At 42.8% G+C, this 72089-nt stretch overlaps 1 protein-coding gene across 1 annotated transcript; it reads right to left on the bottom strand.

Moving 5' to 3' along the window:
• Positions 1 to 45867: 45867 nt before the first annotated feature.
• On the bottom strand, positions 45868 to 48739 carry LOC140780078 (cysteine proteinase 1-like). Its single transcript, XM_073125403.1, has 4 exons — positions 48221 to 48739; positions 47994 to 48113; positions 46747 to 46993; positions 45868 to 46369 (listed from the first exon to the last, which is right to left on the bottom strand). The coding sequence occupies exons 1-4, from the start codon at positions 48722 to 48724 to the stop codon at positions 46092 to 46094; spliced, it is 1149 nt and encodes a 382-aa protein (XP_072981504.1). The 5' UTR covers positions 48725 to 48739; the 3' UTR covers positions 45868 to 46091.
• Between the last annotated feature and the right edge of the window lie 23350 nt (positions 48740 to 72089).

The raw sequence follows: 72089 nt of genomic DNA, 5'->3' as shown, positions 1-72089 counted from the left end.
CATGGATGGAAGCACGAGATCCTAGGTAATGGTGGATGGTGGAGGACCAACATTAATGGGGTGGCACCGGTGAAAAGTGGTGGTGGAAAGGTTATGGTTGATGGAAGGGTTAGGGCAAGTGATGGATAGATTGGAAGAAGGGGGAGGAGAGGGCCACCCCTAAGGGTCTAGGGTGGTTGGCTGGTCGAGGGAGGTCAGAAGCGGCGTCGCCGGGGATTGAGAGAACGGGAGCGAAGAAGACGAAGGAGGCAAGGCAAAACTCAATTCTCAATAATCAATAATCAATAATGACCTCTTATTGCCATCCACATCCTTTTAAAGGCTAACCAACAACTCAAAATTAACCCTAAACAATACAATTTCTGTTGATCGCGTTCAAACGCACCCAACCGCGTTCGAACGCACCGAGTTCGCTCCTCTCTGGATTTGCGAACGCGATGCAGGCGTTCGAACGCACGATCGAACGCATGATCGAACGCGCCTGTTTCCTACTTCTCTAGATTTGTGAATGCGATGCAGGCGTTCATAGTGCATTCGAATAGGGCGTTCGAACGCACAATGCACACTCTTCACCCACGTTCACAACCGCATTTGCGCGTTCGAACGTGGTGGTCAAACCCGCGTTCAAATGCGATATACAGAAAACTTATTTTTTTAAAAATTAAACACTAAAGGAAGAAACATAGACACCCCTAAAGTGTACCCATGCTCGAGATGACATCGGTGAAGTCTGAATCGTATTAGGGTATCGATTCGATGAGGTCCCATTGCTGGTCCCTCTTGAAACTCTGATCGTCGTTGTGGAGATGACGAACCCAATCAGTTCATCGACATATTCCTTGAATTCATTGTGATCCTTATGCATTGTGTCAACTCTATGCAACAATGTTTGGAACATGCCCCTAAGTTCATTCATATTCGTACCCAAGGACGTTGGTTGACTCAGTCCTTGTAACACCCAAACTCTAAACACGTGTATGGCATGAGCCCACACGGCACGTGCGTAGCACCTGACCATTTGGTTAGATACTAACAATCAAATAAACCTGTAGCAACATCATAATTTTATTCACAACATCTAAACTAAGAATAACTCAAGTCTAACTGTCAACAGAATACAAATAACCCTACATGGGCCCTACACAGGTCACAACACATCATCAAGAGCTTTTCACAACTACATATACACAATGGTAGTATATACATAATTATATAAGTACAATGTCATCTGCTAAAATATAAGACAAGGATACAGATACACTTTGGAGGATGTCCACTAGTACATCAGATAAGATAACTCATTTGGCATATAACACTAACCACACTCTACTCCTCACTCACCGGCAAGACCTCTAAGGGAGTATTCTGCTCCTCTCGTTCACCTAGGTTTTTGGAAAGGAGAAAACAAGAGAGTCATGAGCTAAAGGTTTAGTGAATAGACCTTACCCCGAATCAGTGATGCCAAACAGAGAGTAAATCAAGTACTGGATAATATGAATCAGAAAGAGTATCATGTCATGAATGAGTAAATGAATGTGTCCTCAGTAATACATAAATGAAATATAGATAACATGTCATAACTGATAAGAATACATCATCCTCGACAATGAATAAATAGGTCACCACGTCATATGATCATCATAACTCTATCTCAAATATGATATATGATGCATGTCAACCTGATACGATCACGCCTCAGGCTATGGAGCTCTGATACCAAATTGATACGATCTCCCCTTAGGCTAAGGTTTGATCTCTTCCAATTCTCAGATCTGGACTAGATCTGGCACGGAACTTTGAAATAAGATCCCAAAATATTTCGATGTCGGATCAACATGAAATGTTGATATGTTTGTAGCCCCGAAAAAGAGCTTTCCAACAAATCAAGTTTCAGGCAAATCGGAGTTGGGAATCTCGAGATATCGTTCGTTTAGTGGATGAACGTTAGGATGGTCTATTTTGGATCCGTGGATGGAGACACGAGATCCTAGGTAATGGTGATTGGTGGAGAACCGGCATTAATGGGGTGGCACCGGTGAAAAGGTGGTGGTGGAAGGGTTATGGGTGATGGAAGGGTTAGGGCAAGTGTTGGATAGATTGGAAGAAGGGGGAGGAGAGGGCCACCCCTAAGGGACTAGGGTGATTGGCCGGTCGAGGGAGGTTAGAAGCGGCGTCGCTGGGGATTGAGAGAACGGGAACGAAGAAGACGAAGGAGGCAAGGCAAAACTCAATCTCAATATTCAATAATCAATTCTGGTTGCCCTACACATCCTTTTATAGGCTAACCAACAACTCAAATTAACCCTAAAACACAATTTTCACCGACCGCGTTCAAACGCACGATCGAACGCGCCTCTTGGTATTTGCGAATGTGATGCAGGCGTTCACAGTGCGTTCGAACGCACGTTCAAATGCATAGTGCACTCTCTTCACCCACGTTCACAACCTCGTTCACAAACCGCGTTCGAACTCACTCCACCCGCGTTCGAACGCGACTTACAGAAAATTTATTTTAATGGAAATTAAACACTAAAACATGAAATAAAAACACTCCTAAAGTGAATCCATGCTCGAGACGACGTCGGTGAAGTCTGAATCGTATCACAACCATGATAATGCTATGATATCAAATGCAATCATATATAGTGTATATTGACAACTCGATAATTAGGTAATCAGATGATAATGAAATTATATGCATTTCTTAATAGTCATCAATGTCATCTCTAGATGTCATCATCATACTAGACCACTATGCATAGTCAACACCCGGTATCCGGTCTCAACATCAAATTTGAAGGCTCAGAGCATACTCCGCCACCCGCAAGAGTATCTCAAATATAACCATACCCCGCCACCCGCTAGGGTATCAACATCCATCCAGATCGGGCACCCACATAGTTGAGAGAAACCTCATGAGGATAACTCGCCACATATTCCCTGGCGAACGGCATGTGTCCGAATGTCTGCTGCGCACACAGACTAACGACCTCAGACGTAAGGCCAACGGGATCGCGACTATGTCGAGCGATCAATCATCTCCAAGCACGCCCTAACCCTCGCGCCCACTCGGGTATCCTCACGCTTTCTATCAACTATCCTATCAATCACATTTCATGCTTTCCTTCTAAATGACAGATCATATGCATATATCCAGTACGATAATAAGTCAATGTATAACAGGAATTTAGGTGGGATAGGAATTAAGAGGAAAATGATGCAATGTAGACTCCAACCATGTATCTAACACATGCATACTCCTGCTAGTCTATCATATGCACACTCATGTTAGAGATCATCCCGACATAAAACCATAACAGTATAATCATCTCCAATCTTTATTTATCATCATCATACTCATATCCAAGATCAGCCTGTTACGATCCTTCCTCGGCTATAGGCTCTGATACCAGATTGATACGAACCCTCTTTTGGTGCTATGGCTTTGATTCAAGATTTATACGATCTTGCACGGAACTTTGAGATCAGATCCCGAAATATCCCGCCGTTGGATCGCTGTGAAATTTTGATATGTTGTAGGCCCGGAAAAGAGCTTTCCAACGGATCTAGTTTCAGGCGAATCGGAGATGGGGATCTCGAAATATCGTTCGTTTAGTGGACGAACGTCAGGATACTCTGTTTTTGGATTCCGTGGATGAAGGCACGAAATCCTAGGTAATGGTGGATTGTGGAGGGCCGGTGTTGATGGGGTGGCACCGGTGTAAAAGTGATGGTGGAAGGGTTATGGATGATGGAAAGGTTAGGGATAGCGATGGATAAATTGGAAGAAGGGGGAGAAGAGGGCCACTCCTAAGGGACTAGGGTGATTGGCCTGTCGAGGGAGATTAGAAGCGGCGTTGCCGGGGAGATTGAGGGAACGAGAGCGAAGAAGATGAAGGAGGCAAGGCAAACTCAATTCTCAATAATCAATAATAATTTTGGTTGCCCTACACATACTTTTATAGGCTAACCAACAACTCAATCTTATCCTAAAACACAATCTTATCCTAAAACTCAATCTTATCCTAAAACTCAATCTTATCCTAAAACTCAATCTTATCCTAAGGTAAATCCAAACTCGAGACGATGTCGGTGAAGTCCGAATCGTATCAATCCACCACGCTTCCGCAACCTTGTCCTCAAGGTTTGAAATTTGGGAAGCAATCCATGATGTCTGCCTCTAGCTCCCATGTAGACTCGTCAGTAGGTTTGCCCAACCACTCAATCAGCACTTCAGTCTCTAATCTGGATCCTTGGCGTCTTCTCCTACGACTTAGGACTCGAACCGGCTCAGTGGAGCCATCTTCCTCCATTGGTTCGGGTAAGGTCGAACCCACTACATGGTTAGGCCCGATCTGGGCGCGATGGTCCTGGCGACGGTTCGGCGGCAGTCCTCGGGGTTCCTCGAAGAGATCCTGGAACTCATGCAGCAGCTCTTGCAAGTCAGCGGCTATTCTCCTTGGTGAGGGATGTTCTGGTTCAGCAACAGCCATTTGCAATAGTAGAGCTCGGTCCCCTGCACTAGGAAAGCCTACAAGTGGTTGCAATGTTGGTCCTTGCCGCGGTTGATTTCCATCCAGCAGTACCTTTCTTCCATTCCTCCGAAAGGTCAGTGTGAGGTTTGAGAAATCAAATGTTACGGGCCCCAAGCTTTGAAGCCATTGAGTTCCCAAAACAATATCAGCTCCTCGCAAGGCCAATGGATAAAGATCCAATGTGAAACTTTGGCCTTGCACCTTCAATACCACACCTCCACAAATAAAATCTGCTCGCAAGGTGGTGCCATCTCCAATCGTCACATCGAACCCTTCCGTGGGTTCCGACTCGAGCCCAATCTCCCTAAGGAGCCTCTTGTCAATGAAGTTGTGGGTGGACCCGGTGTCAATCAAGATTCTCACTGTGGTCTTCTTGACTACTCCGTTCACCCGCAATGTCTTTGGCGCCGCCGTCCCCGAATAGGCGTGGAGGGAGATTTCAGCTATCACGTCCTCCACGTTTTGCTCCTCAACTTCTTCTCCTCGATGTCCAGCCACATCTGCGCTTTCAGCTGCAAGCTCATCCTCCGCTTCCTCCAATCCATCGATGAGCATCACCGATCCCATCGGTTTAGCACAACGATGCCCTGGTACAAACTTCTCATCACAACGGAAGCATAAGCCCTTGGCTCTTCTTTCTTCTACTTGGGCAGGTGTGAGTGCTCGCCCCGGACCTCTAGGTGCGTACTTCACATCTTGGGATGGCTTCAAGGGTGCTCGAGGAGGTATCAATGCAGCAGCAACTCTTGTTACTCCACTAGTATTTTCTGCCGCTATGTTTGATAGAGCTTGATTGCGGCTTCCTTAGCTTGTCCAACTCTGCTTCAAGTGTATCTTCATGGCCCTATGCTTATCTTCCATAAGCACCGCATCTTGGAAGGCCTCCTTTAAGGTTCTAGGCCTTAAAGCCCTCACATCGGCTTGTATGTCACCCCGCAGCCCGGAGATGAAGGTGCTGCGAAGTTGCTGATCCGTCCATGGTGGATGACATCGGCTACTAATCCTCTCAAATTCTTCTTGGTATGACCCAACCGTGGTCTTCTGAACCGTCTTTGAGAGGAGAGCATCAAAGTCTTCATAGCCCGATACTCCAAATCGCCGTGTGATATCGGCGCAAAATTCAGCCCAAGTTTCGATGGCCTCAATGGCATTGGCTGATCGAAACCAATGAAGCGCCGCATCCTCAAGGTGGAAGCTTGCAAGCGTCACCTTGTATTCTTCCGCCGTACCTTGGTATGCAAAGAATTGCTCCGCCCTATACAACCAATCAATTGGATCGCCACCTTTGAACTTGGGGAATTCGAGACGCACGACTTGTCCACGAATGCCGTTGTCTCGTTCCGGATCATGCCCAACTCCTTGTCTAACCGGCGGAGGATGCACCATGAAGGGTTGATGATCCCTCCTTCGGTTTAGATCAACTCGCCGTGGTTCCGGATCGTATCGGCCCGCCCATGGATCTTGATCTCCAATGTGGTCTCCATGGTGATTCGCTCGTCGGATGGGTTCACCTGCAACTGGACCTGGTGTAACCATCCTTGCTTGCCTCTGCCCATAGGGTGGTGGTAGCAGCGGCTCTTGTGGTTGCAAAGGCTGAACCGGTGAGGATTGATTCAAGGGGTTGGACTCGCGTCGTGGGGTCGATGGTGCCTTCCCGTTAGACATTGCTTCCCTTGACGCCCGTAGTTCCCGCATCATCTCCATCATCATCTGGTTGTTGATGGCAATCTGCTCTGAAATAGACCCCAACATGGATAGAACGCTAGGCTCTTCCATATTCCGATTAGATCGGATGGTTCCGCGGGTGGAAGTCCCCGCAATCGTCTCTTCCTCCTCTATTGGGAGAATCTCTTCTTCATCATCACGCCGTGCAGCCATGGATCTGGTGGTCGTCATTGGAAGCGCTTGTCCGAGGAACGGTGGCTCTGATACCAGCTTGTTACGATCCTTCCTCGGCTATAGGCTCTGATACCAGATTGATACGAACCCTCTTTTGGTGCTATGGCTTTGATTCAAGATTTATACGATCTTGCACGGAACTTTGAGATCAGATCCCGAAATATCCCGCCGTTGGATCGCTGTGAAATTTTGATATGTTGTAGGCCCGGAAAAGAGCTTTCCAACGGATCTAGTTTCAGGCGAATCGGAGATGGGGATCTCGAAATATCGTTCGTTTAGTGGACGAACGTCAGGATACTCTGTTTTTGGATTCCGTGGATGAAGGCACGAAATCCTAGGTAATGGTGGATTGTGGAGGGCCGGTGTTGATGGGGTGGCACCGGTGTAAAAGTGATGGTGGAAGGGTTATGGATGATGGAAAGGTTAGGGATAGCGATGGATAAATTGGAAGAAGGGGGAGAAGAGGGCCACTCCTAAGGGACTAGGGTGATTGGCCTGTCGAGGGAGATTAGAAGCGGCGTTGCCGGGGAGATTGAGGGAACGAGAGCGAAGAAGATGAAGGAGGCAAGGCAAACTCAATTCTCAATATTCAATAAAAATTTTGGTTGCCCTACACATACTTTTATAGGCTAACCAACAACTCAATCTTATCCTAAAACACAATCTTATCCTAAAACTCAATCTTATCCTAAAACTCAATCTTATCCTAAAACTCAATCTTATCCTAAGGTAAATCCAAACTCGAGACGATGTCGGTGAAGTCCGAATCGTATCACAGCCTAATTACATGTATGATAAAAATATGCTCGACTATAATCATCTCGAGATAAAGTCATATAATCATGCTAGAGGCCAAAACATGTATGTACATAATATATAATATAACCTAATTTGAGAAAGATGTCTAGGGGATAAGACTACTCACCCCACTGCAAATACCAAACCACCACTCGTTCACGCTGCTACGATAACAATCAAGCCTCGATAGCTAAGTCCACGGGGTCTTGAACAGGGGGGTCGGGATCTAAAATTATTTATAACAAATATGTCAGTCTTTCTATTAATTAAAATTAACTCGATAAAAAGATAGTTTCTTGTTGTAATTATGTACTCTTCATTTCTATATTTATTTTGTTATTTATTAACCATAATTATATTATTTAATAGTGTATTTTAAACATAAATATCTACTTATTATTCTCCTTGATAATTAAGAAAATAAGAATTAAGTTACTGCAAATAATTACGTAAGAATATACGTACATAACCCTAATAATTACTATTACCTACCTAGGATTAAAATATTAATTTATATTGCAGGTGTTTTGCTAAACATGATATAATTAGAATTATTTAATAAATATGATATAATTATATTTAATTTATACAAATTAATTACATTAAATTAACTAAACTAATTGAATAATTAATAACATAATCAAATATAATTAGAAATAAAAAAATGTGGATATATATATATATATTTATAATAACTATATATGCGAGCCTAGCACCACTTGCAGGGTGCAGTCTAAGCGGAAAGAAGGGAAGAAAGAGGAGGAGGAGGAGAAGAAGAAGAAGAAGAAGAAGAAGGAGGAGGAGAAAGCGGAAGGAAGGAGAGGGTTGGGCCATGGCAGAGGGGTGCGGCCGCTGGTGGCCACTCAGCGGCCGGCCTCTCCCCGACGGCTCAATCCTCATGCGGTCATGAGAGAAAGCCGACAAAGAGAGAAAAAGAGATAGAGAGAGAGAGGAAGAGAAGTAGGGAGGCTCACCAGCGTTAGTGGAGGTGGCGGCGGCAACGGCAGGCCGACGGAGTGTTGGCGGTAGCGGGTAGAGAGAGAGAGAGAGTGTTTGAAAGAGAGAAAGAGAGAAAGAGAGAAAGAGATAAAGGTAAGAGAGAGCTTGAAAGAGAGAAAGAGAGAGAGAGAGAGGAAGAAAAGGGAGAGAGGCGGTTGGTGGAGGCTGCGGTGGCGACGGGGGCCCATGCGCCAGCTGGCCCGGCTAGGTTGGCCAGGCTAGCGCTTGGGGCACGTGGCGCCCATCCCAGCTGCCACTGCATGGCACGGAGCTGTCGTGCCATGCAGTGAAGAATTTTTTTTTTTTAACCTTGGGTTATTACAGTCCTACCGTGGTCGCTCCAAAGGAATCGGCCTCACGGTTAGGGTCATTGTGGATTGAGTCTTCCCTTATCGGTGTGCTCTCCATAGGTCTCTTTGTTGATGTCAACTTCCTTGTTTCAACCACTAATGCAGGTCTAAGGTTCGCCGGCTCTGATACCAAATTGATGGGTTCTAATACCAAATTGATGGGTTCTAATACCAAATTGATAGGTTCTAGTACCAAAGATAGGTTTTGCAATGATTCCTTCAAGATCTAGATGTATTATAGGAATCAGTCTATGCAACTGTGAGAAAATATTAATTAAATATTATCTAGCAGTTAGAAAATTATGAAACTAAGTGGATTAGATTTATTACTGCCTTATATACAACTTTTGTATTTTTGCCCTTCGCAGATTCGAACTACAACTGGGAGAAAAATATGAAATAATGCGGATGAGGGTGGTGGTAATGGGTGGAGTGGATGTTAGGGTTATGGATGGGTATGGGGTAAAGGTGGATGGTGGATGTGACTAAGGGATATAGACGAAGGTTATGAAGTGGTGGAGATTCCAAAGAAGAGGAGTGAATTGACAGACGAGGGAGGTTAGAAGTTAGGAGAAACTTTGCCAACAATAGAGGTAGAAGGATGGTGAAGAGGGAGGAGGGAGAAAGTCTAGAAATCAATAATCCAATAGCATAATGAAGTTGGCTGCCATCAACATATTTATAGAGGCTAGCTAATAAGTCCTAAAATAATATGTAACCCTAATTCTAGAGGATTCCCGTCAATCGCGTTCGAACGCACCAAAACCTCTATCTCTGTATGTGCGAACGCAATGCAGACGTTTGAATGCGGGCATTCGAACTTGCTCGACTGTGATGCGATCACGCCTCAGGCTATGGAGCTCTGATACCAAATTGATACGATCTCCCCTTTAGGCTAAGGTTTGATCTCTTCTAATTTCCTGATCTGGACTAGATCTGGCACGGAAGTTTAAAATAAGATCCTGAAATATGTCGCCATCGGAGCGACGTGAAACTTTGATAGGTTGTAGCCCCAGAAAAAAGCTTTCCAACAAATCTAGTTTTAGGTGAATCGAATATGGGGATCTCGAGATATCGTCCGATTAGTGAACCTGATGCAGGTGTTCGCAAGGGCGTTCGAACGCGACCCCTCTTACGTTCGGACGTGACCTATAGGAATTTTTATTTTAATGAAAATAAATAACTAATGCAATAAGAAAAGATCCTAACTAAGTGTATCAGTCCGACATCCACTCCCTAATTTATATCTAATGCAGAAAATTAGCTCGCGCAGTCGAAGAAATATATTCACTAGATATTCTATCATAGACGAAAAATTATGAGCCTGGGGTGGTCGATCTGTAACTTTCTGATCTACATTTTTGGTATTTATGCCTCTCACAGATTCTGACCACAACTGGGATGAAAATACATAAAAATGGGGGTGATGGTTGAAGTGACGGGTGGTGGTGATGATGAGGTAAGGGATGATAAAGGCAATAGGGTGGATGGATTGTGGTGTTTAGGGGATAATGATGAGGGGGGAGAAGGGGTTGAGATCCCAAGGAGGAGGGAGGACTTAATAGATAGGGGAGGTTAGAGGATCACTGACGTCGAGATGGCGCATAGCTAGGGCTTGAACGAAGGGAAGGAAAATTAGGGTAGAGAGGAACGAAAGAAGATAGAACTCAATATTGATTCATCATAATCTTTTTGGTTGCCATCCACACCTTAAGAAGCTAACCAAACAAGCCAAAAATGATAAATAATAACCCTAAAAATAATGAATTCTCACCGATCGCATTCGAATGGGGTCGAGCACGTTCGAACGCGCATTTCTCATTGTTTGCTGATGTGAACGTATGCAGGCGTTTGCATGCGGGTGTTCGAATTGGGTCTGTGATTTTGACTGCACAAATTGAGTGAACTAAGGATGACTCGGGTAGATCCAGCTTATATGCAACTGCTCCCACTTTCTCTAGGATTTGAAATGGACCAAAGAAGTGATGTGTCAGCTTTTGGTTCTCAATAGTTCGTACCGAGATTTGCCGTTACGGTTGGAGTTGAACATAGACCCAATCGCCAACTTCATAGTTTCTTTCCTAGTGTTTGCGATCATACACTTGCTTCATTCAATTCTATGCCGCTACTAGATGAAACTTGGACCACTTGAGTACTATATCCCGTTCCATTAGTACCTCATCTATGTCGGTACGGTCCGGTGCGCTCGGCTAGTCATATGATCTCAATGTTAGGAGTACGCGCTCATAGACAGCCTTAAAAGGGGTCATATTCAATTCAGTACCTTGCTGTTTGAAGTACTCTTGCCAGAAGTGACTCATGAAGATCGGATCACGGTCTAAAACCATTGACCTTGGCATTCCATGCAATCGGGCTATTTCCTTCACAAAATTTCTACTACCTTCCTTGTAGTGTATGGGTGCGCTAGAGCTGAAAAGTGCACACTCTTTGTCAACGGGTCGACCACTACCATTACCACTGTATGCGCTCACACCTGGGTAGTCCTTCAATGAAGGTCATCGTCACGTCCTCCCAAATTTGCTTCAGAATGGATAGGGGTTGCAACAACTCCATTGGTTTGGTTGAGTCCGCCTTGGCGCGTTGACAAACTTCACATTCTCGAACATAGGATAACACCTCTTTTTTCACCCTTGCCCATACACAATTTTGTGTCAATCTCTCATAGGTTCTAAAGGTTTCCTCATGCCCGTCATAGGAGTATCATGGAAGTGGCAAATCAGAGTCACCCATAATTCTAGTTTGGTCGGTACTCATACTTGCCCTTGATCTAGTAGTAGACCGTCCTTCACTTCTAATTCTAGTTCCTGACGCATCGCATTCCACCACAAAGGGTTTGGTGAAATCGAGTAACGCCAAAACTGGAGTGGTGGTCATTGCCTTCTTCAACGCTTCAAAGGCCTTCGTTGTCACCTCAACCCAATGAAACTCTTCCTTCTTCAATAGTGATGTCAAGGGAGCAGCGTTGTCGTAGTTGGCAATGAATCAACGATAGTAGCTCATCAATCCAAAGAAGCCCCTCAATTCTCTTGGTGTCTTTGGAATTTGCCATTGCACTATGTTTTGCACCTTGGCGGTATTAGCTTCCACTCCTGCCGCTGAAATAGTGTGGCCGAGATACTCCACTCTCGGCTGGCCCCATAAACATTTAGACTCCTTCACCTTCAACTCATTGTCTTTCAAAATCCGTAATACTTTGCAAAGGTGAATAAGATGCTCCCTCCATGAGCGGCAGTACACAAGGATGTCGTCGAAGAAGACTAGCACAAACCACCTCAATAATGCTCTAAAGACGTTATTCATCAAACCTTGGAAAGTGGAGGGGGCATTAGTGAGTCCAAAAGGCATGACCTTGAACTCATAATGTCCATCATATGTGCGGAATGCGGTCTTGTGCACATCCTCAGGCCTCACACGGATTTGGTGGTAGCCAGCTCGCAAGTCTAACTTACTAAAATAAGAGGCCCCCGAGAGCTCATCCAAGAGTTCTTCAATGATCGGTATAGAATACCTATCCTTCACCATGATGGCATTGAGTGCACGGTAATCCACACAAAATTGCTATGTCCCGTCCTTGTTCTACACTAGGAGCACCGGTGAGGAGTACGAGCTCCGACTTGGTTGGATGATTCCGTTGTCTAGCATCTCCTTGACAAGCCTTGTGATCTCGTCATTTTGCACAAATAGGTACCGATAGGGCCCACACATTAGAAGATTCTACTCTGAGAGTAATCTCAATGCGGTGGTCCTGGGCTTGAGTTGGTGGCATGCCGTGTGGCTCCTCAAACACATCGCTAAATTCCTTCAGTAAGGCAAACAAATCAGCGGGTACTTCTTCGTCATTGCATGGTCTACTTGACTCTAGATTAATTGCATTAAAAATCCATGGCATTCAGCCTTTGGTAGTCCCACCATCAATTGAAGTTGTGCTTCGAGCCATAGTCGAATTTTATCTAACTACACTCGCTTGCCACTTCATTTGAAGTCCATCCACATTTCTGAGAAGTCAAAGGTCACTGGGCCTAAACTTTGCATTCATTGAGTCCCCAATACGATGTCAGCCCCTCGTAAGGCCAATGGGTGAAGATCCAAGATGAAGGAATTGCCCTAAATCTTCAAAAGAACCCCTCAGCATATGCCATTTGCTTGGAGCGTCGTGTCATCTCCCAAAGCAACATGATAGGGTCTACGATACCATTCTGATCATTTTGCATTGCATCAACCCTATGCAGTAATGTTTGGAACATGCCCCTAAGTTCATCTACCAAGCCCACGTTCACACCTATGGACGTTGGTTGACTCGGTCCTGCCGTCATCGCTCTAAGGAATCGGCCTCACGGTTAGGGTTATCATGGATTGGGTCTTCCTTTGTCGGTGTGTTCTTCATTGATCTCTTTGTTGATGCCATCTTCCTTGTTTCCACTATTAATGGAGGTATGAGGTTCGCCTGGCTCTGATACCAAATTGATAGGGTCCATAATACTAAATTGATAGGCTTTGATACCAACGATAGGCTATGGAACGATTCATTTAAGATATGAATTTATTATTGGAAGCAGTCCGCGCAATTGAGAAAAAATATTCACCAAATATTCTTCTGTAGTCAGAAAATTATGAAACTAAGTGGAATCGATCCGTAACTCTCTAATCTATGTTTTTTTTATTTATGCTCTTGACATATTAGAATTAAATTGAGATGAAAATATAATATATTGCAAATGATGGTGATGGTGACGAGTGGAGTGGATGTTAGGATTATGGATGATAACAGAGATGAGGGTGGATAGTTGATGTTGTTTAAGGGATAAAGATGAAGGGGAAGAAGTGGTCGAGATCCTAAAGAAGAGGGAGGACTCGACAGACGAGTGAGATTAGAAGTTAGGAGAGACCTTGCCAACAGTAGATGTGGTAAGTTAGTGAAGAGGGAGGAGGGAGATTAGAGTAGAGAGAATAGAGAGAAGATAGAAGGCAAGAAATCAATAATCAAATAGCATAATAAATTTAGCTGCCATCCACACCTTATAAAGGCTAGCCAACAAGCCCTAATAACAATAACTAACCTTAATCCTACTGGAATCCCGAGAATCGCGTTGGAATGCGCTCGATCGTGTTCGAACGCACAAATGAGGTTCTCTGTATGTGCGAACGCGATGCAGGACGAGCATTTTGCGTTCTCTATATTTGCAAAACTAATATAGGCGTTCGCAAGGGCATTCGAACGTGACCTACAAGAATATTATTTTAATAAAAATAAATAACTAATGCAATAAGAAAAGACTCTAATAAAGTGTATCATTGGCATGACTTCATTTGAGGTGGTGTATGGATGCACGGCTCTAACATTATGCACTTATGATCTAGTGGCATCTGTAGATCGGACGGAAGTGGACTTAGCGTTGATGGATAGAGACGCCACATCGAGGATGTTGCGTGTCCATCTTAAACTTGCTCAAAATCACATGAAGCAAGTTTATAATCGTAGCCATAGGGAGGAGGAGTTTGACATCGACAGTTAGGTGTTTGTGAGGGTGCAACCGTATTGACAGGTTACCTTGTGTCAGATGCGAAACCAAAAGTTAGCACATCATTACTTTGGTCTGTTTCGGGTGGTGGAGCATATTGGTTCGGTTGTATATCGTTTAGAGTTGCTGGAGGGATCGAGAGTGCATCAAATCTTTCATGTTTTATTGCTAAGGGAGCGGATAGGAAATCATGAGGACATTGGATCAGTTCCATCGGAGCCATTGGGGGAGACAGAGATTGTAGAGCTAGTTCGTGTACTTGCTAGGCGACGACGATGTCATCCGATAAGGCTTGGCAAGCCATCCGATAAGGCGACTTAGGAGTTGGAAACTGAGAGCATTTCTCCGACTTTTCACCTTGAGGGCATGGTGGGGGAAGCATGGTGGGCTGATACACTAAGTTAGGATCTTTTCTTTCTATATTAGTTATTTATTTCCATAAAAATAAAATTTCTGTAGGTCACGTTCGAACGCACATACAGAAAACGTCTTTTGTGCATTCGAATGCGATCGGTAGGAATCCTCTAGAAATAGGGTTACTTATTGATTTAGGACTTGTTGGCTAGCCTCTATAAATATGTGGATGGCAGCCAAATTCATTATGGAATTAGATTATTAATTTTTTGCCTCCTATCTTCTCTCTAGACTCTCTCCCTTCTCCCTCTTCACCATCCTTCCACCTCTACCATTGGTAAGATTTCTCCTAACTTCTAACCTCCCTCGTCTTTCAAGGCACCCCTCTTCTTTGGGATCTCAACCACTTCGTTCCCTTCGTCTACATTCCTTAATCACATCCACCATCCATCTTCATCTCCATACCCATCCATAACCCTAACATCCACTCCACCCATCACCACCACCATCACCATCACCCACGTTATTTCATGTTTTCATCCTAGTTGTAGTTCGAATCTATGAAGAGTATAAATACAAAAGTTGTAGATAAGAAAGTTACAGATCTAACCTAACTAGTTTCATAATTGTTTGACTATCGGAGAATATTTGACGAATATTTTACCATGGTTGCACGGACTGATTTATATAATACAACCAAATCTTAAAGGAATCATTGCGTAGCCTATCTTTGGTACGAAAACCAATAAATTTGGTATCAGAGGTAGGCAAACCTCACAAGACCTATGGAGAACACACCGACAAGAGAAGACTTAACCCACAATAACCTTAACTATGAGGCCGATTCCTTTAGAGCAACCATGGCAAGATCGAGTCAACCAATGTCCATGGGTGTGAATATGGGCTTGACGGATGAATCATACGATCTCCCCTTAGGCTAAGGTTCGATCTCTTCCAATTCTTTGATCTGGACTGAATCTGGCATGGAAGTTTGTAAAAAGATCCTGAAAGGTTTCGCCGTCAGATCGACGTGAAATCTGGATATGTTGTAGCCCCCGAAAAGAGCTTTCTAAAAAATTAAGTTTCAGGCCAATCAGATTAGGAGATCTCGAGATATAGTCCGATTAGTGGACGAACATCAGGGTGGTCTGTTTAGGATCCGTGGATGGAGGCACGAGATCCTAGAATAATGGTGGTTGGTGGTAGATCGACGTTAATGGGGTGGCATCGGTGAAAAGGGGTGGTGGAAGGGTTATGATTGATGGAAGGGTCAGGGCAAGTGTTTGATAGATTGGAAGAAGGGGGAGGAGAGGGCCAAACCTAAGGGTCTATGGTGATTTGCAGGTCGAGGAAGGTCAGAAGCGGTGTCGCCGGGGATTGAGAGAACGAGAGCAAAGAAGACAAAGGAGGCAAGGCAAAACTCAATTCTTCAATAATGACCTCTAGTTGCCATCCACATCCCTTTTAAAGGCTAACTAAACAACTCAAAATTAATCCTAAACAATACAATTTCACCGACCGCGTTTGAACGCACTGAGTTTGCTCTTCTCTAGATTTGCAAACACGATGCAGGCGTTCAAACACGCGATCGAACGCGCCTGTTTCTCATTTCTTTGGATTTGTGAACGCGATGCAAGCGTTCACAGTGCGTTTTCACACTCTCATAACCCGTTCACAACCGCGTTCACAACCGCATTCGAACTCACTCCACTCGTGTTCGAACGTGACTTATAGAAAACTTATTTTCTTGAAATTTAAACATTGAAACAAGAAACAAAGACACTCCTAAAGTGAACCCATGCTTGAGACGATATCGGTGAAGTCCGAATTGTATCAATCCACCACGCTTCTGCAACCTTGTCCTCAATGTTTAAAATTTGGGAAGCGATCCATGATATCTGACTCTAGCTCCCATGTAGACTCGTCAGTAGGTTTGCCCATCCACTCAATCAGCACTTCAGTCTCTAATCTAGACCCATTGTATCTTCTCCTACGGCCTAAGACTCGGACCGGTTCAGTGGGACCATCTTCCACCATTGGTTCGGGTAAGGCCAAACCTACCATGGTTAGGCCCGATCTGGGCCTTCAATGCCGATATATGGAAGACTGGATGTATCTTGGTTCCTTCAAGTAGGTCCAACCGGTAAGCTACTGGATTGATTTATTTTAGCACTCGGAACGGACCATAGTACTTGTAACCTAACTTCTAGTTCAAAATTGGCCTCAATGTGGATTGCCGGTACGGTTGAGCTTGAACGAACACCCATTGACCCATCTTAAATTCTCGCTCACACCGACCTTTGTCATGAATTTGCTTCATGCGATTTTGGGCTATTGCTAGGTGCATCTTGAGCCATCTCAAGGTTTCATCTCGATCAGCAAGTTCCAAGTCAAGCTCGGTCCTATTCGCCGCCGCGAGTCTATCGTAGACACGCAAGACAGGGGGAGTGCACCCATAAACCACCTCAAAGGGGGTCATGCCGATGCTAGAGTGATGAGCGGTTTTATATGACCACTCAGCCCATAGAAGGAATTTAACCCAATCCTTTAGTCGGTTCGCCACAAAGCAACGCAAGTATTGCTCCAGTGCGCGATTCACCACCTCGGTTTGGCCATCCGTCTCGGGGTGATAAGCTGAACTAAGGTTGATTCGAGTCCCTTGCAATCTGAAGAACTCGAACCAAAACTCGCTGATGAAGATGCGATCCCGGTCTGACACGATTGTCGTAGGCATCCCATGCAAGCGCGCCACTTCCCGAACAAAAATTTCAGCAACCCTTTTTGCTGAAAACAGGTGAGACAATGCTATGAAATGAGCTTATTTGCTCAGCCTATCCACCACAACAAACACCACCGATTGTCCTCAACCTCCAACAGCCCCTCCATGAAGTCCATGGAGATATCCTCCCAAATACGCTCCGGTATAAGCAGTGGTTGCAGCAGCCCGTTGGGCTTGAGTGCCTCCGATTTGACTAGTTGGTAGATTTGACAATCACGCACATACTTCTTCACATTCGTCTTCATCGTTGTCCATGTACAGTTTTGGCCCAGCTGCTTGTAGGTACGTAATACCCATTCATGACCTGTTGTAGGAGTATCATGGAAGTGTGCTATCAATAGTCTCTGTAGCTCTTCATTCTGGGGTACCTTAATCCGCCCGTGCTCTAGTACTAACCCATCACGCTCCTCGTGCTCGGGGTGGCTTGAGGGGTTCTCTCTCAACTCCTCCATGAGTCGGACCAGATCACTATCCTCTACGCTGGCTCTTCACAGATTTGAGAAGGAAAGGTGGGTGCGGAGAAAGAGACGAGCTCACTTGCATCCCCTATGCTTGGAAGTTCATTTAGCTATTGATTTCCATCCAGCAGCACTCTCTGGTCATTCCTCCAAAATGTCATGGAGAGGTTTGTAAAGTCAAATGTCTCGGGCCCTAAGCTTCGAAGCCATTGGGTCCCCAAAACAATATTGGCACTTCGCAAGGCCAACGGATAAAGCTCCAATGTGAAAGTTTGGCCTTGCACCAACAATTCCACATCTCCACAAATAAAATTTGCTCGCAATGTGGTGCCATCTCCAATCGTCACATCGAACCCTTCTGGGGGTTCCGACTCGAGCCCAATCTTCCTAAGGAGCCTCTTGTCAATGAAGTTGTGGGTGGATCCGGTGTCAATCAAGATTCTCATTGTGGTTTTCTTGACTACACCGTTCACCCACAAGGTCTTTGGCGCAGCTGTCCCCGAATAGGCGTGGAGGAAGATTTCGGCTATCATGTCCTCCACAGGTTGCTCCTCAGCTACTTCTTTTTGACGTCCAACCACATCTTCATTTTCCACTACAAACTCATCCTCCGCATCCTACAATCCATCTATTAGCATCACCGATCCCATTGGTTTGGCGCAGCAATGCCCAGGTACAAACTTCTCATCACAACGGAAGCATAACCCTTTGGCTCTTCGTTCCTCCACTTGAGCTGGTGTGAGTGCTCATCCCAGACCTCTTGGTGTGTACTTCACATCTTAGGATGGCTTCAAGGGTGCTCGAGGAGGTACCACTACAACAGCAATTCTTGGGACTCCGGTGATATTTCTTGGGACTTCGAAGGCCTCCTTTAAAGTTCTAGGCCTTAAAGCCCTCACGTCGGCTTTTGCACCGTCTTTGAGAGGAGAGCATCGAAGTCTTCATACCCCGACGCTCCAGATCGCCACGTGATATCGGCACAAAAGTCAGCCCAAGTTTCAATAGCCTCATTAGCATTGGCTTCTTGAAACCAATGAAGTGTCGTTTCTTTAAGGTGGAAGCTCGTGAGCGTCACCTTGTATTCTTTCGCTGTCCCTTAGTATGCAAAGAATTGCTTCGCCATATACAATCAATTAATCGAATCACCACCTTTGAACTTGGGAAATTCGAGACGCATGATTTCTCCACGGATGTCGTTGTCTCATTCCGGATCATGTCCAAGTCCTTGTCTAACCAGAGGAGGATGTACCATGAAGGGTTGATGATCCCTCCTTCGGTTTTGATTAACTCACCGTGGTTTCGGATTGTATCGACCCACCCACAGATCTTGATCTCCAAGGTGGTCTCCATAGTGGTTCGCTCGTCGAATGGGTTCACCTACAACTGGGCCTGGTGTAACCATCCTCTTGCCTCTGCCCATAGAGTGGTGGCAGCAATGGCTCTTGAGGTTGCAAAGGCTGAACCGGTGGCGGTGGGTTCATGGGGGTGGACTTGCGTCGTGGAGTTGATGGTGCGTTTCCGTTCGCCATTGCTTCCCTTGTCGCCCGTAATTCCCGCATCATCTCCATCACCATCTGGTTGTTGATGTCATTTGTTCGGAAAGAGACCCCAACACGGCTTGAACACTAGGTTCTTCCGTATTTCGATTAGATCGGGCGGTTCTGTGGGTGGAAGTCCCCGCAACTGTTTCCCCCTCCTGTATTTGGAGAATCTCTTCTTCATCATCTCCCCGTGCAGCCATGGCTCTGGTGGTCATCATAGGAAGCTCTTGTTCGAGGAACGGTGGCTCTGGTACTAGGCTTGACACGATCTCCTCTTAGGCTAAGGTTCGATATTTTCCAATTCTTTGATCTGGACTAGATCTGACACGGAACTTTGTAGAAAGATCTCAAAATATGCCGCTGTCAGATCGTCGTGAAATTTGGATATGTTGTAGCCCCCGAAAAGAGCTTTCCAAAAAATCAAGTTTCAGGCGAATCGGATGTGGGGATCTCGAGTTATAGTCTGATTAGAAGACGAATGTCAAGATGGTTTGTTTAGGATCCGTGGATGGAGGCACGAGATCCTAGAATGATGGTGGTCGGTGGTAGACCGGCGTTAGTGGGGTGGCACCGGTGAAAAGGGGTGGTGGAAGGGTTATGGTTGATGGAAGGGTTAGGGCAAGTGTTGGATAGATTGGAAGAAGAGAAAGGAAAGGGCCAAACCTAAGGGTCTAGGGTGATTGGCCGGTCGAGGGAGGTTAGAAGCGGCGTCGTCGGGGATTGAGAGTACGAGGGCGAAGAAGACTAAGGAGGCAAGGCAAAACTCAATTCTTAAATAATGACCACTGGTTGCCATCCACATCCCTTTTAGAGGCTAACCAAACAACTCAAAATTAACCCTAAACATTACAATTTCGCCGACCGCGTTCGAATGCAGTGAGCTCGCTCTTATCTAGATTTGAGAAGGCCGTGAGGATAGAGAAAAAACATAAGCCTATCAAGATCGCAACAAAAACAAGTTGGGGCAACCGGGATGGGCGGTTTGCACCTAGAAATGCCGGTTATAAATTCTACGGGTTCAAAAACAATGGCTGCGAGCACTAGACCATGACCACCTTTGAGACCTTCTTTTGTTGTTAGAGGAGGCACAAGACCCCCTCATTCAAACTCTCACACCTACCTCAGTGGAAGAGCAAAGAGCTAAAGGACTTTGCTTTCAATGTGATGAGCATTTTACCCTCGGTCATCGGTTTTCCAAACCGATCGAGAGTATGATGCTCATCGATGGTCTCAAGGATGATGAGATTGTTGATGATGGAGAGTGTCTAGAGGAGGTCCATGAGGAGGCCGTTGAGGAAGGAATGGAGGAAGATATCCAAGCTGAAATATCGATGCATGCATATTCGGGTACTTTCGCACCGAGGACATTACGGGTAGACGAACTCGTTAGAAAGCATTGTGTGCACATCCTCATCGATTCCGGGAGTACACACAACTTTCTAGAGGAGAGGTTAGTGAGGACATTGGGTTTGGATGCCGAACCGACCACGAGATTTGGCATTGCTATTAGATACGGCACGAAACTTAAGGCGGAGAGCTTGTGTCGCTGGGTCGATATACGGGTGCAAGGACATGACATCATTATGGACTTGTATCCATTGGCATTGAGAGGAGCAGACATTATACTTGGCACTCAGTGGTTACAGAGTTTGAGACCCGTCACATTTGATTTCCGGAGGATGTGAATGAAATTTAAACAAGGAAACAAAGATGTGCGGCTAGATGGCATTCGGTCTTCGCCGATTCCTACGATGCATCCTATGGTGGGGTTGCCTTGTGCATATAATTTGGCCTATCTTCTTTAGTTAGAACCAACAGGAGATGAGCCTCAAATGAGTTCAGGTACTACAATTGAATTATCTAATTTATTAGATAACTTTTCTGGACTGTTTGAGGAGCCACAAGAGTTGCCACCGAGGAGAGCGGTGGACCATCGCATAGAGATTGTACTCGGGGCTGCACCGACGAATGTGAGGCCATATTGGTAGCCACATGTGTAAAAAGAATTTATCTCTAAGATGGTAGCCGAGATGTTGGAGCAAGGTCTCATTCAACCAAGTCGTAGCTAATAATCATCCCTCGTGCTATTGGTGTAAAATAAGGATAGGACATGGCATTTTTGTGTCGACTATCATGCACTAAACACTATTACCATCAAAGACTAGTATCTCATTCTGGTTATAGAGGAGATGCTGGACGAGCTTACAGGGGTGACTATATTAAATAAGCTTGACTTGAGGGCCGGGTATCATCAAATTAGAGTTCACCCGGCGGATGTGCACAAAACTATATTTTTGACTCCAGACAGGTATTACGAGTTCCAGGTGATGCCTTTTGGTCTCACCAATGCTTCAGCTACCTTTCAAGACCTCATGAATGATATATTTCAGCCTCTATTGTGAATGTATGTCTTGGTTTTTTTTGATGATATTTTGGTGTATAGCAGGACTGAATTGGAGCATTGGCGGGTGAAAAAATAAATCCCTAGACACACGTATGTATTAACCTCTAGGCAATGATATTTCTCGTTCGCTTAAGTAAAAGTCGGAAGAAATATTAAAAACGAAAGTAGAGATGAACGCCAAGATTTTAACGTGGAAAAACCCAAAACGGGAAAAAACCATGGATCCAAACTCGGATCAAAACCAATCACTATAATAGTAGCAGTTACAAGACTGACTCACAAAACACCCCGTCGATCCAAACGACTTTGTTTCTCTCAGTCTTGATCGCTAGAACCCACGATTCACTACTTCTTGTGATTGAAGTCCAATCTCAGTAGCCCTCGAGATTGATCTTTCGTCTAGATCACCCTTAAGACGAAAGATTAAATTCTTGTAGATGAGTGGAACATTGTTAGTTGAAGAATCGATGTAGCCTCAAGAAGTTTCCTTCAATAATATTTCTTCAACTGCCCTAGGTTAGGACAACACTATCCTTATATATGATTTCCAAGATAGAGACAAATCCGAGTCTTATCCGTACTCATGAACTTCAAGATAGAGCCAACTCCGAGTCTTATCCATACTCATGATCTTCAAGATAGAGCCAAATCCGAGTCTTATCCGTACTCATGATCTTCAAGATAGAGCCAAATTTGAACTTTATCCGTACTCATGAAAGTCCAATATTTTTAAACTTTGTTGGTGCGTTCGAACGAGCTCGAGTGCGTTCGAACGCGACAGCTTGAATTCTTTAGGTTGTGTTCGAACGCGTTTGTGAACGCGGCTCTTTGTCTGTGTGAACGCAGTGCCCGCGTTCGAACGCGTTTGTGAACGCGGCTCTCTATCTGTGTGAACGCAGATTTCGCGTTTGAACTCGTTTGTGAACGCACCACATTCGAACTCGTTTGTGAACGCACCGCGTTCGAACGCGTTTGTGAACGCGATGTGAACTCAACAGCTTTTTTCGAATAACCTTGCAATTCTTCAGACCAGAGATATTCTAGACTTGTGTAAAGCTCATATACATGTAAAAAATACACTTAGAATATTTTGTACACAATTGCCAACAAATAAAAAGTACTTAAGCAAACAAAGTTCACAGTTACTTCAAGCAAAGTTCAAAAGTACTTAAGACTCTCATAAACTCCCCCTATGTTCATACTCCCCCTACACACCTAGACACCTTGACACTAACCTAGACACTAAGACACTCTCCCCCTTTTTGACACAAATGCCAAAGACTAGGAACTCGGAGGAAACTGACGATGAAGAATCATCAACACGAAATCGAGGTAGGTGACGAAGGCAACCTTGGTTTCTTGGTAATTGTAGTTTTTTTTTTTTTTAGGCATTCTAGAGAAGGAAAAAAGTCGCAAAATTCAACATATGCCCAAAGAGTACAAAAAAAAATAACAAGAAATCCAAAAATTCTAGAAACTATGAAGACCCTAAGTGAAATCCATCTTCCACTAAAAAATGCTAAGTTATCACGTTCAATCGCACAAAAATAACATCAAGATATTAACTTTAACGTGATCAAAGCTTGAAACCGCTCGAAATCAATCAAGATCAATAGACTTTGGAGATGCACTTCTAGAAATTCAAAATATATTCAAGACATAGAATATGACAATCAAATGAAATAAGTCATACACAGATTAATCAAGTCATCAAAAGCATATTATAATCAATTCTAATGCATCACTCAAAATTAAATTAATCTTGATTGATCATAACGATACGCATATGCAAGATGAGCATAGATAACATGAACCAATCTTCTTAAACAAACTTTCCTATATAAACAATGATGCAACACAGTAGTCAAACCGACTTAGTATTGAAATTTTGCACTTTTTGACTTATTCTCCATAACATAACAGGAATTTTTCCTGTATTTTTTTTAAAAAAAGTAGGTGCAATGATGGCTTTCACACATGAGTAGGTAGCCCTTTTCTTGTAGTACAAATCAAATAAAGTGCAAGAAGAAATTCACATCTATCATTTTTTTTGAATTTGCATATAATGTACTGAGTCAAACTGGACTCAAAACAAGACGGCTTTCACACTAACTCATTGTAGCCCTTTTCATTGATCTTTTATAAAAATATATTTGATAACTAAGTATGAGGTCAAACTATGCAAATCAAAGTTAATAGTGAGCTATTTTAAAAAATATTCATGATATCATGCTCACACAAGAATACACATACGTTATGAGTGCATTAAAATTTTATTATTATAGAAGTCGAGGGAGTGACAAAATCAAAATTGAAACAATATACTACAAGATGACAAAATTGACTATAATAACTCATAATCAAGAGAAAAATCATATTTTTATGTCAAGAGTATATTTTTATGTCAAGAGTATACATCATTATTCGTGTATCATCTAGTAGTAAAATAATCATCCATCGATACACTATATATGAAATATCATAGTCATCTATATTCCTTTCATTACCGTCTTATGAAGCAAGTAGATCAGCTCCCAAACCGTCTATCAGTCATAACAAATGATCTAGTCTATAAGCTCTATGAATAACTCTATCAAGTTATCTCTCCAATTAGTATCATTAAAACAACTAACCTATCAAAGCACATAATATCTCAATTTAACATCTATGATTAAAAAGCAAAATATCTCATTTCTAGTTAAATCACATAAAACTCATATTCATCAAGAGTCTTAACTCATTACATCCTCTATACAAAATCCACCACCTATACTGAACAATTTAATCTTATAGCATCATCGAAAATCATTCTATAACAACATTAATATCACCTAATAATCATAAAAAATAGGTCTGTATATTTGTAGCCAGACTTCATCACCCAAAACACACGATCACCATGCTATAATATTATTATCGTCTAAATCAAAGCCCAAAACTAAACTAATAGTCGACATATATTTTCGCTGTCAATATGTTATGGGGCTATCAACTTAACAACTATTATCACCCTATATTATTTAGTTCATTATCATTCTTTTCATCCAATTGAATTCACACAATTAACAACTTCTAAACTAGACCTACTATCATGTTGTCCAAAACTATATACCTTATGTCTCAGCTACTAACATCACTCACAATCCAATAACTGTATCCATGTCATATTTCCTATACCAATTACCCTATTTGGTAATCAACTCAAAGATTTAAACGAGACGTTAATCCTCTAACAATATTGTTAGACACACATATCCCTACTAAATCACCCATCTTATCGATACAATCAAAATTTCATACTTACTAACACAAGTATCTTGCAAACATAATTTATCATACTAGTCATCCGAAAATTCTTTTCTATATACAATCTACAATCACCTATATCACAACACATAATTTCTTTTCCACTATACAAAATCATCATATATGTCTTACTCCTCCATCTACAATCCATAATTATAACTTTCATAAAAATTAGAATAGTCTCTCTGCACATATATCTTTTATATCAATTTCCTAATCTCACGTATATCCATAAAAGATCAAAAATCCAAAAATATGCTATATTTGCTAAAAATAACCTCAAATCTACTGATAATAGTCCTTTTCCACAAAAAACATATCTCCACATATTGACAAATTTCTACACTTTATCACAACATATGAATAAGTCTATATATCCAATATTAGGCTCCACAGACTATAACACCTTAATATCGATAACATCAATGCATGATTTAGTAGCATCTTTTCTTATCCATTAGTCGCTCAAATAAATTCACAATATAATAATATCACAAATTATTTCTATCAATATCGTCAAAGTTCAAAACTTAATAATCTCAACATCACAACCTAGATTTCTATCTCAACCAATTAATATCAAACTCATCGAGATCGACTACTAGCGTAACCCTAAACCAAGTTGACAACTACTAACAAATAATCATTAAATAATACCTATTAACATATTCATACTCACATAATCCAACACCAAATAGATTAGATTATCAACCAAATAAATCTGTTAACATATGAATATCCAAGTCTATAATAATATACACTATACCACTACCTAATCTGACAGGACCCACACAGGTCACAACAAACCATCAAGATATAACTAAACAACTAATACCTTAGTGCACTATAATCTCACATATACTATACAAATCATCGTCTGATACAATAAAGTACAAATATAACAAACGACAATACAACTCAATTTCTATACAATCGTTTGGCACTTAGCTCACCTCATCCATCTAACGTATCTTCTCGGAATATCTCAAGTCGCTATCACGTACCATAAATTTGAGAGGGTTAAAAAATAAATAAAGAGAGTCATGAGCAAAAGGCTCAGTGAATAGACCTTACCCTGAATCAGTGATGCCAAATAGAGAGTAAATCATGTACTGGATAACATGAAGCAGAAAGAGCATCATGTCATGAATGAGTATATGAATGTACCTCAATAATATATAAATGAAAAAGTAGATAACATGTTATAACTAATAAAAGTATATAATCCTTGACAATGAGTAAACAAATCTTCATATCATACTATCATCATAACTCTCTCCCAAATATGACACATGATTGATGCATGCCAACCATGACCATGTTATGATATCAAATACAACCATATATGGTGTATATTGACCACTCAATAATCAAGTAATCAGATAATAATAAAATCATATGTATTTCTCAACATCTCAGTCATCAATATCATCTCTATATATCATTATCATACTAGACCACTGTGCACAGTCAACACCCGGTACCCGATCTCAACATCATACCCGAAGGCTTAGAGCATACTCTGCCATCCGCAAGGAGTATCTCAAATATAATCATACCTTGCCATCCACTAAGGGTATCAATATCCATCCAGACCGAGCACCCTTCTAGCTAATAGAAATCTCGTGAGGATAACTCGCCACATATGCCCTAGCAAACGATATGTGTCCGAATGTCTGCTACGCATATAGACTAACGACCTCAGACGTAAAGCCAACAGGATCGCGACTATGTCGAGCGATCAATCATCCACCAAGCGCATCCTAACCCTCGCGCCCACTCGGGTATCCTCACGCCCACTCGGGTATCCTTACGCTTTCTATCAACTATACTATCAATCACATTTCATACTTTCCTTCTAAATGACAGATCATATGCATATATTCAGTATGATAACAAGTCAATGCATAATATGATACGATTCGGACTTCACCGACATCGTCTCAAGTTTGGATTTACCTTAGGATAAGATTGAGTTTTAGGATAAGATTGAGTTTTAGGATAAGATTGAGTTTTAGGATAAGATTGTGTTTTAGGATAAGATTGAGTTGTTGGTTAGCCTATAAAAGTATGTGTAGGGCAACCAAAATTAGGATTGAATATTGAGAATTGAGTTTGCCTTGCCTCCTTCATCTTCTTCGCTCTCGTTCCCTCAATCTCCCCGGCAACGCCGCTTCTAATCTCCCTCGACAGGCCAATCACCCTAGTCCCTTAGGAGTGGCCCTCTTCTCCCCCTTCTTCCAATTTATCCATCGCTATCCCTAACCTTTCCATCATCCATAACCCTTCCACCATCACTTTTACACCGGTGCCACCCCATCAACACCGGCCCTCCACAATCCACCATTACCCAGGATTTCATGCCTTCATCCACGGAATCCAAAAACAGAGTATCCTGACGTTCGTCCACTAAACGAACGATATTTCGAGATCCCCATCTCCGATTCGCCTGAAACTAGATCCGTTGGAAAGCTCTTTTCCGGGCCTACAACATATCAAAATTTCACAGCGATCCAACGGCGGGATATTTTGGGATCTGATCTCAAAGTTCCGTGCAAGATCGTATTAATCTTGAATCAGAGCCATAGCACCAAAAGAGGGTTCGTATCAATCTGGTATCAGAGCCTATAGCCGAGGAAGGATCGTATCAAGCTGGTATCAGAGCCACCGTTCCTCGGACAAGCGCTTCCAATGACGATCACTCGATCTAATAGGAATACGGAAGAACCTAGCGTTCTATCCATGTTGGGGTCTATTTCCAAACAGATTGCCATCAACAAGCAAATAATGATGGAGATGATGCAGGAAATACGGGCATGGACGAAACCTTTTTCAACAAGCAAGGCAATCACAAGACAGCATTGGGAACCCTCCACAACATACCCAACATCCTCCACGGCCTTCCCGCTCATCACAAAAATAGGGGAGAGTTCGGCTATCCGGCAAGATCGAGATTCTACACCTCGACCCATGGTCAGCCGCAACGAACTGCCACCGGCTACAATGAGATCCTCAACCATTGTAGCAGCCCTCGGAACCTCCACATCTTCCCATGCACCGGAGACCTCGTCGACAAACCGCGAAGTGCTGGCTACCCCACACCTGGTCGCTGGATATCCCTCATCAGGAATCCTCATCAGTGGTGAAGGAGATGATCCGAAATCGCGAATTTCGACACTTGGGCCGCCTTTCACTAGCTCCCTTTGCAACCATAGTGAGTCGGCAACTAAGAAGAAATCGCATATGGCCTCCAGCGATCTTCTACCATTCTCCTCGGTCAATCGACAGTCGACCACGACAGCTTCATCACCAGCGATGACGTTGCAGCTCCCTGCCAAGCTACCACTCAAAGGAGAAGGCCACGATCTTCCACCCATGGCAGCTGAAAGTGCAGATGTGGCTGGACATCGAGGAGAAGAAGTTGAGGAGCAACATCACGCGGAGGACACGATGGCCAAAATCTCCCTCCACGCCTATTCGGGGACGGCGGCACCAAAGACATTGCGGGTGAACGGAGTAGTCAAGAAGACCACAGTAAGAATCTTGATTGACACTGGGTCCACCCACAACTTCATTGACAAGAGGCTCCCTAGGAAGATTGGGCTCGAGTCGGAACCCACGGAGGGGTTCGATGTGACGATTGGAGATGGCACCACCTTGCGAGCAGATTCTATTTGTGGAGGTGCAGAATTGAAGGTGCAAGGCCAAATTTTCACATTGGATCTTTATCCATTGGCCTTGCAAGGTGCCGATATTGTTTTGGGGACCCAATGGCTTCGGAGCTTGGGGCCCGTGACCTTTGATTTTATAAGCCTCACATTGACCTTTTGGAGAGATGATCAGAGAGTGTTGTTGGATGGAAGTAAACCGCTGCTTGAACTTTCAAAAGAAGGGGAGCTCGCTTCTTTCTCGGCACCCACTTTTCCTTTCTTTTTAGATCTACGAAGAGCCAGTGCAGAGGATAGTGATCTGGTCCGACTCATGGAGGAGTTGAGAGCGAACCCCTCAAGCAACCCCGAGCACGAGGAGCGCAATGGGTTAGTACTAGAGCACGGGCGAATCAAGGTACCCCGAAACGAAGAGCTACGGAGGCTATTGATGGCACACTTCCATGATACTCCTATAGCAGGTCATGAAGGGGTATTACGTACTTACAAGCGGCTGGCCCAAAACTGTACTTGGACTGGGATGAAGACGGACGTGAAGAAGTATGTGCGTGAATGTCAAATCTGCCAACGAGCCAAATCGGAGGCACTCAAGCCTAGCGGGCTACTGCAACCACTACCGATATCAGAGCGTATTTGGGAGGATATCTCCATGGACTTCATCGAGGGGCTGCCGGAAGTTCGAGGACAATCGGTGGTGTTTGTTGTGGTGGATAGACTGAGCAAGTATGCACATTTCATAACATTGTCTCACCCGTTTTCAGCAAAAAGGGTTGCTGAAATTTTTGTTCGGGAAGTGGCACGCTTGCATGGGATGCCTAGGACGATCGTGTCAGACCGGGATCGCATCTTCATAAGTGAGTTTTGGTCCGAGTTCTTCAGATTGCAAGGGACTCAAATCAATCTTAGTTCAGCATATCACCCCGAGACGGATGGCCAAACCGAGGTGGTGAATCGTGGACTAGAGCAATACTTGCGATGCTTTGTGGCGGATCGACCAAAGGATTGGGTCAAATTTCTTCCCTGGGCTGAGTGGTCATACAATACCGCTCATCACTCAAGCATTGGCATGACCCCATTTGAGGCGGTTTATGGGCGCACTCCCCCTGTCTTGCATGCCTACGATAGACTCGCGGCGACGGATAGGACTGAGCTTGACTTGGAGCTTGCTGATCGAGATGAAACATTGAGACGGCTCAAGACTCACCTAGCCACAGCACAAAACCGCATGAAGCAAACGCATGACAAAGGCCGACGTGAGCGAGAATTTGAGGTGGATCAATTGGTGTTCGTTCGAGCTCAACCGTATCGACAATCCACATTGAGACCCATTTTGAACCAAAAGTTGGGATACAAGTACTATGGTCCGTACCGAGTGCTACAACGAATCGGTCCAGTAGCTTACCGATTGGACCTACCTGAAGGAACCAGGATACATCCCGTCTTCCATGTCTCGGCATTGAAGGCCCAGATCGGGCCTAACCATGTAGTGGGTTCGACCTTACCCGAACCAATGGAGGAAGATGGCTCCAATGAGCCGGTTCGAGTCCTAAGTCGTAGGAGAAGACGCCAAGGATCCAGATTAGAGACTGAAGTGCTGATTGAGTGGCTGGGCAAACCTACTGACGAGTCTACATGGGAGCTAGAGGCAGACATCATGGATCGCTTCCCAAATTTCAAACCTTGAGGACAAGGTTGCGGAAGCGTGGTGGATTGATACGATTCGGACTTCACCGACATCGTCTCAAGTTTGGATTTACCTTAGGATAAGATTGAGTTTTAGGATAAGATTGAGTTTTAGGATAAGATTGAGTTTTAGGATAAGATTGTGTTTTAGGATAAGATTGAGTTGTTGGTTAGCCTATAAAAGTATGTGTAGGGCAACCAAAATTAGGATTGAATATTGAGAATTGAGTTTGCCTTGCTTCCTTCATCTTCTTCGCTCTCGTTCCCTCAATCTCCCCGGCAACGCCGCTTCTAATCTCCCTCGACAGGCCAATCACCCTAGTCCCTTAGGAGTGGCCCTCTTCTCCCCCTTCTTCCAATTTATCCATCGCTATCCCTAACCTTTCCATCATCCATAACCCTTCCACCATCACTTTTACACCGGTGCCACCCCATCAACACCGGCCCTCCACAATCCACCATTACCCAGGATTTCATGCCTTCATCCACGGAATCCAAAAACAGAGTATCCTGACGTTCGTCCACTAAACGAACGATATTTCGAGATCCCCATCTCCGATTCGCCTGAAACTAGATCCGTTGGAAAGCTCTTTTCCGGGCCTACAACATATCAAAATTTCACAGCGATCCAACGGCGGGATATTTTGGGATCTGATCTCAAAGTTCCGTGCAAGATCGTATTAATCTTGAATCAGAGCCATAGCACCAAAAGAGGGTTCGTATCAATCTGGTATCAGAGCCTATAGCCGAGGAAGGATCGTAACATAATAGGAATTTAGGTGGAATAGGAATCAAGATAAAAATAATGCAATGTAGTCTCCGATCATATAGTCGACACATGCATACCCATGCTAATCTATCATACTATGCATACTCATGTTATAGATCAATTGGACATAAAATTATAACAATATAGTCATCTCTAATCATCTCTATATATCACCAATGTACTCGTATCCAAGATCAGTCTAATTACATACATGATAAAATATGCTCGATTGTAATTATCTCTAAATAAAGTCATATAATCATGCTAGAGGCTAAAACATGCATGTACATAATATATAATATAACCTAATTTGAGAAAGGCGTCTAGGGGATAAGACTACTCACCGTCTGATCAGAAGACACAAACCTCTCACGTTCGTCAGTTAACCGAGTGACACTCATCGCTAGCAAGGTCCACGGGCTCTCAAATAAGGGGTTCGGGATCTAAATATATTTAAGTAGTATGATGTTAGCCGTTTATCTAATTAGAATTAATTCAATTAAAATATAAAGGTTTATTAGGTTTAGAATCATTCTCTTTATTTTTTTATTACATAACTAGGTCTATATTATAGATACGATTCAAATACTATAATTATATTATTATCATAAAATGTTAGTTATAACATAAGGAGAAGAGGTTTGTTTCCTTTTATATAAGAGTATTTATAAATATATAATTATAAATAAAATAAAATAAAAGGCTAAATAACTATAAGTATTGACAAGGTCTAATTATAATTAATTTTATAATTCATACACTACCTTGATTAATTAGGGACAATGCAGTCTTTACTCGATAAAATAATAAATAAATAACTAAATAAGCCTAGTATTTTATTTGTTGCAGAATACTAATATATAATAAATTAATAGAATTACTTAAAATGTATATCATAAGAATATTAGAATATAAATCTAATAATTATAATTTACAAATCTACTTATTAATCTAATATGCATATAAGTAAATAAATAAATATAAGTATTACCTATATTTATGTGTAATAGTTTATAACCTAATTAATCATTAATTAATTATAATTAACAATAATCATAATGATGAATATATATTATTATTAAAATAAATAATGTCAAAATCTATTTGTATTAATTAAGAAAGAAATACCTAAATAAAAAAATAATAAAATTAAAAAGAATAAGGGATTACTAGTACTAGTGCTAGGCTTGGCCCAGCACTGGCCTACTATAGTGCCGAGCCGAGCCCAACACTGTTGCAGAAAAACAAGAAGAGAAGAAGCAGCTGAGGAAGAAGAAGAAGAAGAAAGGAAGAAGAAAGAAGAAGGAAGAAGAAGAAGAGAAGAGAAGGGAAGGAAGAGGAGGGAGGTGCGGACCCGGGGCGGCGTAGAGGGCACCGGCCGTTGCTGGCCAGCCAGAGACCGGCCTCTCGCCGGCGGCTCGGCTCCGACGAGCCCAAGCTTGGGGCAAGAAAGAGAGAGGGAGAGAGAGAGAGAGATAGAGAGGGAGAGGAAGAAAAGGAAAGAGAGGGGAATGAGGGATCTCACTGGTGGTGGCGGCTTTGGGGAGGTAGCGGCGAGCCGACGTCGACAACGAGGAGAGAGAGCAGTGCGAAAGAGAGTGGAGAGAGAGTAGAGTGAGAGAGAGATCGAGAGAGAGATATATAGGGAGAGAGAGAGATTTAATGAGAGAGAGGGAAGGCAGTGGAGGAGGGGGCTCCAGCGGTAGCTGTGGGGCCCATCGCACCAGCTGGTCGCAGCCGGTTGGCTGTGGCAACGGCAACTGGGGCATGTGGCAACCCCCCCCCCCCCATGCAAGCTTCTCATGGGCACGAGCGCGTTCGAACGCCGCGGTCGAATGCCTGCATCGCATTCGCATCGACAGAGAATGCGTTTTGTGCGTTCGAACGTGATCGGGCACGTTCAAACGCGATTGGCAGGAGTCCACTAGAATTAGGGTTAATAATTATTATTTTGGCTTATTAGCTAGCCTCAATAAAGGTATGGATGGCAGCCAAAATTATTATGCTATTAGAATATTAGTTTCTTGGCTCTCTATCTTCTCTGTATCCTAATGTCCCTCCTCTCTCTTCACCAACCTACCACCTCTACTGTTGGCAAAGTCTTTCCTAACTTCTAATCTCCCTCGTTTGTCGAGTCCTCCCTCTTCCTTGGGATCTCAACCACTTCTTTCCCTTCGTCTTTATCCCTTAAACAACATCACCCATCCACCTTCATCTCCATTATTATTCATAACCCTAACATCCACTCCACCCATCACTACCACTATCATCTGCACTATATCATATTTCCTTCCTAGTTGCAATTCGAATCTGTGAAGAGCATAAATATGAAAAACGTAGATCAAGGAGTTGCAGATCGATTCCATTTAGTTTCGTAATTTTATGACTACAAGAGAATATTTGGTGAATAGTTTTTCTTAGTTGCGCGAACTACTTTCTATAATAAATCTAGATCTTGAAGGAATCGTTCCGTAACCTATCATTGGTATCAGAGCTAGGCAAACCTCAGACCTCCATTAATGGTGGAAACCAGGAAGATGACATCAACAAAATGGAGAACACACCGACCAGGGAAGACTCGATCCAGGATAACCCTAACCGTGAGGCTGATTCCGTTGGAACGACCATGGTAGGACCAAGTCAACCAACGTCCATGGGTGTCAACATGGGCTTAGCGGATGAACTTAGAGGCATGTTCCAAACATTGCTGCATAGGGTTAACGCAATGCAGAATGATCATAATGCTTTAATAGAATATGTCATAAACCGATCGGCTTTGTCATCTCCTCGATGAAGATCGGTGCCTTAGGGAGGATCAAGGATAGGACCACACTGAAACGATACCCCACAGGTCTAGGTGCGATATATTAATGTCAATAATCTTCTTTTACCTATTTCTACACATCATCCCCCACCTCTGGTACATAACCCAAGACTGGCGGTGGTGGAACCCGAGAGGCGTGCAGCACTAGTGCGCTTCATCGAAGAAGTGGATTGACACTTAAAGGATGATATTGATTCCTTTGGAGATGGTGATGGACGTGCTCAAGGATTTGGAGAAGGAGATCAACAAGCACAAAGGCTTAGATTTGAACCAAGGATCTTACGCAAACCCGACAATGCTATCCGAGGGAGAACCGCACGCTTAGACTTCCCAAAATTCTAAGGCGATGATCCGACAGATTGGGTATATCAAATAGAATAATACTTTGATTGTCAAAGGACAGCGAAGGATGCAAAGGTCCAGATGGAAAAGCTTTCACCTCCAAGGAACAGCATTGCATTGGTATAGATCGGCTATTCGTGGTGGAGGGTTTTCTAATTGGGCTGACTTTTGTACGAAGATTACACGCAGATTTGGGACAGCGACATATGAAGATTTTGCTACCACATTAAGTAAGATGGTTCAAAGGATGACTATTTTGGAGTATCAAGCTGAATTCGAAAGAGTTAGTAGTCGTTGTGAGCCACCTTGGCCCGAACCGACATTAATGAGCACACTTATTTTAGGGCTATGGGAGGAGATATAGGCGGATGTTCGTGCTCTTTGTCCTACCACTCTTGAGGAGACCTTTGAGAAAGATGTGAGGATGGAGCAAAAGCAAAAGGCTCTCAAGATGGTAGCAAAAATAAGTTGTGGTAATCGAGATGGGCGGTTTACACCTAGAATATCGGCTGAAAATTCTATGGGTTCAAAGACAGCGGCTACTAGTACTAGACCATGACCACCTTTGAGACCTTCGTCCAATGTTAGAGGAGGTACAAGACCCCCCGTTCGAACTCTCACACCTACCCAGGTGGAGGAGCGAAGAGCGAAGGGCCTTTGCTTTCGATGCGATGAATGCTTCACCCCAGTCATTAGTTGATACGATCATGCCTCGGGCTATGGAGCTCTGATACCAGCTTGATACAATCTCTCCTTTGGGGCTAAGGATCGATCTCTTCCGATTCTCAGATCTGGACTGATCTTGCATGGCACTTTAAAATAAGATCCCGAAATATACCGCCGTTGGATCGACGTGAAATTTTGATATGTTGTCTCCCTTGAAAAGAGCTTTCCAACAAATTACGTTTCAGACAAATCAGAGTTAGGGATCTCGAGATATCGTCCATTTAGTGGACGAACATCAGGATGCTCTGTTTTGGATCCGTGGATGGAGGCACGAGATCCTAGGTAATGGTGGTTGGTGGAGGACCGGTGTTAATGGGGTGGCACCGGTGGAAAAGTGGTGGTGGAACGGTTATGGATGATGGAAAGGTTAGGGCAAGTGTTGGATAGATTGGAAGAAGGAGGAGGAGAGGGCCACTCCTAAGGGACTAGGGTGATTGGCCAGTCGAGGGAGATTAGAAGCGGCGTCGCCAGGGATTGAGGGAACGGGAGCGAAGAATACGAAGGAGGCAAGGCAAAACTCAATTCTCAATATTCAATAATCAATTTTGGTTGCCCTACACATCCTTTTATAGGCTAACCACAACTCAAAATTAACCCTAACAATATAATTTTCGCCGACCGGGTTCAAACTCGCCTGATCGAGTTCGAAAGCACTGCGTTCGAATGCGACTTACAGAAAACTTATTTTAATGGAAATTAAACACTAAAACATGAAACAAAAACACTCATAAAGTGAATCCATGCTCGAGACGACGTCGATGAAGTCCAAATCGTATCAGTTCCAAACCGATCGAGAGTATGATGCTCATTGATAGTCTCGAGGAGGACGATGAGGTTGTTGGTGATAGAGAGTGTTCAGAGGAGGTCCATGAGAAGGCTATGGAGGAGGGTGCGAAGGAAGATATTCAAGCTGAAATATTGATGCATAGATATTCAGGTACTTCCGTGCCGAGGATGTTACAAGTAGACGGACTCGTTTGAAAGCATTATATGCACATCCTCATCGATTTGGAGAGTACACACAACTTTCTAGACAGAAGGATAGTGAGGAGACTGTGTTTGGATGCCGAACCGACTACGGAGTTTGACGTTGCTATTGGAGACGGCACGAAGCTTAGGGCGGAGAGCTTGTGTCACCGAGTCAGTATACGAGTGCAAGGACACGATGTCATTGTGGGCTTGTATCCCTTGGTGCTGTGAGGAGTAGACATTGTCCTAGCCACTCAGTGGTTACAAAGCTTTCGACCCATCACTTTTGATTTCCAGAGCATGTGGATGAAATTTAAACAAGTAAACAAAGATGTGTGGCTTGATGGTGTTCGTTCTCTGCCGATTCTAGCGATTAAGGAGACCTATGGAAAGCACACCGACAAGGGAGGACTCAATGCACGACAATCCTAACCATGAGCCTGATTCCTCTAGAGCGACCACGACAGGACTGAGTCAACGAACATCCATGGGTTCGAATATGGATGAACTTAGGGGCATGTTCTAAACATTGTTGCATAGAGTTGACAACATATAAAAGGATCACAATGAATTCAAGGAATATGTCATGAATCAATTGGGTTCGTTATCTCCTCAACGACGAATGAAGTTTCAAGAAGGACCAGCGGTGGGACCTCATCGAATTGATAACCCACAGATCCAGGTGCGTCATATGAGTGTCAATAATCCCATCCTACCTATGCCTTCACATCATCCCCCACCTCCATTACAAAACCCAAGACCAGCGGTGGTCGAACGCGAGAGGCGTGCGGCACCGGTGCACTTCATCGATGAGGAGGATTGGCACTATAAGGATGAGGTTGATCCCTATGGAGATGGTGATGGACGTGCTCAGGAATTTAGAGAAGGTGATCAACATGCATCAAGGTTTAGACCTGAAGCAAGGATCTTTCGCGAACCCGACAACGCTATTCCAAGGAAAACCGCACGCTTAGACTTTTCAAAATTCCAAGGTGGTGATCCAACGGATTGGGTGTTTTAAGTTGAACAATTTGGCCTATCTTTTTCAGTTAGGACTAGTAAGAGATGAGCCTCAAATGAGGCCAGATACTACTATCGAGTTGTCTAATTTATAAGAGAAATTTGCTAGTCCGTTTGAGGAACCAAACAAGTTGTCATGATGAGTTACGGTACTAAAAGATCGGCTATGGAACGATTCCTTTAAGATATGGATTTATTGTAGGAAGTAGTCCGCATAACCATGGGAAACTATTTGTCAAATATTCTGCTCTAGTTAGAAAATTACGAAACCAAATGGATTAGATTCAAAACTTCATGATCTACAAATTTGGTATTTACTCCCTTCATAGATTCGAACTTCAACTGGGATGAAAATACGAAATAACGTGGGTGATGATGGTGTTGACGGGTGGATTGGATGTTAGGGTTATGATAAAATTCCTGTAGGTCGCATTCGAACGCCCTTGTGAACGCTTGCATCAGGTTCGTATTGTTTTAGGACTTGTTGGCTAGCCTCTATAATAATGTGGAAGGCAGCCAACTTCATTATGCTATTGGATTATTAATTTCTTGCCTCCTATCTTCTCTCTAGACTTCTCTCTCATCCATCTTCACCATCCTTCCACATCTACCGTGGGCAAAGTTTCTCCTAACTTCTAATCTCCCCCACCTGTCGAACCACCAATTTTCTTTGGGATCTCGACCACTTCGTTCACTTCATCCACTTCTCTTAATCACATCCACCATCCACCCTCATCTCCATACCCATCCATAACCATAACATCCACTCCATTTGTCAGCACCACCATCACCCACGTTATTCCGTGTTTTTGTCTCCGCTACATTTCAAATCTATGAAGCGCATAAATATGAAAATCGTAGATCAGGAAGTTGCGGATCCAACCCAATTGGTTTCGTAATTTTCTAACTACTAGAGAATATCTGATGAATATTTTCCATAGTTGCGTGGACTGATTCATGTAATACATTCAGATCTTGAAGGAATCTTAGCGTAGCCTATCTTTGGTTCCAAATCCTATCAATCCGGTATCAGAGCCTATCAATTTGGTATCAGAGCCTATCAAATTAGTATCAGACCCCATCAACTAGTATCAGAGCAGGTTAACCTCAAAGCTCTATTAATGGTTGAAATAAGGAAGATGACATCAACAAGGAGACCTATGGAGAGCACACTGGCAAGGGAGGACTCAATGCACGACGATCCTAACCGTGAGCCTAATTCTTTTGGAGCGACCACGACTGGACTGAGTCAACCAACTTTCATGGGTTCGAATATGGATGAACCTAGGGACATGTTCCAAACATTGTTGCATAGAGTTGACAACATATAAAAGGATCATAATGAATTCAAGGAATATATCGTGAATCGATTGGGTTCGTTATCTCCTCAACGACGAACGGAGTTTCAAGAAGGACCAGCGGTGGGACCTCATCGAACCGATAACCCACAGGTCCAGGTGTGTCATATGAGAGTCAATAATCCCATCGTACCTATGCCTTCACATCATCCTCCACCTCCGTTACAAAACCCAAGACCGCCGATGGTGGAACGCGAGAGGCGTGCGGCACCGGTGTGCTTCGTCGATGAGGAGGATTGGCACTACGAGGATGAGGTTGATCCCTATGGAGATGGTGATGGACATGCTCGGGGATTTACAGAAGGTGATCAACATGCACCAAGGTTTAGACCTGAACCAAGGATCTTTCGTGAACCCGACAACGCTATTTGGGGGAGAACTACACGCTTAGACTTTCCAAAATTGCAAGGCGGTGATCCAACGGATTGGATGTTTCAAGTTGAACAATATTTTGATTGTCAAGGTACAGCAGAAGATGCAAAAGTCTAGATGGCAAGCTTTCACCTCCATAAAATGGCATTGCATTGGTATAGATCGGTGATTCATGGTGGTGGATTTACTGGATGAGCTGATTTTTGTAGGAGGATTATACGCAGATATGGGACATCAGCATATGAAGATTTTGTTGCCACATTAAGCAAGATGGTTCAGAGGACTACTGTATTAGAGTTTCAAGCTGAGTTTAAAAGAGTTAGTAGTCGTTCTGAGCCACCGTGGCCCGAATGTATATTGATGAGTACATTTATTTCAGGGCTGCGAGAGGAAATACAAGCGGATGTTCGTGCTCTATGTCATACTACTCTTGAGGAGACTTTTGAGAAGGCCATGAGGATGGAATAAAAGTATAGGGCTTTAAGGATGGCAGCGAAAATAATTAGGGCAACCAAGATGGGCAGTTTGCACCTAGAACGCCGGCTAAAAATTTTGTCATTTCAAAAACAGCAGCTGCGAGCACTAAACCACAACCACCTTTGAGACCTTCTTCGGATGTTAGAAAAGGCACAAGACCCCCCCGTTCGAACTCTCACACCTGCCTAGGTGGAGGAGCGAAGAGCGAAGGACCTCTTCTTTCGATGTGACGAGTGTTTCAGCCCCGGTCATCGGTGTTCTAAACCGATTGGGAGTGTGATGCTTATCGATGGTCCTGAGGAGGATAATAAGGTTGATGATGATGGAGAGTGTCCAGAGGAGACCCATGAGGAGACTATTGAGGAGGGCTTGGAGGAAGATATCCAAGCTAAAATATCGATGCATGCATATTCAGGTACTTTCGCGCCGAGAACGTTACGAGTAGACGGACTCATTAGAAAGCATTGTGTGCAGATCCTCATCGATTCGGGGAGTACACACAACTTTCTAAATGAGAGGTTAGTGAGGAGATTGGGTTTGGATGCCGAACCGACTACGAGGTTTGATGTTGCTATTGGAGACGGCACGAAGATTAGGACGGAGAGCTTGTGTCGCCGAGTTGGTATACGGGTGCAAGGACATGACATCATTGTGGACTTGTATCCGTTGGCGCTTTGAGAAGCGGACATTGTCCTTGGTGCTTAGTGGTTACAAAGTTTGGGACTCGTCACATTTGATTTCCGGAGCATGTGGATGAAATATAAATAAGAAAACAAAGATGTGTGGCTTGATGGTGTTTGGTCTTTGCCGATTCCTGCGATGCAGCCTATGGTGGGATTGCTTAGTGCGTATGATTTGACCTATCTTCTTTAGCTAGGACCAGTAGGAGATGAGCCTCAAACGAGTTCAAGTACTATCATTGAATTGTCTAATTTATTAGATAACTTTTCTAGACTATTTGAGGAGCCACAGGAGTTGCCACCAAGGAGAGAAGTGGACCATCGCATAGAGATTGTACCTGGGGCTACACTGGTGAATGTGAGGCCATATCAGTATCCACATGTGAAAAAAGAAGTTATCTCAAAGATGGTAGCCGAGATGTTAGAGCAAGGCCTTATACAACCAAGTCATAGCTCATATTCATCCCCCGTGCTTTTGGTGCGAAAAAAGGACAGGACATGACATTTTTGTGTTGACTATCGAGCACTAAACGCTATTACCATCAAGGATCGGTATCCCATTCCAGTTATCGAGGAGTTGCTGGACAAGCTTGCAGGGCGACTATATTTAGTAAGCTTGACTTGAGGGCCGGGTATCATCAAATTAGAGTTCACTCGACGGATGTGCATAAAACTGCATTTCGGACTCCGGACAGGCATTACAAGTTCCGACTTATACCTTTTGGTCTCACCAATGCTCCAGCTACCTTTCAAGGCCTCATGAATGGTATATTTCGGCCACTATTGTAAAGGTATGTCTTGGTATTTTTTGACGATATTTTGGTGTATTGCAGGACTGAATTGGAGCATTGGCAGCATTTGGAGGACGTGCTGAATTTGTTAAAACAAAACCAATTGAAGATCGAGAAGTCCAAGTGCCTATGGGGAGTACAAAAAGTGGAGTATTTAGGCTACATCATTTCATCACATGGTGTAGCGGCGGATCTACAAAAGGTTGCATGTATGACCGCTTGGCTTATTCCTACTACTACCACCGGATTGAGAGGATTTTTGGGGCTGATCAGATATTATCGACGCTTCATCGCCGGATATGGCAAGATCGCTACTCCTCTCACTTCTTTGTTGAAGAAGGACTCTTTTAGATAGATGGATGAAGCCACTTTAGCGTTTGAAAAATTAAAAACAGCAATGACAACGGCACCCGTTTTAGTGCTACCGGACCTCATCAAAGAGTTCATTGTGGAATGTGATGCGTCGGGTGTTAGCATAGGATGCCTTGAGGACTTATAGGAGGATATCTCAGAGTTGCACGTGTCCAGGATTGAGGCGAGATGTGAGGAGTTTTGTCCGTGCTTGCAAAGTCTGTCAAAGGGCTAGGGCAAACACATTGAAACCGACCGGATTACTACAGTCTCTACCGATACCAAACCATGTTTGGGAAGACATTTCTATAGATTTCATGGAGGGTCTTCTATTGGTACATGATTATTCAATTATTTTTATGGTGGTTGATAGGTTGAGCAAATATGTGTAATTTTTTGCATTGTCATATCCATTTTCAGCCAAGTCAATGGCTGAAATTTTTGTTAGAGATGTTACTCAGTTACATGCCACACACGATTGTCTTAGATCGTAATCGTGTATTTATGAGCGACTTTTGGGTGGAGTTTTTCATATTACAAAGGACTCGATTGAACTTCAATTCGGCCTACCATCCACAAACGGACTACCAAACCGAGGTGGTAATTCAAAGTATTGAGTAGTACTTGAGGTGCTTTGTTGGAGAAATGTTGAGATGATGGTTGGAGTTCTTACCGTGTGCAGAATGGTCTTACAACACTGCCTACCATAGTAGCATTGGCATGACTCCGTTCGAGGTGGTAAATGGGCACACAGCTCTGACATTACACGCTTATGATTCGGTGGCATCTGCAAATCGGACGAAAGTGGACTTAGCATTGATGGATAGAAACGCCACATTGAGGAGGTTGAGTGCCCATCTTAAACTTGCTCAAAACTGCATGAAGCAAGTTTATGATCGTAGCCATTGGGAGCAAGAGTTCAACATTGGCAGTTGGGTGTTTGTGAGGGTACAACCATATCGACAAGTGACCTTGCGTTCGATGCGAAACCAAAAGTTAGCATATTGCTACTTCTGTCCATTTCAGGTGTTAGAGCGCATTGGTCTAGTTGCATATCGTTTGAAGCTGCTGGAGGGGTCAAGAGTGCATCATGTCTCCCATGTTTCATCGGTAAGGGAGCGGATTGGTGATCATGATGTCGTTGGAGCAGTTCTACTGGAGCCATTAGAAGAGATAGAGATCATAGAGCCAGTTCATGTACTTGCTAGGTGCCGACGACATCATGATACTAGATTAGAGATGGAGATTCTAATCGAGTGGCTTGGCAAGCCATCTGATGAGGCGACATGGGAGTTAGAGATAGACATCTTAGAGCTTTTCCCTGACTTTACACCTTAAGGACAAGGTGGGGAAAGTGTGGTGGGCTGATACACTTAGTTAGAATCTTTTCTTATTACATTAGTTATTTATTTTTATTAAAATAAATTTTCTGTAGGATGCATTCGAATGCCTTTGCAACCACTATATTAGATTTGCAAAAATAGTGAACGCAAAAAGCATGTTCGAACGCCTACATCGCGTTCGCATCGATAGAGAACGTCTTTTGTGCATTCGAACGCGACCGACGGGAGTCCACTAGAATTAGGGTTAATAATTATTATTTTGGCTTATTGGCTAGCATCTATGATATGATCTCCTCTTAGGCTAAGGTTTGATCTCTTCCAATTTTCTCATCTGAACTAGATCTGGCATGAAATTTTGAAATAAGATCCCGCAATATGCCGCCGTCGGATCAATATGAAATTTTGATATGTTGTAGACCCAGAAAAGAGCTTTCTAACAAATCTAGGTTCAGGTGAATCGGATGTGGAGATCTCGAGATATCATCCGATTAATGGACAAAGGTCAGAGTAGTCTGTTTTGAATTCGTGGATGGAGGCACATGATCCTAGGTGATGGTGGTTGGTGGAGGACCGGCGTTAATGGGGTGGCACCGGTGAAGAGTGGTGGAGGAAGGGTTGTGCTTGATGGAAGGGTTAGGGCAAATGTTGGATAGATTGGAAGAAGGGAGAGAAGAGGGCCACCCCTAAGGGACTAGGGTGATTGGTCGGTTGAGGGAGGTTAGAAGCGGCGTCGCCGGAGATTGAGAGAACGGGAGCGAATACGAAGGAGGCAAGGCAAAACTCAATTCTCAATAATCAATTATCGATTTGGTTGCCATCCACATCCTTTTAGAGGCTAACCAACAACTCAAAATTAACCCTAAACAATACAATTTCACCGATTGCGTTTGAACGCACCCGATCGCATTTGAACGCACCGAGTTCGCTCCTCTCTGGATTTGCGAACGCGATGCAGGCGTTCGAACACGCTGTAGGCGTTCGAATACGCATGTTTCCCACTTCTCTAGATTTGCGAACGCGATGTAGGCATTCACAGTGTGTTCGAACGCACAATGCACACTCTTCACCCAATTCACAACCCTGTTCAAAACCGTGTTCGAACTCACTCTACTTGCGTTCGAACGCAACTTACGAAAAACTTATTTTCATGGAAATTAAATACTAAAACATGAAACAAAGACACTTCTAAAGTGACTCTATGCTTGAGACAACGTCGGTGAAGTCCGAATCATATCACTCTATAAAGGTGCGGGTGACATCCAAAATTATTATGCTATTGGAATGTTGGTTTCTTGCCTCTCTATCTTCTCTCTACCCTAATTTCCCTCCTCTCTCTTCACCAACCTACCCTCTACCATTAGCAAAATCTCTCCTAACTTTTAATCTCCCTCGTCTGTCGAGTCCTCCCTCTTCTTTGGGATCTCAAGTACTTCTTCCCCTTCGTCTTTATCCTTTAAACGACATCACCCATCTACATTTATTTCCATTATCATCCATAACCCTAACATCCATTCCACCCGTCAGTACCATAATCATCCACACTATATCATAATTTTGTTCTAGTTACATTTCGAATCTGTGAAGGGAGTAAATACAAAAAATGTAGATCGGGGAGTTATGGATTGACTCCACTTGGTTTCTTAATTTTCTGACTACAAGAAAATATTTGGTGAATATTTTCCCTCGGTTGTACGGACTACTTCCTACAATAAATCCAAATCTTAAAGAAATCATTCTGTAACCTAACACCAAGCTACCAAATCACTAAATAATTTTCTCTACAATAATTATTTTGGGTTATAGTCGAACCCATGACCTTAGTCACCACCTACTAACTCTAGTTGATAGGTAACATGTTACGGTCACCTTTGGTGAAGATGAGTTTCCATTCGAATTAATAATCTGGATAGATATCAGCATGGAACTTAAGCAGGTAACTAGGATTGATCTAATCGTTGGAATGATTTGATATATTGTTCTTCTATGAGCTAAGAATTTAACGCAATTGGAATCCCAACGATCGAGTGAGTAAATCAAAATTTACGTATAAAATAATGACCAAAGGTTATGAGATAGTAGGATAGACATGGAATACGTGGTTAAGGTTATAGAAGATGATTATGGTATGATGGATGGATTAGTGCTTGGACTAGATCAGGGGGCAAAAGGGAGCTTCCAAGTATGGCTGGTCGCTAGAGGGAGAAGGGAGAAGCGATAGAGGATTAACCTCGGCTGTAGACAAGAACTTGGAATGGATACTGAGGGGGAGGAAAGAGGGGGGGGGAGAAGATGGCTCAAGCCTAGATAAAAACCAATTTCAATATTCAATAATCAATAATTTAAAGAGGTTGTTTTTCCACATATATAGAGGCTAGCCAAACATCCAAAACTTCTAAACAAATCCTATTACAACTCAATTTACTCATTCATTCGAACGCGTTCAAACGACCAAAATGCACTAAAATTCATTCTCTGTATGTGTGAACTAAAATTAGAATGCACTAAAATTAGACGTTTGAATGACCGCATTAGAACTCCATCCATTTGCATTTGAACGCACTTGCTAGAAACTATTTTATTTTTCCAAAATATAAATAAAAATTAACACAAATTGAATCAGTCTTACTATGCACCTAAATCAAGCAGTCTTACTTAGACATGATGATCGGGCAGGCTAGGTCAAGTTCGGGCCGAGCTTTTTAGGCCAATCGAGCTTAAGTATTTGTTCATGGCTTGACCCACCAATCACTCGGGCCGGGCCGGGCCGGGCCAGGTTCGATCCGGGCCCGGTTCGGGCCGGGCTAGAATAGTCTAGCCTATTACCACCCATCGGCCTGTGAGCCAGTCGGGCTGGGCCGGCTTGACCCACCAATCATTTGGCCCAACCCATATTTTAGCTATTTTTAGAATTTTTTTACTATTAGCTTATTTTTTAAAAAAAATATTTATGTTCCTCCATTTAAAAAATAATAATAATAAATTTAAAAAATTTAAAGGTGTGCTTAAAAAAATGTAAAATGGTGGTCGAGTCAGACCTAAACTGGGTCCAAGCTGGGCACGGACAGGCTGAGCTGTTTGATCAAGTTTAGTCTTAATTGATCATATCTATCTAACTTCGGTCTCTCCTTTGAGATGACTGATCTAACCGCTTTAGATTCATATTTTTCAGGTTATCACATAAATATTTGTTTATTGTTTCCCTATAACTATGCGGACACTAAGGATACTCAAGCAAACTCGAACTGGACTCAATTGTGACTCTATATCAACTGTTGTGTCAAGGTATTAGAGCTTAGGTTTCTGATATTATCAACTAGTAAGTAATTCTCTGGAAAATTGTGATGTTCTAAGTTCTACTTGATGGATTAGCATTAGTATTAGATACACTGCTCATGAAATTCAGTACAAGAATGAACGCCAATTAGCTCGTGCAGGATATGAAAGCATATATTATTCCACATGCTTGATTTTAAACATTTTAAATATGTAAAGAAATCGTGACTAAAGCTGTTCCGTCAAGTCTGATAGATCTAGATAAAGAGCTGCAACGATCATCCCATTCAATATAACAATTCTTCACAACTAAAAAGTAGTGTTGAAGCAGCAAAGGCTAATCACCCTAGATATACAATAACCTTATGAGAAGATATTAAATAGCGTACAAGCATATTTAAATCACATAAAGCTTAAAGTATTTGAGCATAACTATGGTAGGATCAAATATGTGCATATTAAGGTAAAACATTTTTCAGATGCTATGCTTTGGAGGTCTGAATTGCAGTCACTGTGGACACCATGGAGTCAACACCACAGACATTGCGGCCCCTGCAGATCTTGTAGTACCCATTTTCTCCCCATCTTTCACCCCAAGAGTTTTTTATGATCCAGTAAGGCTTTTCCTTCAAACGGATAGGAGAATAGCCAGCTGAACCATAACCCACTAGAAGAACACCATGATCTAAATGCCTTCCGCATATATACGGGCATGAGACACCACCAATATATGTCTGCATGAAGACCGCATTTATGCCAACTGCATATGAAGTCATTTAAAAATACATCAGAAACCATGAGTAGAATATGAAGCAATAATACAACTATTTCATAATATGTATGTCCATGTAATTATGTTCCACGACCAGGCAAATCATATTCAATTTACCGTTACTTTAACTTTTTGTCATCATTTTGTTGGTATTTACTTCGTTCTTCTGAGTAGTGGTGCCTTAAAGAATCAGTCTCAAGGTAACTCAACATAAATATGGCATAGGCTAGTGACATACTGATAAAGGTGCCGAATCCAAATACTAACTACATGCAGAAGAACTTTATCTCAGATCTTGGTCCCTCACTTTGTCAAAATATAAATAATATAGCTGGTTCAAATGAGATTGAGATGAAATTACATACTTGCAAGAGGGCCGTGCTTCACAAGGTTTGCAGCAATTTGGTCTTCATCAGTGGAGACAACACTGAAGTTTTTCACTGAAGCAGCAATTTTAGATTTGTCAAATTTGCAGCTACCACGGTCCGTCCCAGTATAAGGGTAGTCTTTCTCTCGTTCAAGGCCACCGGATTTTAGCAAATATTGAAAGGCTGTAGTCATTAATCCACCATTGCATCCCTGGTCGCATGCATCTGGTTCTGATGGATCACACTGCAACATAATTGTATGATACCACATTTCAGAACTATACTACTTCCAAAATGCTACCATGACAGCTGTATTGGTGAAGACACTGAAAGGGCTGAACATAAATTCTTAACATCAATGTGTCTCAGGAAGACGCAAAAGAGTGAAGATAAACAAAAACAAGTACAACAAGCAGACAATTATTATCCAATATTTGTGGCTTACAGATTTATTAGTTGTCTACAAACGTAATAGTGGAAAATAGTAAGTTATAACTCAAGAAAATTCTTTAGAAGACTCATTTTGGAGAAGTACTCTTGCACTGAGCAGATCTGAAACAACAAGAACTAATAGGAACACCACCAATAAATAGAATTTCTTATATGAAGCATACTATATAAAATAGGAATCTTTATGTGAAACAGAACCGAACTATTTAAAATAGAATTTTTTTTAATGTGAAACGGAACTAAATTATAAGAGATAAAATCAACAATCAGAATAACTGAAAGTCGGTCAACAAAAGAAAAATATCTTCTCCTGATCTTTATAACCACTCTACCATACTGAATCTTATGCTTTAGTTAAAATATAACGGGTTGGCTTACCTAACAGTCACAGATCAAATATTTATCAATTAAATCCATGAAAATATATCCTACAGTCATTACTAAAGAACAATTATAAGGTGGAGCAAGTTCAGAACTGGAAAGCTATCAGAGGCCTTTGAATCTAACCTTCTTGATGGAAAAGGGAAAATTCTTCTAGCAGGAACCAGCTTCAGAGATCTTGCTAAAAGACGTTGATAATTACATAGAGATACTTCCCAAATTTCATACTCAGTTAAAAAGACTGTTGCTCACTAAACTTCACAAGATCCTAAAATCCGTAAAAAATCCCTTAGATCAAAACTATCGCTTCTTAAGAAAGAATACTATGTTTAAGAACAAAAAAGACAAAATACAAGAGAGCGGTTGACTAATAAAATCAAGTAATTATCCATTTGATATTATTAGAGTCAAACCTCGTGATCACAATCAACAAGCTGTTGCTCGCTCAGGGATTCTAACTTTCCAGTGGCTAAAAAATTCGCCCCTTCCAGAGCAGCCGAGGTGCTGAAAGACCAGCAGGATCCACAAGAACCCTAACCAAATCACAGATCCGAAATCAAACTATTTCCTCTCGCAAAACAAAAGATGCAAGAATTATGGAAAGATAACTACAACGGAAAAAGTGATCGTTTATAAGGACCTGATCCTTGACTCCGGTGACGGCCCCGTGGTCCCTCCAATCGAAGTCCGTTGGGAGATCATTCGTCGGTAGTATCGGCGACTCGTGCGCCGACGACTCAAGGGCGCGGTGGATCTTACCGGCGGAGCCTTTTCGGAGGCCCAGGTAGGTGCGGCGGAATTCGGCAGGGGTGAGATCGGAGAACTTGGTGATGCCGTGGACTGCGGTGGGGTCCAGCTTCTGGTGGCGGCGCGCCCGGCGCAGGTTAGCCTTGAACACCGAGAGGCGGTACGCGTGCTCGTCCAAGTCCGCGTACGATTTCCCGTACCGCTCGATGAAGCTTGCGAAGTGCTCTTCCGCGTTGAGTATCAGGTCGTCTTCCCCTCCGACGACCTGTTGGATGAGCGGATCGTCCACATCGGACGGCGTAGATGACACCACAGAGGCGGAGACTAGGAAGAAGACGACGAAGAAGAAGACGAGCGGACGACGGGGATCCATTCTATTTCCTGGGCTTGCTCCCATCTTCCCCTTTGGTCAATTTATCTACAACTAGGCGAGGTCCGTTGGTGAATTTTAAGCCATAAGATGTACGACGCGTGTCCCCCTTTCACGGAGATATCTTTCCCAGACTTGTACTCCAACGCCACGCGATAGGGATCATCTGCGCTTTGGCTTGGTTGGTCCTCTGCCCTGAGCTTGCTGATGGATGCCACGTGTATCTCGCCCGCTTTGATCTCGTTATCTGATACATTGCTGTACGTTTTGGCAACAAAACTTCATTGGATGGATTTGGCTGGAAATCCTATTAATTGGTATAAGTTCCGTGTGACGGTCGTGCTTACGCAAACGGGAATTATAAATTTCAAATGATCATTAATTAATTGCTACAAGACAAATACTAACCACTAATTTCCCTCTCCTAATCTAACCGTTAAAACTATACAATCTGCTAAAATTTTAACCAGAAATTTCTGTTAATATAATCTTATTAACCTGAAGTACCTCACCCTTTTAGTTTGTAAAGATAATTTACTTTTTTTAATTTCTCTCTCCTAAGTGGCCCACTTTTTATAAAAAGTAATAAATAATAAACTATTCTACTTAGGAAGATTTTTATTTAGCCCCCCACTATTTCATCTATTTTTAATTTACATGTTGTATTGTAATATCTGTAATTAGATCCTTATATTTAGTGGCTTAATTTGTAAATATTGAAACAAATCAAATCAAGACTAGGAAAACTCTCCTTGTATTTAAGGTAACAAAATATAAATAGCACCCCATATTTTAATTATATTATAAGTAAAACCCTCTTTATTATTATTTACTAATATATTAGTTAAGACAGTTTGGACGCCGCAAAGGCGGTTTGAATATCTATAGTGCGTTTTTGCTCTTAGGGAATCCGTTCAAATGACTTAGCAAACAATTGAATGCAGAGTTGCTATTCTTATACTCTTAGGTATTTTTTTTACTATTTTAATTATTATAACACTGTTTGAGCACTTCAATACTGGTTCTAAAATTGTTTTAAATATTTTAACTTTAAAATTAATCTTTCCCTTTAAATATTTCATAACTTATCATAACTTGTGATAATTTGTGCATATGCACATACATAAAATCTAAACATATTACATAAACAAAGTTTATATTTTAAAACATAATTTATCAATTACATTAGTATAAATAAAATATAACAGTATTATTAATTAATTATATATGTATGGAGATGTCACATTCAACTCTCCTGATATTGTGTTCACCCTATCTGTCTCTCTAATTATCTGTTATACCTTTTGATTTATCAATTGATTGAAAGTTTCAGTAAATAATTTTGTTTATATCGAAATCATTGCTCTTTGTTAAGAATATCTACGACTAATTACGTGTTAGACTCCCAAAAGTCATGATTCACAGAAGAATTACTTTTGTAAAACATTAGGTTAAGTTATTAAAAGAAAGTAGGGCCAAGGGTGTGGGCACTAAAGTTTATTGGAGCATTCATCTCTTCTTCTTTTTTTATTTCATACTCTATAATTTAGTAAAAAATGATTAATTTAACTTATATGTTGCGGACCGGCTGGATGAATGAGCTCGGAAAACTGTCTAACTTACCGATGGTCAATTGTTAAATAGGACAGGGAGAATAGAGGGTAAAATGAATGGAAATTTAGTTATTACACAGAATCAGGCTCTTGATAAAGTAAACTAATTGGGAAGTCCAAAATATTTCCTTTTCATTGATAGAACTCCCCAATTTAACGTGAAAAATCTCAACATTACATCCTTTAGTAATAGGAACTACTACCCATAAATCCCACTTCTTAGAGCAACTCTATTCAGGCTCCATAATACTAAATTAAGAGTCCGATGGAGTTCCAATCAGACTTCAAATGGGCCCTAAATTACTATTAGACTTTTCAATCTAATTCTGGCTTATACAAACTTAATCAACTAATTTAATAATTTAAATTTTGTATGTATTATTAATTAAATAATCTAATTACTTAAATTATATATATATATATATATCAGAAATAATAAGTATTTAATAGTATAGTAAGTCATCTCCATAGCCATTAGTTAATTTTACTCAACCTTCAATTATTGAAAATTCTACTCAATCTTTAATTGTTGAAGAAACGAAAGACAATAATGATGAACTAATTAATATATATATATATAATAAATATAGAGCCTGATGCTGCTACACAGCTCTTGACCCTTAGAGATGCTCTTAAACCACTCCCTTTCAAACTCTAACTAGATTGGAGTTTTATCCAAACTTCCTAAAAAATGAGTACTCAGGTATTGACTAATTCAAGGGACTAATTCCTTCCCTCTTGGGATCACCGTAGCCCTCTAGGGTACAATCATGAAATTGCTTCTTTTTATGTATTCAAGATCTTCCCATGTGGCCTTTATCGGTGATAATCCTTGTCAATGGACAAGCACCTTACACCATTTTTGTGATTCTTATATCTTAGGTAATTATGGTTGATAAACTATTTATTTTCCCAACTTCTATTTTAATAAATTCACATGAAACACTAAAATGTAATTTTGAATTCGTTGTATAACCTGAAATGGCTCATAAAATTGTGCAGTTAGCTTTAGTTGTTGGTGTATGGAAACTGAAGTTTGGTGATATTGTCACAGCTTCAAATATACCCAATCACTCAACTCTCTCTCTCTCTCCCATCATAAATGTTTTTCATCCGAGCCTGAGTATGTCGAAGGTTGTTAGTAAGCTCCTTGAGAATATCCCTCTGAATCAAAGTTTGCTCTACAGACACGGGTGCTTGGTATGTAGGAAAGAAATTAGGTGTGGCTCCTTGAGGACTCCCTCTCTCTCTCTCCCTTAGTGTCTTTTATCATTAAAATTTTTATCTGAACCTGAGCATGTTGAAGGTTGTTAGTAAGAGCGATGCTCGGTATGTAGGAAAAAAATTGGGTTTGGCTCGCCGATAAACTACCTCGAAGGAAAGTCTTTATGATAGTTGAATGTCATTTGGTGTTCTAGCAATTTTTTACCCAAGGCAGCCATTGTAACATTCCAAACAATAAACATCAAATCCCCCTAACCAACACACCCACCCACCCACGCACCCACCATTTTCTTCTTCTCATTGCCTTGGCCACAACCACTACTTCCCCCTTTTTCTTCTTGTCGTATCTAGAGCGCCATTGGAGCAAACCATTTTTGCCTTTTGATTCACTAGTGGGTCACCTTCCATCTATCTATTTAATATTATTGTTGTTGCCTATAGTGTCATCCACTTGTTGGTTTGGTTTTTGTTACGAATCAGGGATTAGAGAAGAGATCGGACAAGGGGGAAGAAGGGGATCACTCCTAGAAGAAGTAGGGCAGTGATAGACGATGGGAAGGATTTAACCAATGTTGGCTAGAGGTCAATGTGAAGTTAGAGCATGAGGAGGAAGAGAGAGGAAGGGAGATAAAGAGAAAGAAGATTCATTCATAACATGACTCAATTATGATGCACTATATACAGTACTTAAGGCTACCCTTCTGACCCAAACAATAAAAATAAAACCTTAAAAATCAAGCGTTTTGGCAGTGGTGCATTCGAACGTGATGGATCACATTCGAATGTGCAAATTCTATTTTCTGTCTTTCCGAATGTGTGCAGGCATTCATACAGGCGCGTTTGTATGCGAGTCCCGGGCGTTTGAATACCCGATAAAAGACATTAGTTTCTCAAGCAAATTTATTTCTTCTAATACAACTTGATCCCGCTCTAATTGTACCACAAACTAGACAAATAGGCTCATCCTAATGAAGTCAATGCCGCGAGTGGATCCAATCCGACCGAGTCGTGTCACTCCACCATGCTTCCATTCACCTTGTCCTCAAGGTGTCACATCTGGATAGCAGTCCATGAAGTCGGATTCAGGTATCCAAGTTACCTCGTCCATAGTGCGTTCGCACCACTCCACCAAAACCTTAGTCACCCACTTGCCTTGGACTCGAGTGCGTTGTTTGGCTAGGATTCAAGCTGGAATAAAGGTACTTGGTTCGGCTCAGACTCATCCGGATCAGCTCTTATCGGCTCAATTGGAATAGCTCCAAGTGGCTCAGTAGGAGGAACTTGAGCCTTAAGGCTTGAGACATGAAAAATCGGATGAATCCGCCCCTCCTTGGGTAGGTCTAGGCGGTATGCCATGGGTCTAATCTACTTGATCACCTGATAAGGTCCATAGAATTTTAGAGTCAACTTCTAGTTAAGGATGGGTCTACCTGAGTTGTGCCGATATGGTTGGAGCTTGACGTAGACTGATATACTTAGTTAGGATCTTTTCTTATTGTATTACTTGTTTATTTTCCTTAAAATAAAATTTCTGTAGGTTGCGTTCGAACGCAAGAGGGGGTCGCATTCGAACATAAGAGGGGGAGGGGTCACGTTCAAATGCCCTTGTGAACGCTTACATCAGGTTCGCAAATACAGAGAACGCATATTGTGCGTTCGAACGCGGTCAGGTGAGTTCGAACGCCCACGGTCGGGCGAGTTTGAACGCCCGCGTTCGCACATCCAGGGATGGAGCTTTTTGAGCACATCAAACGCAATCGGGCGCGTTCGAACGCGATCGACAGGAATCCTCTAAAATATGGGTTTTATATTATTTTAAAACTTGTTGGCTAGCCTCTATAAATATGTGGATGACAGCCAACTTCATTATGCTATTGGATTATTGGTGTCTTGCCACCTATCTTCTCTCTAGACTCTCTCCCTCCTCCCTCTTCACCATCCTTCCACCTCTACCATTAGTAAGGTTTCTCCTAATTTCTAATTTCCCTCGACTATCGAGCCACCCCTCTTCTTTGGGATCTCGACCAGTTTGTTCCCTTCGTCTATTTCCCTTAATCACATCTACAATCCACCCTCATCTCCATACCCATCCATTCCATCCATAACCCTAACATCCACTCCACCTATGACCACCATCACTCATGTTATTTCATATTTTGATCCTATTTATAGTTCGAATCTGTGAAGGGCGTAAATATGAAAGATGTAGATCAGAAAGTTATGGATCTAACCCACTTAATTTTGTAATTTTATGACTACTATAAAATATCTAACAAATATTTTCCTACAATTGCGCGGACTGCTTCCTACAATAAATTCAGATTTTAAGGAATTATTCCGTAGCCGATCATTTGGTACAAAAACCCATCAATTTGGTATCAGAGCTAGGTTAACCTCAGACCTTCATTAATGGTTGAAATAAGGAAGATGAGATCAACAAGGAGACCTATGGAGAGCACACCGACAAGGGAAGACTCAATCCACGATGATCCTAACCATGAGGCCGATTTCTTTGGAGCGACCACGGCAGGACCGAGTCAACAAACGTCCATGGGTGCGAATACGGATGAACTTAGAGGCATGTTCCAAACATTGTTGCATAGAGTAGACAACATGCAAGAGGATTACAATGAATTCAAGGAATATGTCGTGAATCAATTGGGTTCGTCATCTCCTCAATGACGATCGGGGTTTCAAGAAGGATCAGCGGTGGGATCTCATCAAACCGATACCCCATAGGTCCAGGTGCGTCATATGAGTGTCAATGATCCCCTCTTACCTATGCCTACACATCATCCTCCACCTCCATTACAAAATCCAAGACCGACGGTTGTGGAACCCGAGAGGCGTGCGGCATCAGTGCGCTTCGTCTATGAGGAGGATTAGCACTATGAGGATGAGGTTGATCCCTATGGAGATGGTGATGGACGTGCTCGAGGATTTAGAGAGGGTGATCAACCTACACAAAGGTTTAGACCTAAACCAAGGATCTATTGCGAACCCGACAACGCTATTCGGGAGAGAACCGCATGCTTGGACTTTCCAAAATTCAAAGACGGTGATCCAACGAATTAGGTGTTTCAAGTTGAACAATATTTTGATTGTCAAGATACAGCGGAAGATGCAAAAGTCCAGATGATAAGCTTTCACCTCTAAGGAACGACATTGCATTAGTATATATTGGTTATTCATGGGGGTAGATTTACCGGATGGGCTGATTTTTGTAGGAGTATTACACATAGATTTGGGACAGTGGCATATGAAGATTTTGCTGCCACATTAAGCAAGATGGTTTAGAGGACAATCGTATTGGAGTACCAAGATGAGTTTGAAAGAGTTAGTATCATTGTGAACCACTGTGGCCCAAACAGACATTGATGAGTATATTTATTTCAGGGCTACAGGATGAGATACAAGCGGATGTTCGTGCTTTATGTCCTACTACTCTTGAGGAGGCCTTTGAGAAAACTATGAGAATGGAACAAAAGCATAGGACTCTAAAGATAGTTGCGAAAACTAATTGGGGCAACCAAGATGGGTAGTTTACACCGAGAACACCGGCTGGAAATTCTGCGGTTTTAAAAATAGCGCCTATGAGTACTAGACCATGACCACGTTTGAGTACTAGACCATGACCCCCCGTTCAAACTCTCACACCTACCTAGGTGGAGGAGCGAAGAGCGAAGGGCCTTTGCTTTTGATGTGATGAGCGTTTCACCCCCGATCATCGATGTTCTAAACCGATCGGGAGTGTGATGCTTATCGACAGTCCATGAGGAGGCCTGTTATAGAGGGCATGGAGGAAGATATCCAAGTTGAAATATCGATGCATGCATATTCGGGTACTTCTATGCCGAGGACGTTACAAGTAGATGGACTCATTAGAAAGCATTGTGTGCACATCTTCATCGATTCCGGGAGTACAAACAACTTTCTAGGCGAGAGGTTAATGAAGAGATTGGGTTTGGATGTCGAACAGACCACGAGATTTGACGTTGATATTGGAGACGGCACGAAGCTTAGGGCGGAGAGCTTGTGTCACCGGGGTGATATACGGGTGTAAGGACACGACATCATTGTGGACTTGTATCCGTTGGCGTTGCGAGGAGCGGAAAATATCCTTCGTGCTCAGTGGTTACAAAGTTTGAGACCCGTCACAATTGATTTTCGGAGCATGTGAATGAAATATAAACAAAGAAACAAAGATGTGCGGCTTGATGGTGTTCGGTCTTTGCCGATTCCTGTGATGTAGTAAGTATGATTTTGCCTATCTTCTTCACTTAGGACCAGCAGGAGATGAGCCTCAAATGAATTCAGGTACTACTATTGAATTGTCTAATTTATTAGATAAATTTTCTAGACTATTGAAGGAGCTACAAGAGTTGCAACCAAGGAGAGTGGCGGACCATCGCCTAGAGATTGTACCCGGAGCTGCATCGGCGAACGTGAGGCCATATCGGTATCCACATGTGCGAAAAGAAATTATCTCAAGGATAGTAGTTGAGATGTTGGAGCAAGGTCTCATTCAACCAAGTCATAGCTCATACTCATACCCTGTGCTATTGGTGCGAAAAAAGGACGGAACATGGTGTTTTTGTGTCGACTATCGGGCATTAAACGCTATTACCGTCAAAGATCGGTATCCTATTCCGGTTATCGAGAAGTTGCTGGATGAGCTTGCAGGGGTGACTATATTTAGTAAGCTTGAATTGAGGGCCGGGTATTATCAAATTAGAGTTCACCCGACGAATGTGTATAAAACTGAATTTCAAACTCCAGACAGGCATTACGAGTTTCGGGTGATGCCTTTTGGTCTCACCAATGCTCCAGCTACCTTTCAAGGCCTCATGAATGATATATTTCGGCATCTATTGCGAAGGTATGTGATACACTTAGTTATGATCTTTTCTTATTACATTAGGTGTTTATTTTCATTAAAATAAAATTCCTGTAGGTCGTATTCGAACGCCCTTGTGAACGCATGCATCAGGTTCGCAAATACAAAGAACGCATATTATGCATTCGACTACGATCGGGCAAGTTCAAACGCCCGCGTTCGAATGCCTGTATTGCATTCGTACATCCAGAGATGGGCTTTTTAAGTGAGTTCGAACGCGCCCGATTGGGCGCGTTCGAACGTGCTCGACGAGAATCATCTAGAATTAGTGTTTGATATTGTTTTAGGACTTGTTGGCTAGCCTCTATAAATATGTGGAAGGTAGCCAACTTCAGTATGCTATTCGATTATTAATTTTATTGCCTCCTATCTTCTCTCTGGACTTCTCCCTCCTCCCTCTTCACCATCCTTCCATATCTACCGCTGGCAAGGTTTCTCCTCGCTTTTAATCTCCCTCGTCTGTCGAGTCACCCCTCTTCTTTGGGATCTCGACTACTTCATTTCATTCGTCTACTTCGCTTAATAACTTCCACAATCCACCCTCATCTCCATACCCATCCATAACCCTAACATCCACTCCACCCGTCATCACCACCATCACCCACGTTATTCTGTATTTTCATCTATGCTACAGTTCAAATCTGTAAATGTTGTTAATATTAAATTTGTATATCAGGAAGTTATAGATCCAACGAAATTTGTTTTGTAATTTTCTGACTACCAGAAAATATTTGATGAATATTTTTCCACAGTTGTGCGGACTGATTCTTGTAATAAATTCAAATCTTAAAAAATTATTTTGTAGCCTATCTTTGGTTTCAGATCTCATCAATTGGTATTAGAGCTTATCAATTTAGTATCAGAGCTTATCAATTTGGTATCAGAGTCTATCAATTAGTATCAGAGTCTATCAATTGGTATCAGAGCCCATCAATTTGGTATCAGAGCAGGCGAACCTCAGACCTCCATTAATGGTTGAAATAAGAAAGATGACATCAACAAGGAGACCTATAGAGAGCACACTGACAAGGGAGGACTCAATGCACTGAGTCAACCAACCTCCTAATTTTTGTAGGAGGATTACACGCAGATTTGGAACAGCGGCATATGAAGATTTTACTGCCACATTAAGCAAGATGGTTCAGAGGACGACTGTATTGGAGTACCAAGGTAAGTTTGAAAGAGTTAGTAGTCTTTGTCAGCCACCTTGACCCGAACAGACATTGATGAGCACATTTATTTCAGGGCTGCGATAGAAGATACAAGCGGATGTTCGTGCTCTATGTCCTACTACTCTTGAGGTGGCCTTTGAGAAGGTCGTGAGGATAGAAAAAAAACATAGGGCTTTAAGGACGGCAGTGAAAAATAATTCGGGCAACCGAGATGGGCGGTTTGCACCTAGAACGCCGGTTGGAAATTTTGTGGTTTCAAAAACAGCGGCTGCAAGTACTAGACCACAACCACCTTTGAGACCTTCTTTAGATGTTAGAGAAGGCACTAGACCCCCCGTTCAAACTCTCACACCTGCCTAGGTGGAGGAGCGAAGAGCGAAGGGCCTTTGCTATCGATGTGATGAGCGTTTCATACCCGGTCATAGGTGTTCTAAATCGATCGAGAGTGTGATGCCTATCGACGGTCCTAAGGAGGATGATGAGGTTGATGATGATGGAGAGTGTCCAAAGGAGACCCATGAGAAGACTGTTGAGGAGGGCGTGGAGGAATATATCCAAACTGAAATATCGATGCATGTATATTTAGGTACTTCCGTGCCAAGGACGTTACGAGTAAACAGACTCGTTAGAAAGCATTGTATGCACATCCTCATCACTTTGGGGAGTACACACAACTTTCTAGACGGGAGGATAGTGAGGATATTGTGTTTGGATGCCGAACCGACTACGAAGTTTGACGTTGCTATTGGAGATGGCACGAAGCTTAGGGCGGAGAGCTTGTGTCGTCGAGTCGGTATACGAGTGCAAGGACACAACATCATTGTGGGCTTGTATCCGTTGGTGCTGCGAGGAGCGGACATTGTCCTTTGTGCTTAGTGGTTATAGTGTTTGGGACATATCACATTTGATTTTCGGAGCATGTGGATGAAATATAAACAAAGAAACAAAGATGTGCGGCTTGATGGTGTTCGATCTTCGTCGATTCCTGCGATGCAATCTATGGTGGGGCTGCTTTATGCGTATGATTTGACCTATCTTCTTCAGTTAGGACTAGTAGGAGATGAGCCTCAAACGAGTTCAAGTACTACCATTGAATTGTCTAATTTATTAGATAACTTTTCTGGACTATTTGAGGAGCCACAGGAGTTGCCACCGAAAAGAGAGGCAGACCATCATATTGAGATTGTACTCGGGGCTGCATCGGCGAATGTGAGGCCATATCGGTATCCACATGTGCAAAAAGAAGTTATCTCAAAGATGGTAACCGAGATGTTGGAGTAAGGCCTCATACAATCAAGTCATAGCTCATACTCATCCCCCGTGCTTTTGGTGTGAAAAAAGGATGGGACATGACATTTTTGTGTTGACTATCAAGCACTAAATGCTATTATCGTCAAGGACCGGTATCCCATTTCGATTATTGAGGAGTTGCTAGACGAGCTTGCAGAGGCGGCTATATTTAGTAAACTTGAGTTGAGGGCTAAGTATCATCAAATTAAAATTCACCCGGCGGATGTGCACAAAACTGCATTTCGGACTCCGGATGGGCATTACAATTTTTGAGTGACGCCTTTTGGTCTCACCAATGCTCTAGTTACCTTTCAAAGCCTCATGAATGATATATTTCGGCATCTCTTGCCAAGGTACGTCTTAGTATTTTTTGATAATATTTTGGTGTATAGCAGAACTGAATTGGAGGACGTGCTGAATTTTTTGAAGCAAAACCAATTGAAGATCAAGAAGTCCAAGTGCCTATAGGGAGTACCAAAGGTGGAGTATTTAGGCAACATCATTTCAGCGGATGGTGTAGTGGCGGATCCACAAAAGGTTGTCTGCATGACCGCTTGGCCTATTCCTACTACTACCTCCGGATTGAGAGGATTTTTGGGGCTGACTGGTTATTATCGTTGATTCATCGCTAGATATGGCAAGATTACTACTCCTCTCACTTCATTGTTGAAAAATGACTCTTTTAAATGGACTGATGAAGCCACTTTATCATTTGAAAAATTGAAAACAGCAATGATGACGACACCTATTTTAGCGCTACCGGACTTTACCAAAGAATTCATTGTGGAATGTGATGCGTCGGGTGTTGGCATAGGAGCTGTACTAATGCAAGAAGGATGTCCCATTGCCTATCTTAGCAAGGCTTTATCACAAAAATCTCAACAATTATTAACTTATGAGAGAGAGATGATGGCAATTCTGCATACAGTGACAAAGTGGAGGTCTTATTTGATCGGTAGACGATTCATTATCCAAACCGATCAAAGGAGCCTTCCATACTTTATGGGACTATGCATACACACTCCGGCATAGCAGTGATGGGTCACAAAATTGCTGGGGTATGATTATGAAATTTAATACAAGAAGGGAATGGAAAATAGAGTGGTGGATGCACTATCGTGCCAACCCGATACCGCCGAGCTTGTAGCCTATTCATCTCCTACCTTTTCCTTCCTTAACGAGCTGAGGTATGCATGTACATCTAACCCAGATATTTTGAGATTGTTGCAGGAGGTGATGGATGATCCGGAGCGCCATTCCGAGTTGGAGAATCGAGGCGGTTTGTTGCTGGACTGCGGATGTATTCGAATGCCCGCAAATGATGGATTGCGGTGAAAATTGTTGGAGCATTTTCACCAAACTCCAGAGGCTGGTCATGAGGGTATCTTGAGGACTTATAGGAGGATGTCTCAGAGTTGCACATGGCCAGGATTGAAACGAGATATGAGGAGTTTTGTTTGTGCTTACGAAGTCTATCAAAGGGCTAAAGCAACCACCTTGAAACCAGCCGAATTATTACAACCTTTACCTATACCAAACCGTGTTTGGGAGGATATTTCTATGGACTTCATAGAGGGTCTGCCGCTGGTATGTGGTTATTCTGTTATCTTTGTGGTGGTTGACAAATTGAGCAAGTATGCGCACCTTTTGGCATTGTTATATTAGTTTTCAGCCAAGTTGATGGCTGAAATTTTTGTTAGAGATATTACTCGATTACATGGAATACCATGCATGATTGTCTCGGATCGTGATCGTATATTTATGAGCGACTTTTGGACTGAGTTTTTCAGATTGTATGGGACTCGATTAAACTTCAGTTCGCCCTACCATCCATAGACGGACGGCCAAACCAAGGTGGTTAATCGAGGCATTGAGCAGTATTTGAAGTGCTTTGTTGGAGAGATGCCGAGACGATGGTTGGAGTTTTTACGGTGGGCAGAGTGGTCTTATTACATCGCCTACCATAGCAGCATTGGCATGACTCCATTTGAGGTGGTGTATGGATGCACGGCTCCGATGTTATGCGCTTATGATCTAATGGCATCGACGGATAGGACGAAGGTGGACTTGACACTGATGGATAGAGACGCCACATTAAGGAGGTTGCGTGCTCATCTTAAACTTACTCAAAATCGCATGAAGCAAGTTTATGGTCGTAGCCATAGGGAGCAGGAGTTTGACATCGATAGTTAGGTGTTTATGAGGGTGCAACCGTATCGACATGTGACCTTGCATCCGATGCGTAACAGAAAGTTAGCACATCGTTACTTTGGTCCATTTCGGGTGTTGGAGTGTATTGGTCCGGTTGCATATCATTTGGAGCTGCCAGAAGGTCAAGAGTGCACCCTGTCTTTCATGTTTTGTTGTTGAGAGAGCGCATTGGAGATCATAAGATTGTTCGATCGGTTCTACTAGAGCCATTGGAGGAGATAGAGATCGTAGAGCTAGTTCGAGTACTTGCTAGATGCTGACGATGACATGGTACCAGATTGGAGATAGAGATTCTAGTTGAGTAACTTGGCAAGCCATCTGATGAGGCAACATGGGAGTTGGAGATTGATATCATGGAGCATTTACTTGACTTTTTACCTTAAGGGCAAGGTGGGAGAAGCGTGGTGGGCTGATACACTTAGTTAGGATATTTTCTTATTGCATTTGGGGTTTAATTTTATTAAAATAAAATTCCTCTAGGTCGCGTTCGAACGTAGGTGGGGTCGCGTTCGAACGCCCTTGTGAATGCTTGCATCAGGTTCGCAAATACATATAACGCATAATGTGTGTTCGAACTCCTGTATCGCGTTAGCACATTTGGAGATGGGACTTTTTGAGTGCGTTCGAACGCGATCGGGCACGTTCGAACGCGATCGACAGGAATCCTCTAGAATTAGGAGTTCATATTGTTTTAGGACTTATTGGCTAGCCTCTATAAATATGTTGAAGGTAGCCAACTTTATTATGCTATTGGATTATTAATTTCTTGCCTCCTATCTTCTCTATAGACTTCTCCCTCATTCCTCTTCATTATGCTATTAGAATCTATGAACGGAGTAAATACAAAAGTTGTAGATCAGGAAATTATGGATCCAACCCAATTGGTTTTGTAATTGATACGATCTCCTCTTTGGCTAAGGTTCGATTTCTTCCGATTCTTAGATCTGGACTAATTCTGGTATGGAACTTTGTAAATATATCTTGAAAGATACTGCCATCGAATCAATGTGAAATTTGGATATGTTGTAGCCCCGGAAAAGAGCTTTCCAACAAATCAAGTTTCAGGCAAATTAGAGTTGGAGATCTCGAGATATTGTCTGTTTAGTGGACAAACATCAGGATGATCTATTTAAGATCCGTGGATGGAGGCACGAGATCCTAGGTAATGGTGGTTGGTGGAGGATCGACGTTAATGGGGTGGCACCGGTGAAATGTGGTGGTGGAAGGGTTATGGTTGATGGAAGGGTTAGGGCAAGTGTTGGATAAATTAGAAGAAGGGGGAGGAGAGGGCCACTCTTAAGGGTCTAGGGTGATTGGCCGGTCGAGGGAGATTAGAAGCGGCGTCGCCAGGGATTGAGAGAACGAGAGTGAAGAAGACGAAGGAGGCATGGTAAAACTTAATTCTTAATAATCAATAATGACCTCTGGTTGCCATCCACATCCTTTAAGAGGCTAACCAACTACTCAAAATTAACCCTAAACAGTACAATTTCACCAACCGCATTCGAACGCACCAAGTTCGCTCCTCTCTAGATTTGCGAACGTGATACAGGCGTCCGAATGCACTGCAGGCGTTCGAACGCGCAGTCGAATACACCTATTTCCCACTTCTTTGAATTTGCGAATGCAATGCAGGCATTCACAGTGCGTTCGAACGCATGATGCACACTCTCACAACTGCGTTCACAACCGCATTCACAATCGCATTCGAACGCACTCCTCCCGCGTTCGAACGCGACTTACAGAAAACTTATTTTTTTAGAAATTAAACATTAGAACAAGAAACAAAGACACTCCCTAAATGAATCCATGCTTGAGACGACATCGATGAAGTACGAATCGTATCAATCCACCACGCTTTCGTAACCTTGTCCTCAAGGTTTGAAATTTGAGAAGCGATCCATGATATCTGACTCTAGCTCCCATGTAGACTCGTCAGTAGGTTTGCCCAGCCACTCAATCAGCACTTCAGTCTCTAATCTGGATCCATGGCGTCTTCTCCTACGACCTAATACTCGGACCGATTTAGTGGGGCCATCTTCCTCCATTGGTTCGGATAAGGCCGAACCCACCACATGGATAGGCCCGATCTGGACCTTCAATGCCGATACATGGTAGACTGGATGTATCCTGGTTCCTTCAGGTAGGTCCAACCGGTAAGCTATTGGACCGATTCATTGTAGCATTTGGTACAGACCATAGTACTTGTAACCCAACTTCTGATTCAAAATTGGACTCAATGTGGATTGCCGGTACGGTTGAGCTCGAACAAACACCAATTGATCCACCTCAAACTATCGCTCACGTAGGCCTTTGTCATGAATCTGCTTCATGCGATTTTGGGCTGTTGCTAGGTGCATCTTGAGCCATCTCAAGGTTTCATCTCGATCAACAAGTTCCAAGTCAAGCTTGGTCCTATCCGCCGCCGCAAGTCTATCGTAGGCACTCAAGACAGGGGAAGTGCGACTATAAACTGCCTCAAAAGGGGTCATCCTCAGTCGAGCTTGGATACTTGTACTCCTACTGGCCCAAGGTGAAATTCGGGTCCGTCTACATTGAGTCCACTTAGTCTCGGGTGGTTGAACCAATTGACTCAATGTCAGTTCAGTAATAGAAATCTGGTGCATCCGATTGCGCTCGGGAGGTCGAGTTAGATGTAGTTGGTGGATCCAGATTAGGTCCTAGTGACTCAAGTTTGGTTCAACTAGCTGAACTAATTGTTGGTTGTGCTTATAATCGTTCTGCCCACTCCATGGATTAGGATCCAAGTCAAATGTATCCTGGTATAAGCAAACTCGTCTTAAGTCAAGTAGAGGGTTTCTGATCATGTCCCTTATTTGACTTAACTAAGTCCTGAACTCTAGAGATGACTCACGCTCGACTTGACCCCTTTGGCTCATAGGTCCAACCCAGCTCATGTCTAGCAATTCCACCTGGTCAAGCCCAACCATGTAGCCATCTTGAAATTCTAACCACTTAGGGTTTTCCAAAAAATTTGAAACCCCTAATATTTCTCCCATAATTTCATCTCCACTAGCCATTGCCATAGGAGTTGCCTAGGCACGTGTCAGCCTTGGCTGAGTAGTGACTACCTCTAGTATTTACTTTAGCAGGGTTCCCGACGGTGTGGTGGTAGTCGGCGGCGATGGAAGGCCGAAGTTGGCCCAAAAAATGAAATCTTCATCTCCTACCATATCAACATTAGCATGATTCCATTTGAGGTGGTGTATGGACACACGACTCTGACGTTACGCGCTTATGATCCAGTGGCATCTACAGACCGGATGGAGGTGGACTTAGCGTTGATGGATAGAGCCGCTACATTGAGGAGGTTGCGTGCTCAACCTTAAACTTGCTCAAAACCGCATGAAGCAAGTTTATGATCATAGCCATAGGGAGTAGGAGTTTGAAATCGGCAGTTGGGTGTTTGTGAGGGTGCAACAGTATTGACATGTGACCTTGCGTCCGATGCATAATCAAAAATTAGCACATTGCTACTTTGGTCTGTTTCATGTATTGGAGCATATTGGACCGGTTGCATATCGTTTGGAGCTGCCGGAGGGGTCGAGAGTACATCATGTCTTTCATGTTTCATTACTGAGGGAGCGCATTGGAGATCAAAAGATCATTGGATCAATACTCTTAACTTTGCACTTTGACAGCAAAGTGGGGGAAGCGTGGTGGGATGATACTCTTAATTAGAATCTTTTCTTATTTCATTAGTTGTTTAATTTTATTAAAGTAAAATTCCTGTAGGTCGCGTTCAAACGTAGGAGTGGTTGCGTTCGAACGCCCTTACGAATGCCTGCATCAGATTTGCAAATATAGACAACGCATATTGTGCGTTCGAACGTAGTCGGGCGAGTTCGAACGCTCGCATTCAAACGCCTGCATCGCATTCGCACATACAGAGATGAAGCTTTTGGGTGCGTTTGAACACGATCGATGGGAATCATCTAGAATTAGGTTTCATATTGTTTTAGTACTTATTGGCTAGCCTCGATAAATATGTGTATGGCAGCCAACTTTATTATGCTATTAGATTATTGATTTTCTTGCCTCCTATCTTTTCTAAACTCTCTCCCTCCTCCCTCTTCACCATCCTTCCACCTCTACCGTTTGCAAGGTTTCTTCTAACTTCTAATCTCTCTCGACTGTCGAGCCACCCCTCTTCTTTGGGGTCATGACCACTTCGTTCCTTTCGTCTACTTCCTTTAATCACATCCACAATCCACCCTCATCTCCATACCTATCCATAACCCTAACATCCACTCCACCTGTCAACACCACCATCACCCACCACCTTTCATGTTTTCTTCCTAGTTGCAATTCGAATCTATGAAGGTCATAAATACAAAAGTTATAGATCAGGAAGTTATAGATCTAATCCTGGTTTCGTAATTTTATGACTATCGGAGAATATCTGACGAATATTTTCCCACGATTGTGCGGACTGATTTCCGTAATACATCTAGATCTTGAAAGAATCATTACGTAGCCTATCTTTGGTACGAGAACCCATCACAATAGCCCAAAATCGCATGAAGCAGACTCATGACAAAGGCCAGCGTGAGCGAGAGTTTAAGGTGGATCAATTAGTGTTCGTTCGAGCTCAATCATACCGGCAATCTACATTGAGGCCAATTTTGAACCAGAAGTTAGGTCACAAGTGCTACAACGAATTGGTCCAGTGGCTTACCGGTTGGACCTACCCGAGGGAACCCAGATCCATTGAATTTTCCATGTATCGGCATTAAAGGCCCAGATTGGGCCTAACCATGTGGTAGGTTCGGCCTTGCCCGAACCAATGGAGGAAGATGGCCCAGCTAAACCGGTCCAAGTCTTAGGCCGCAGGAGAAGAAGCCATGGATCCAGATTGGAGATAGAAGTGCTGATCGAATGGTGATACGATCTCCCCTTAGGCTAAGGTTCGATCTTTTCCAATTATCTAATCTGGACTAGATCTGACATGGAACTTTGTAATAAGATCCCGAAAGATACCACCGTCGGATTGATGTGAAATTTGGATATGTTGTAGCCCCAGAAAAGAGCTTTCCAACAAATCAAATTTCAGATGAATCGCATGTGGGGATCTCAAGATATCATCTGATTAGTGGACGAACATCAGGGTGGTCTGTTTAGGATCTGTGGTTGGAGGCACGAGATCCTAAGAGGATGGTGGTAGACTGGCGTTAATAGGGTGGAACCGGTAAAAAGTGGTGGTGGAAGGGTTATGGTTGATGGAAGGGTTATGGCAAGTGTTGGATAAATTGGAAGGAGGAGGAGAAGGCTACCCCTAAGGGACTAGGGTGATTAGCCGATCGAGGGAGGTTAGAAACGACGTCACCGGGGATTGAGAGAATGGGAGCGAAGAAGACGAAGGAGGCAAGGCAAAACTCAATTCTGCAATAATAATCTCTGGTTGCCATCCACATCCCTTTTAGAGGCTAACAAAATAACTCAAAATTAACCCTAAACAATACAATTGGAGAGAGATTTCGGCTATCATGTCCTCCACGAGTTGCTCCTCAGGTTCTCCTCCTTGATGTCTAGCCACATCTTCATTTTCAGCTGCAAACTCATCCTCAGCCTCCTCCAATCCATCGATTAGCATCACCGATCCCATCAATTTAGCGTAGCGATGCCCAGGTACAAACTTCTCATCACAACGGAAGCATAGGCCTTTGGCTCTTCGTTCCTCCACTTGAGCAGATGTGAGTGCTCGTCCCGAACCTCTAGGTGCATACTTCACATCTTGGGATGGCTTCAAGGGTGCTCGAGGAGGTACCATTGCAGCAGCAATTCTTGATACTCCGGTGATATTTCCTACCGCTATGGTTGGTTGAGCTTAATTGCGGCTTCCTTGGCTCGTCCAACTCTATTTCAGGTATAACTTCATGGCCCTGTGTTTGTCTTCCATAAGCATCGCATCTTCGAAAGCCTTTTTTAAAGTTCTAGGCCTTAAAGCCCTCACATCGGCTTGTATGTCTCCCCGCAGCCCGGAGATAAATGTGCTACGAAGTTGCTGATCCGTCCATGGTGGATGACATCGACCACTTATCCTCTCAAATTTTTCTTGGTATGCCCCAACCGTGGTCTTTTGCACCGTCTTTGAGAGGAGAGCATCAAAGTCTTCATATCCCGACGCTCCAAATCGTTGTGTGATATTGGCGCAAAAGTCAGCCCAAGTTTCGATAGCCTCAATGGCATTAGCTGCTCGAAACCAATCGATCGGATCGCCACCTTTGAACTTGGGAAATTCGAGACGCAAGACTTATCCACGGATGTCATTATTTCATTCTGAATCATGACCAAGTCCTTGTCTAACCAAAGGAGGATGCACCATGAAGGGTTGATGATCCCTCCTTCGGTTTTGATTAAATCGTCGTGGTTCCGGATCGTATTGACCCACCCATCGATCTTGATCTCCAAGGTAGTCTCCATAGTGGTTCGCTTATCGGATGGGTTCACCTGCAACTGGGCCTGGTGTAACCATCCTTGCTTTTCTCTACCCATAGGGTGGTGGCAGTAGCGGCTCTTGTGGTTGCAAAGGCTGAACCGATGGCAGTGGGTTCATGGGGATTGACTCGTGTCGTGGGGTTGATGGTGCGTTCCCGTTCGCCATGGCTTCCCTTGTCACCCATAATTCCCGCATCATCTCCATCATCATCTGGTTGTTGGTAGCCATTTGTTTGGAAAGAGACCTCAACACAGTTTGAACACTAGGTTCTTCTGTATTCCGATTAGATCGAGCGGTTCCGCGGTTGGAAGTCCCTGCAACCTTTTCCCTCTCCTCCATTGAGAGAATCCCTTCTTCTTCTTTATCTCACCATGAAGCCATGGATTTGGTTGTCGTCATAGGAAGTGCATGTCCGAGGAACGGTGGCTCTAATACCAGCTTGATACAATCTTCCTTTAGGCTAAGGTTCGATCTCTTCCAATTCTCTGATCTGGACTAGATCTGGCATGAAACTTTATAATAAGATCCCAAAAGATTCCGTCGTCGGATCGATGTGAAATTTGGATATGTTGTAGCCCCAAAAAAGAGCTTTTGAACAAATCAAATTTAAAGCGAATTGGATGTGGGATCTCGAGATATCATCCTATTAGTGGACAAACGTCAGGGTGGTCTGTTTAGGATCCGTAGATGGAGGCACCAGATCCTTGGAGGATGGTGGTTGGTGGTAGAACGGCGTTAATGGGGTGGCACCGGTGAAAAGTGGTGATGGAAGGGTTATGGTTGATGGAAGGGTCAGGGCAAGTGTTGGATAGATTGGAAGAAAGGGGAGGAGAGGGCCACCCCGAACGGGCTAGGGTGATTGGCTAATCGAGGGATGTTAGAAGCGTCATCGCCGGGAATTGAGAGAATGGGAGCGAAGAAGACGAAGGAGGCAAAGCAAAACTCAATTCTTCAATAATAATCTCTGGTTCCCATCCACATCCCTTTTAGAGGCTAACCAAACAACTCAAAATTAACCCTAAATGATACAATTTCGCCGACCACGTTTGAACGCGCCCGATCACGATGTAGGAATTCGAACGTGCGATCGAACATGCATGTTTCCCACTTCTCTGGATTTGCGAACACGATGTAGGCATTCATAGTGCGTTCGAATGGGGCGTTCGAACGCATGATGCACACTCTCACAACCGCGTTCGAACGCACTCCACCCGCGTTCGAACGCGACTTACAGAAAACTTATTTTCTTAGAAATTAAACATTAGAACAAGAAAGAAAGACACTCCCTAAGTAAATCCATGCTTGAGACGACGTCGGTGAAGTCCGAATCGTATCAAATGGCTAGGCAAGCCCACTAACGAGTCTACCTGGGAGTTAGAGTCAGATATCATGGATCGCTTCCCCAATTTCACACCTTGAGGATAAGGTTGCAGAAGCATGGTGGATTGATACGATTCGGACTTCACTGATATCGTCTCAAGTATGGATACACTTTAGGGGTGTCTTTGTTTTTTGTTTTAGTGTTTAATACATAGAAAAATAAGTTTTCTTTATATCGAGTTCAAACACGAGTGGAGTGTGTTCAAACACGCTTGTGAACGCCTAGATCAAGTTCGCACATACAGAGAGTGCAAAATGTGTGTTTGAATGCGCCTACGAACGCCTACATTGCATTCACACATACAGAGAACGCAAAATGTGCGTTTGAACGCAACCAAGCGCATTTGAATTTGGTCTACGAAAATCTACTATTTTAGGGTTAATAATTGCCATTTTTAAATTGTTTGGTTAACCTCTAAAGGTGTGGACGGCAACCATGGAATCATTATTGAATGAATTGAGTTTTGCCTTGTCTCCTTTGTCTTCCTCTCTCCCATTCTCTCGTTCCCCGGCGTCGCCGCTTCTAGCCTCACTCGACCGGCCAATCACCCTAGTCCCTTAGGGGCGGCCCACTCCTCCCCTTTCTTCCAATCTATCTATCACTTTGCCTAACCCTTCCATCACCCATAACCTTTCCATCTCCACGTAATCACCGGTGCCACCCTATTAACGCCAGTCTACCAACCTTCACCAACACCAAGGATCTCATGCCTCCATCCACGGATCCTAAGACGAACTCCCTGACGTTCGTCCACTAATCGAACAATATCCCGAGAACATGCATATACATAATATATAATATATCCTAATTTGAGAAATGCGTTTAGGGATTAAACTACTCACCCCATAGCAGTTACTAAATAACCACTCGTTCACACTGCTACGACAACGATCAAGCCTCGATAGCTAAGTCCACGGGGTCTTGAATAGGGGGATCGAAATCTGAAATTATTTATAACATATAATGTCAGTCTTTCTATTAATTAAAATTGACCCAGCTAAAAGATAATTTCTTGTTGTAGTCATATACCCTTCATCCCTATATTTGTTTTGTTATTTATTAACCGTAATTATATTATTTAATAGTGTATTTAAAACATAATTATCTGCCTATTATTCTCTTTGATAATTAAGAAAAATAAGAATTAAGTTACTACAAATAATTACGCAAGAATATACGTACATAACCCTAATAATTACTATTACCTATCTAGGATTAATATAGTAATTTATGTTGCAGGTATTTTGCTAAACATGATATAATTAGATTTAGTTCTTATAAATTAAATACATTAAATTAACTAAACTAATTAAATAATTAATAACATAATCAAATATAATTTGTAATCAATAATATGCATATGTATATATATATATATATTAAAACTATACACAGTGCTGGGACTGCAAGGGTGCTGGGTCGAGCCCAGCACCTCACTATAGTATTACCCGAGAAGAGAAAGAAGGGAAGGAGGAGGAGGAGGAGGAGAAGAAGAAGAAGAAGAAGAAGAAGAAGAGGGTTGGGCCGTAGGGGAGGGGTACGGCCGCTGGTGGCGACTCAGCGGCCAACCTCTCACCGACGGCTCAAACCTCCGATAGTCCCGAAAGGAAGCCGACAAAGAGAGAGAGGGAGAGAAAGAGAGAAATTAAGAAGGGGAGAGAGAGAGAGGCTCACCGGTGGATAGGATGGCCGACGGCGGCTCTTCCCGGTGGTTAATGACCGCTGGTGCACTAGAGGGAGAGAGAAAGTGAGAGCTGGAGAGAGAGATCGAGAGAATGCGGGGAAGAGGAAGAGAGAGAAAAAATATTAGAGAGAGAGAGAGAGAGAATGTCATGCGATGGCGGCGGAGTGGCTAGTGGGCCGGGTCCCACCTCCACCCGTCGCCGCGGCGTGGAGGAGAGTGGCTCGGTGGAGGTGCGTGGCACCTCCACTGCTGCCACAGCATGCAGGGCATGTTGGGCACGAAGCGTGGCCGGTCGCGTCGTGCCCAGCAAGTTTTAGTTTTTTTTTTTAAACCATACTTGGGTTATTACAAAAATTTCAACCTCGAAATTTACATACCTCTAAACAATTCTGGATATTTGGATCGTATCTCATCCTCACATTCCCAAGAAGCCTCTTCTACTACATGGATATTTGGCCGAGCCTAGCACCTCACTGTAGTATTTTTCACAAGCTACTCTTTATATGATAAATTTTGCTGTAGCTGAACTGGTTCATAATGAATCACATGCGAAGGATCTGATATATATTTCCTTAGTATTGACATATGGAACACATTATGAATTTGAGCTAAGTTAGGTGGTAAAGCTACTCTATAAGCTATAGGCCCCACCCGTCCAAGAATCTCATAAGGTCCTATATACCTAGGACTTAACTTTCCTTTCTTTCCAAAGCAAAACACACCCTTCCAAGGTGAAACTCTTAAGAATACTTTGTCCCCAACCTGAAACTCCAAATCACGCCTCCTATTATCAGCATAACTCTTCTATCTACTTTGTGCCACCTTCATATGTTCTCTAATTATCTTTTATCTTCTCAACTAACTTGCACTAGTATTGAGTTTTCAACCTTTTTTTCTCCTTCTTATTCCCAATCAATTAGTGATCTGCATTTTCTGCCATATAATGCTTCATAGGGAGGCATACCAATGCTAGCATGATAGCTATTATTATAAGCAAACTCTATCAAGGGTAAATATTTGTCCCAACCCAATCCAAAATCAATTACACATGCTCTCAACATATTCTCTAATGATTGAATAGTACGCTCAGATTGACCATCTGTCTGAGGATGATAAGCTGTACTAAACTGTAGTTTTGTTCCAAAAGACTAATGAAACTGCTTCCAAAATCTGGACACAAAACGAGGATCTCTATCTGAAGTGATACTAACATGAATTCCATGATGAGCAAAAATTTCATCTCTAAACAAGATAGCTAACTTCTCCATTGAATCAGTAGTACTAACTAGTAAAAAGTGTGCTGATTTGTTAGTCTATCAATAATCACCCAAATTGCATTCTTCCCCTTTTGTGTCTTTGGTAATCTTGTCATAGAATCCATATTAATATATTCCCATTTTCATTCAGGAATCTACAAAGGTTGTAATGCACTTGCAGACCTTTGATGTTTAATCTTAACT

Source organism: Typha angustifolia, chromosome 3 (assembly GCF_048772165.1).
Source record: "Typha angustifolia cultivar Huaian chromosome 3, ASM4877216v1, whole genome shotgun sequence".
NCBI lineage: Eukaryota > Viridiplantae > Streptophyta > Magnoliopsida > Poales > Typhaceae > Typha > Typha angustifolia.
The sequence above is the reverse complement of the archived record's forward strand: the minus strand, read 5'-3'. Positions and strand labels throughout refer to the sequence as shown.

Bases quoted from the DNA above. Each gene is read 5' to 3' on its own strand.
- LOC140780078 (XM_073125403.1), bottom strand. From the start codon at position 48,724: ATGGGAGCAAGCCCAGGAAATAGAATGGATCCCCGTCGTCCGCTCGTC. The intron at 48,114-48,220 runs GTCCTTATAAAC...TGATTTGGTTAG, and splicing joins TCACCGGAGTCAAGGATCAG to GGTTCTTGTGGATCCTGCTG. The intron at 46,370-46,746 runs GTATGTAATTTC...CTTCATATGCAG, and splicing joins GAAGCACGGCCCTCTTGCAA to TTGGCATAAATGCGGTCTTC.